Here is a 72,089-nt window from a genome sequence, read left to right on the forward strand (position 1 = left end):
CTGGGAGAAGTTCGGTGCTGGAGACAGCCTTATAGGATTAGACTTGCCAAATTGCAATAGCCTCTGTGCTCAGCTTGGATGGGGTGGAGTCTCAGTCTTGGCTTCCTGTCAGCCTTGCCCTTGCGCGCATGTGCGCTTTCAGTCCTCCGCCTTCCCCAGCTCGAGTCTCCACCTGAGAGTCCAGACTCCCCCCACAAGAGCTTGGGTCCCCAGGGGCTCGCCTGGAACTGGGGTTCACTGCAGTCAGAACTGGGGCTCAGTGCAATCAGAATCCTCTGACTTCCTTCCACTACGGAAAGCCTGTGGCAACTTCCGCAGCCTTTGTGCGCACTTGCGCGCGCGCGTGCGCACTTTCAGTCCTCCGCCTTCCCCGGCTCCCGAGTCTCCGCCCGAGAGTCCAGACTCCCCCCGTAAGAGTGTGGGTCCCCAGGGGTTCGCCCGGAACTGGGGTTCAGTTCAGTCAGAACTGGGGTTCAGTGCGGTCGGAGGCTTCCTTCCCCCTTCCGCCAGAGAAAGTCAGCCAGGCTCTCAGCCGCCCTTCCTCTCTGCGCGCACAAAGCCCCTTTGCCGTACCTCCAATTCTCTGTGAGCTTTTCTCTTTCCTTCTAGTTGTAGAATTTCCACTCAGCCAGCTTTCCTGTGGTTCTGGATGGTGTCCGTTCTGTCTTTTAGTTGTAGTTTTGAAATTGTTGTGCGAGGCAGCAGTTTAGGTGTTTACCTATGCCACCATCTTGGTTTCTCACCGGGAGAAATTATTGATGGGACTAAAAGCAGAGAAGGTAAAGGACTCAATGGGCAGTAATTATGACTCTCTTTTCTATTTTTATAAACCTCTATGAAAACATAATTTTAAAATTAATTCGGTTAGATTTCATTGAGAGCACTTGTCTTATAGCTGAGTTCCGCCTTCTTGCTTTACTGAGCCTTGCCCTGGCTGGTCCAGTCCTCTGCCGCTTATTGATGATCCAGCCAAGTAAAATGAATGAGTGAGACACTGCTAGTGTATAGAACTGTTGCAGCTGAGAGATCAGGAACATCTGCCAGCAAAGCAGGAGACTCTAAGGAAACAGACTAGGAGATCATCCTGCCTGACAGATGTGTCTATCCCAAGGAGGCCTGGCACCAATAAGGGGAAGATGCTGAGCCAGTCTGCTATGCCACAGGAGGAACACCCTCTAGATCCACACCCTGCCCCCCACTTCATCAGGACCAGCAGCACAGCCTTCTCCTCGGTCATGCTGGGTACTCTTCCCCTTCTCCCAAATCTCCCTAGGGTACTGTGTACTCAGTAAACATTGCCTTTGAATCCAATCAGTCTCCGAGCAACCCAGCAGACTCAGTCTTCTCCATTCACCTCAGCATAGGCAGGCAACATTGCTTTTCAGCCTGAGGAGTGGGGCCAAGATTGAGACACTGTCTTTCCCTAGTCCCTGAAGGTAGTCATCAGGGCTGGTGATGTCCCAGCCCATGATGAAAAAGATAAAAGCACTAGCAGAAAGGAGGAGGAGTGCTCCGACTCTTAACAGAGAGAAAGCCCTACAAAAATGGCCCAATACCAAGAAGAGGCCTCATGCTAGTGTGCACACGTGCATTTCTATCATCCTCCATGTGTTCCAATAGAATTCAAAGGAGACTGGCTGAGGTCGGGGTGGCATCTCTTCTTGTACAATGACCTATATGTTGTGGCCAAAATAAAATATAACAACTTCAAGATGAAAAATAAAATTAAGTGACATGTGGACAGCAAGCTGTGTGGGTAAAGTGGGAGAAAGCAGTATTGATGCCATGAGATCATTTGTCCTGGGCTGGCCCACAGGGAACTTTGTGGCCACTTTCAGTTCATAGAACAGAAGGACAAATGGCTCTCTCTCCTTCAGAGATACATCAATATAAAGAAGGAGAAGGACTATACAAAGAGCATTCCCCTCAAAATGTTCACCAAAGATATTGGAAATTGTACCTATTCTAAAACGATAACAATAAGGAATTGAGATACAGCAAATGACGTTATCAGCATGTCACTACTAGTGCTAAGGATACCTGGCTCTGAGAGAGATGACCAGTAATGGGTCACTTCTGGCAAAGAAGGGGCACTATATCCACTCATTGGGCATGAATATCTCTATGGAATTAAAATGAGCCATCTTAGAGACAGTGCACTCCCAACACAAGGACCAGAGGACTCCACCAGGCCTTCCAACCTCTGAGAGCCCTTCCTCATGGAACAGCTGCCCTGAGAGGTACAGGGCCAGTTCACCCTGCAGGCCAGCTGCCTAGTGCGGCCACGCAGCTGAATGATTCAGATCAGAAGACATTTAAAAGGAGATCTATCATAAATTGGGCCTTTGGGTAGGGTTCTGGCACTCATCTGGAAAACTTTCCCATGTCACCAACCTCTTCTATGCCAGAACAGCTCTTTCTGTGCCTGTGCCAAGTATCTGTGAGGATGACAATCGTCCCAAACTTGTCTCACATATGCTTTTTTTGTTTCTTAATCTAAAAGGCCCCTCACAAAAGGCCTCTTCAGACAATCATCCAATGTGAAATCTCCTAGAGAGTTGAAAGAGAAACTGAATTCCAGAGTTGAGGTACACCTGGACTAAGAGTATGTTTTTGTGTTAGCATCTGTTTTAAAGGTTTTTCTACAAAATATTCCTGGAAGTATTTTTTTCATGAGATTCCATCATCACTAGGTCTATGTAATGGATCAACGAAATGATGCAGAGAAAATAAGTACAATTCAAAGGTTGTTAGACCAGCTTCCAAGAGCCAATGTTGTTATCTAAGGTAACCTTTCGGAGTGCTACACAACATTGAACAACACTGCTCACCCAATCAGATGACTGCATTTAATTTAGTGGAGTGTATAGCTCCAAGCATTCTTTGGCCTCTTACTTCCTCCAGCCCAGAACTGAAAAACAATTTATAAAAAAGGTTACTCTGCTTATTCAATTTCTGATTGAAATTGTGGTCAAATTGGGAGCAGAAATCACTTCCCTCTTTGGAGAGGTTTCAGTGAGATGTGATACTAGAGAGAATGCCTCCAATATCTCTTGCTTACAAATGACTGATTTCCCTTTCTGACAGCTTGGAAAATGGGCTGAATGTGGATGTTGATGTTCCATGCAGTGACTTGGTAAAGAACCTTGGCCGGGGGAGCAGAATCATGGACTCTGTCTTAACCATTAGTGATGATGACCTTGAACAGCCGAGGTAGATGGTCTTTTAACTTTGACTTAGAAAGCTCTTAACATGAAGACATTCAAGTGGAACGGCCTCTTATGTCCAAGAAGTGACAGTTACAGTACTGCACAGAGAGGCCACACTGCAGGAACATGCGGATGCACCATCAGGCATGACCTCACCCAGCTGTCTGACCACAGCTGCAGCAAAAAGCCCAAGGCGACACCTGCATAGCTTGAAACCTAGCATCAACCACCTAAATTCAATGCTTTGCTGTCTCATGCAGTTTTACCAGAAAAAGCTTTGCAAGTCTAGTCATGATATAATGCTTTCAAAAAAGATGAGGAACATCTCAGGCAGAATTAACCCCTACAGGAATAGGGTAAGATATATTTTTAAGCAGAATTTAGTTACAGGCCCTGATATCAAGAAATATGGCACTAATAAAAATGCTAAGAAGTAAAGTTTATTTGGTAATAAAGGAAGTCGTGTGAATATTCTCCCTAAATGGAAGCCAGAGGCCATTTGTGTGGCATCTTGCAGTCACATGTCCTCACATTGAAAGGAGTTTTAGGGATAAAATAGGCAGGTTTAGGGAATTTTTTTCTTTTGTTTTTATTTATTTATTTATTTATTTATTTATTGTCTAAAGTTTTACATATGTCTCCTTTTTCCCTTTTTGAACTCTACCCCCACCCTTGTCTCCAGACATTCCCACCCTGGGCAAGTCCCCACCGCCCCAGTGTCTGTATCCATTGGTTATGCTAATATGCATGCATACAAGTCCTTTGGTTGCTCTCTAACCCCCCGTCCCCTGCCATTTGTTTTTGGATCTATTCTTGTTCATCAAATAATGTTGATCATTATATCATGCATATGAGTGAGATCATGTAATATTTATCTTTCTCCAAATGGCTTATTTCGCTTAGCATAATGCTCTCAAGTTCCATCCATGCTGTTACAAATGGTAAAAGTTTCTTCTTTTTTATAGCAGTGTAGTATTCCATTGTGTAGATGTACCACAGTTTTCTAATCCACTCATCTGCTGATGGGCACTTAGGTTGTTTCCAAATCTTACCTATTGTAAATTGTGCTGCTATGAATATAGGGGTGCATATATATTTTCTGATGGGTGTTTCTGGTTTCTTGGGATATAGTCCTAGAAGTGGGATTACTGGGTCAAATGGGAGTTCCATTTTTAACTTTTTGAGGAAACTCCATACTGTCTTCCACAGTGGCTGCACCAGTCTGCATTCCCACCAGCAATGCACAAGGGATCCTTTTTCTCCACCTCCTTGCCAGCACTTGTCGTTTGTTGATTTGTTGATGGTAGCCATTCTGACTGGTGTGAGATGGTATCTCATTGTCATTTTGATTTGTATCTCTCAGATGATTAGTGACTTTGAACATGTTTTCATATGTCTCTCAGCAATCTGTATGTCCTCTTTCTAAAAGTGTCTATTTAGGTCCTGTGCCCCTTTTTTTTTTATTGGATCATTTATCTTTCTTTTGTTAAGTTGTATGAGTTCCCTAAAATTTTGGAGATTAAACCCTTATCTGAAATATCATTGACAAATATGTTCTCCCATGCAGTGGGATTTCTTGTTGTTTTGTTGATGGTTTCTTTTGCTGTGCAAGAGCTTTTTATTTTGATGTAGTCCCATTTGTTTATTTTCTCCTTAGTCTCCATTGCCCTAGGAGCTATGTCTGTAGAGATATTGCTACAATATATGTCTGATATTTTGCTGCCTATGGAGTCTTGTAGGATTTTTATGGTTCCCCATCTTACATTTACTAATAAGTTCTTTAGTCATTTTGAGTTTGTTTTTGTGTATGGTATAAGTTGGTGATCTAGTTTCTTTTTTTTTTTTTTTGCATGTATCTAACCAAATTTCTTAATACCATTTATTGAAGAGACTGTCTTCAATAAACTGTCTTCAATATGCTCCTGCCTCCTTTGTCAAATATTAATTGAGCATAATGACTTGGGTCCATTTCTGGGTTCTCTGTTCTGTTCCATTGGTCTATATGTCTGTTCTTGTGCCAGTACCAGGGAGTTTTGAGAACAGTGGCTTTGTAATATAGCTTGATATATGGTATTGTGATCCCTCCAACTTTGATCTTCTTTCTCAGGATTGCTGTGGCTATTTTAGGTCTTTTTTTATTCCAGATGAATTTTTGGAGAGTTTGTTCTAGATCTTTGAAGTATGCCATTAGTATTTTAATGGATATTGCATTGAATCTGTAGATTACTATGGGTAGTATGGACATTTTAATGATGTTGATTCTACCAATCCATGAACATGGTATATTCTTCCATTTGTTTATGTCTTCCTCTACCTCTTTTTCCAATGTCCTGTAGTTTTCTGAGTACAGGTCTTTTATGTCCTTAGTTAAGTTTATTCCTAGGTATCTTAATTTTTTTGGTGCAATGGTAAATGGGATTTTTTTTTTTCCATTTCTCTTTCTGTGAGTTCATTATTGGTGTATAAAAAGGCCATAGATTTCTGGGTGTTAATTTTGTATCCTGCTACATTGCCGAATTCATTTATTAGGTCTAGTAGTTTTTTGATGGAGTCTTTGGGGTTTTCTATGTATAATATCATGTCATCTGTGAAGAAGGACAGTTTTACTTCTTTTCCCATTTGGATACCTTTTATTTCTTCTTCTTGACTGATCACTGTAACTAGCACTTCCAGTACTATATCGAACAGGAGTGGTGAGAGTGGGCATCCCTGTCCTGTTCCTGTTCTCAGGGGAAATGGTTTTAGTTTTTGCCCATTGAGTATGATGTTGATTGTAGGTTTGTCATATATGGCTTTTATTATGTTGAGGTATGATCCCTCTATTCCCATTTTGCTGGGAGTTTTTATCAAGAAAGGATGTTGGATTTTGTCAGATGATTTTTCTGCATTGATTGATATGATTATGTGATTTCTGTCTCTCAATTTGTTTATGTGATGTATCACATTTATTGATTTGTGGATATTGTACCATCCTTGCATCCCTGGAATAAACCCCACTTGGTCATGGTATATTATCTTTCTAATGTAATGCTGAATCCGATTTGCTAAAATTTTGTTGAGGATTTTAGCATCTATATTCATCAAGGATATTGATCTGTAGTTCTCTTTTTTGTGGTGTCTTTATCTGGTTTTGGAATTAGGGTAATGCTGGCTTCATGGAAAGAACTTGGTAGTGTGCCTTTATCTTGAATTTTTTTGAATAGTCTGAGGAGGATAGGTTTTAGTTCTTTGAATGCTTGGTAGAACTCCCCTGTAAAGCTGTCTGGACCAGGGCTTTTGTTTGCTGGAAGATTTTTGATCACTGCTTCAATTTCTTCGGTAGTTCTCTACAGATTCAATGCAATCCCTAGATATCGACCCAAGCCATTATGCTCAATTAATATTTGACAAAGGAGGCACAACATACAATGGAGACAAGACAGTCTCTTCAATAAATGTGCTGGGAAAATTGGTCAGATACATGCAAGAAAATGAAAATAGATCACCAAGATACACCATACACAAAAACAAACTCAAAATGGTTAAAGGACTTAAATGTAAGATGGGAAACCATAAAAATCTTGGAAGACTCCATAGGCAGCAAATAGCAGACATTTGTCGTAGCAACATACTTAACGATACAGCTCCTAGGGCAATGGAAACTAAGGAGAAAATAAACAAATGGGACTACATCAAAATAAAAAGCTTCTGCACAGCAAAAGATACCATTAAGAAAACAACAAGAAATCCCACTGCATGGGAGAACATATTTGCCAATGCTATTATAATGTTGTTCCTTCTCTCTGTGTAAAATCAATTAGAAAAATAGTTTTTTAAATGGGCCAGAAAGTTTGTTCTTGATGTGATGTAGATTTGACCAGGCCCAGTCAAACCTCACCACAGGTATCTAGAGCAGGCAAATAACTTCTTAGAGTGATAGTTATCTCTCCTTTCCTCCTCCAACTCAGCCTCCCAGCAAGCCACACTGTGGCAAAAAGTTTCCCCCAAAGTAGTTTATTCACTTCTCAATCTAGGCCTTTACCCTGCATTAACCTGCTAAAGAGTCAGATGTGCCCACCAGCTAACATAGAGTGCCCATGTCAGAGCTGCCAGACACCGTTGTAGGTGGATAAACTATGCCACCTTGAACCACTGGTCTGGGCATAGCCATGAAAGTTCCATCACTGCATCTAGCCACTAAGAACAACCTGTAGAAGCCACCACCAGAGGCTTAACTTATCTGCTACTAGAAATTAAAGTCATCCTGGGGACTTAAGAGACAAATTAGCCCATGACAATCATTCTTACACTTTTATATCCATAGAACATGGAACTCTGATATGGTTACAGGAAGAAAAAATCTGTCATCATATCTATGTTAGCTGCTTTTCTCATTTTTAAAAGTATGTGTATGTGGTATGTTTAGGGGTGGGGGTTGAGGGAGTGTTAATATTTGTCCTATCTAGTTTACAGGAGTTTTTGGAAGTACTAAACCTGAGAAATAATTGGCAGCATCCTACAACTCTTGGATGATGAAAATATTTTAAATCTCCTATTCCTTGTTCACCCAAACACACCAGGTCATGAATTTTATGCGGTCTAGTAAAACAGTCACATTGCTTTTCCTGTCTCTAAAATAATCAAGTGGGCACTGTAGAAGCAAGGCCTGGAAAGACTTTAATGATAGAATTATTGGCCATGTTAGGAAAGGCACCAGGTCTTAGACCCTGTGGGGTCTCACCGAACCTGGGTTTAGCCACTTTGCACTTGAATTCTGGCTAAGAAAGAATTCAGAGCCAGAACTCAAACAATGAAAAAACATTTATTGAGAAAAATCACAAAAGTAGAAGAAGTAATTTGTAGAGGCAATGGGCTTATTTAACAAGGTATAGAGGCAAAGGAAGGGCCTTTGGAGCTTAGAAGTGAGGAAGGTAAAGGTGACTTCCCTGGGTGGAAGGGGTGGTGAGGCGAAGGGAGGGTGCTCTAGAGAGGGAGAGCCAGCTGGGTCTCCATCCTAAGGGTTTTAAGGGTGGAGATTGTGTGGTCCCAGGGGAAGATGTCAATAGAATATTCAGCAGCTTTCCCAGGTATATTCTTTTAAGGTCAGCCCTTCCATTGATTGACTGGTCTCAGCCAGAACAAGGGGTCATTATCCAATTCAACTGGTTTTGCATTCAGCTATGGGGTGTCACTGGTTTGGTTTTGCTGCTTTTCTGGGTCTGGTGCTGAAATACAGCTGAGGCCTAGATGTTATCTCTAGGGAAGAAAGAGCAGGGATGTCTAACCTCCATGACCAGCAATATGCAAGGGGAAGAATCGTCACCCAGGAGAATGATGTCCCACTCTAGAATTGTCCTTTACCAGGCATCTGGGGCTTTCCTTCCTGGTGACCTTCTATACCTGGACCATCCTTGCTCTCCTCCTGTCTAACTAACTGCCTACCCAGGACTGTGATATTAAGTTGATCCCAGGAATTTTTTCCCTAGTATTTCTTAGAAGCCTTTTACTAGCTTTTCTCCACTTCCTTTAGAAATTTGTCCTTAGGCAAGGAGTTTCCTAAGGTTAAGCCTCCACCAACCCTACAAGTTCCAGGAGCTCTATGGGACTACAATCAGGCAGGAAGGGTCCTTGTATAGATAATAGAGCTGGGATTTGCAACCCTGTTTAAAAATGTAGGTTCAAGGAGGGTGCGGGGTTCTCTGGCCTTATTTCTGCCCCAGTGACTCCAAGGATCCAGTGCTACTTCCTCTTCTCCCTGTGGTTGACTGAACAGCATACCAGGGCTGTACCTAATTTGCAAGAAAACCTCTTTTAGTTCTGCCTATGCTCCCACTGTACTCTGGCACCCAGCTCTCTTCTCCTCTTACATACTCTTGTGGAGAAGGTGGGTTCTTTATCTCCTGGCCTCACCCCTGCAGGTGGCATAAGAGTCTGGTCTACAGTTCCCAGAATCCCCTGGTGTCTGCCCACCTCAGGGGAGCACAGCAGGACAGTAGCTCTCCTTCACCAAAGCTTCCCTGTCCCCTGCCAGTCCTGTTGGTTAGCTCTGGGAATCCCCAGGGAAAAGGAGCCCATCACAGTGATAGCAGCACTGCCCAGGTTCAAGGCACTGAACATGGCCTTACACCTGGGCCTGCCCAGCACGGGCCCCTACTGGCTTGTGGTGTAGGGCCATTTTGGAGAACTATGCACTTGGTACCAGTTGGGAGGACCAGACCCATCTACAGGCACCCTGACATTGCCAATGTGGAGCAGATTGAATTAGCATTACTGAAGAGGTACAAAATCTAGCTATTTTGTTTCCTAAATGTTTAAGAAGCTATTTCTCTGCAGTGTTTTTAAGAAATGTATTTTCTGCTGCGAGAACCTCATTGCTAGAAATTAAACAGGCAGAAATTATGTACAAAGACATAATTGCATTTGTATCTTTTATGATTAAGGTAAATACAATGATAATGGTAACAATAATATCTGTGAGCACCAGCAAACCTCAATGCAGTGACTCAGTAGTCATATCTCTAATGCTAACAGGCAGGATCCTGAAGGGTCTTCAGTGTCTGTGTGTTGCCGTTCGAATAGAGTACATTTGTTATATTCCTCTTAGTCAGACTCAGTTCTGTCACCAAGAAAGAAGGCAGAAAATAAAGTTATTCTCTGATATTCTTTTCTAACAGTTATTTTTATTATTTTAAATACTCACTGAGGATATATTTTTATGAAGAGCAAGAGAGGAAGGGAGAGTGAGAGAAAGTGAGAAAGAAACATTAATCAGTTGCCTCCCCTACTCACACCAACTGGGGCTCAAACCTGCATCTTAGGTCTGTGCCTTACCGGAACTCTATCCTGCAACCTTTTGTTGTACTGGACAAAGCTCCAATGAACTGAGTCATCTGGCCAGAGCTTTTCTAACAGTTTTAAACATTTGCTTTTGATAGTCATCAGGGAAGTGCAATTCAAAATTATACTAGGATGCACTATACACCCACCAGAATAGCTAAAATTAAAATGTATGTTTATACTTTGGAAATGTTCCATGACAATGTATTCCTCACAGGTTAATAATTGTGCTTTATTTCCCCTCCTCTTTCTCTAAGGGCATCTATACAACTGCTGTAGTAGTTCTTTCCCTTCACTCTCCTTCTTCTGTAATTCTCATTGTTGTTTGAGTTAGTGATTTCTGGATAACTTAATTGCAAGCATTTCCTATAGATGGGAAGGGTAGCAATCCAGGATAGCTATCCAGACTAAGTGATTTTGATTTTTACTAAGGCATTATTTCTCTTTTGTAGTCATGAAATCTACTGGCTTCCTCCAATTTAGTTTGTCTTTATGATCCCATATGAAGCATTGCCTTTTTAGCATTTACGTACCTAACTAGAGGCTCAGTGCACGAAATTCCTGCGGGGGGGGGGGTGGGGGGGTGTCCCTCAGCCCAGCCTGCACCATCTCCAATCTGGGACATCACTCTCACAATTCAGGACTGGTGGCTCCTGACCACTCGCTTGCCTGCCTGCCTGATTGCCCCTAACTGCTTCTGCCTGGCAGCCTGATTGCTCCCTAACTGCTCCCCTACTGGCCTGATTGATGCCTAACTGCTCCCCTGCTGGCCTGATTGATATCTAACTGCCCTCCCCTGCCAGCCTGGTTGCCCCAATTGCCCTCCCCTGCTGGCCATCTTGTGGTGGCCATCTTGTGGCAGCAATCTTGTGACGACGTCATACGAGGGCATTGCGCGTGACATCACCTAGGTTTTTATTATATAGGATGGTTTCAGGAGGGCCTTCTGCCAGCCCAGTCCTATTTCTGAACCCTCTTTAGCAGACGGAAGGTATGGTTTTTGCCCTAAAGTGGTATTGCTCCATTTAGGAAGTAAACATTTTCGTGTGTGTGCTCTATGTATCTATTAGTACCGGATTATCTTTCCTTCACACTCTTTTTTTGTGTGCCCTGGATGATACGTGTTTTTGGCATCTGAAATCAGCAGTTTTAGCTCAGGAAGCCATGGAAGTGCTGCAGGTGGCTCGGAGAAGAACAGGATGTGCAGAAGAGGCCTAGAAGTGCTGGATATCAGACATCAACAGGTAAAATGATGGGGATCCCTTATCAGTAAGAACTGCTGTGATCAAAGAGGACAGGGACAAATAGAAAGTTGCAGAATAGGTTTAGAATCTATTCTGGTGAGAAGTCACACAGCAGTGGTAGATTTAAAAAAAAAAAAACACTTCTAAAAGAGAGAGAAGTTACAAAGTGAAAATTAGGAGTGGATCCCTTGGTGAAGGTGGTTTCCTCAGAAGAGGTGGTGAAGATACCATAGAAGGTTGAAATTGATGATACAAGCCTTTGAGAACCAAGTTAAGATCTAAAATTTAGGTGAGGTTTCATACCAGAAGTGGCATTTATTCTGGTAATAGAAGAGGGACCTCTTGCGGTGAGAAACTGGGAAACCTGCCCTTTCCTTCTGTTCCAAAAGGTTCTCCCTCTGGAGCAATTGAGATCTTGCTCTGTGGCATATGTGGTCAGTTTGCCTCAAATATACTCATAAAAACATAAGCCCTGGCCAGGTAGCTCAGCTGGTTAGAGCATCTTCCTGATACACCAAGGTTGCCAGGTTTGATCCCTGGTTAGAACACATACAAGAATCAACCAATGAATGCCTAAATAAGAGGAATAACAAATTGACGTTTCTCTCTCCCTCCCTTTCTCTCTCTCTAAAATCAATAAATAAATTAAAAAATAAAATAAAAATTCTCCTGCGTGAGAAAAATCCAACTCATTAAGTATGATTTGCAGAGTAATGGTACAACTACAAAGCCAAAGAATGCTACTCTAGGAAAATAAAAGGGAAAAGAAAAAAAAAAAGGAACTAAAAATAGATACAAAACTTCCCTGTAAACTAAGAACACCAGCTAGAAAAATATTGCTCCAAAGCAGAGGAAAACTGCAATACAACATTCCAACATGAATAAAGGGATGTAAAATGATGATGTCATTGCAGCCAGGAAGGAAGACAATAAGAAAATAAATACAAGAACTCAGGGAAGACATGGCCAGCAAAGGAACATTGATAGTCTATAGAATGATATGAAATAGTAACTGGTAAAATTCAGGAAATAGAAGGAACAGAAAATTATTTTGTAATAAAAAATAAATTGTAAATAAATTCATTTTGTAAATAAAGACTAGAGTTACAAGGAGCAAAAAAAGGAAATAGATGCTAAAGAAGGAAGAATAGGACATATTGCTTGCACACAGGAAAATTAAAGAGTGAAAGAGGAGTGAGCAAAAAGATTTTAAAATTGAGAGAGACCATAAAAGATAAAACAGATAGGCAAAAATGATCCAAAATACGAATAATTGGAATTCTTTAATTGAAGGAAAACTAAAAGAATGGAGTAAAGCAAACATTAAAAAATGTTCTGAAAGAAGACTTTAATGTTATATTAAAAGGTACTTAAAATATGAGAAAACTGTTTCAGAATTATCAACACCAAGATATATCCTAATACATATCTTACAAATAACAGAGGTATCCTACTAACATTAATAGCAAACTTGGGGCATCTGGGCAAATATATTGTGTCATTCTTAAAGAAGAGAAAGCCCAGTTGACACGACTACAGTTAATGCTAACAGAAATGGAACAACGCATGTCAGATACATCAGTTTGAGCTATATATTTAAAATTTATATAAGCTGTCCTTCAATTATCAAAACTACAGGTAAAAATTTCTACAAATTCAAGGACTCAGAAATCTATGCATATCAAGCCTAACTGAATCATTTCCCATAAAACAAAATTCACTCAACCAAAAGAACACTATGTTTAACAGCAGACCTGGGACTTTATCAAGGCTTAATCTAAAGCTTACAAAATAAAATATAAATTTGAGCATTTTATTTATATTCATTTTCACAATTGAGGTTATTTTAAAAATCATAGTCATAGTTTCACTAATGACTGCCTTTATAATTAGACCTTTATATAATAATTAGAACTCTCTTTCTTCAGATAGTACCTATTGATTCTTACTGAATTAGCTTGGAACTTTTTCCTCTTCTTTCTCCACACAACTTAAGTCAACAATAACATCATTTATTATTGGCTGAACTATGTCCTCCCAAAATTCATGAGGTAGGTATATTCCTAGTTTTATGGGGAGGGGAGGGGCGGGAAGCCATACCTTTCTCCAAAGTGGTTATGCAACTTTACATTCTCATCCACAGTGTGTGGGAGCTTTTGTTGTTTTACCACCTTGTGAATATATGGTGCTGACAGTTATTTTAATCTCAGTCATTCTCCCAATGTGTAGTGGGTGGAATCTCATGTCGTTTGTGTTTTTGTTTCCCAATGACTAATGGTGTTAAATAAGTTTCATGTATGTTCCCATGTTTACCTCATGATTGAAGCTATTCTTTAGTATGAAGTTGTCCATGCCTTCAAAATCCTGTTGGGAGAGACAACCAAGATGGCGGCATAGGTAAACACCTGAACTTGCTGCCGAGCACAACCATATCAAAACTACAACTAAAAGACAAAACGAGCTAGAAGGAAAGAGAAAAGCTCATTGAGTCCGGTAGGGGGTGTGGAAGTGAAGTGCAGAGGTACAGAGGTGCGCTCAAAAGGGGCTGGCAACAGAGTACCTGTTGTCTTTTTCAATCGGGAGGGAGACACAAGGTCCTGACTGCTCTGAACTCCAGTTCCAGGTGAGACTCTGGGGACCCAGACTCATATGGGGAGAAACTGGACTGTCTGGCATTGGGCTGGAATGCAAGGGCGCCTTTCTCTCAGAGGTACTTGCAGCGATCATTGTTCCAGCATGGTGATGCGGGACACAGAGACCCTGGGGACTCTTCGGGGCAGGGATGACAGGCAGCCATTGCTGTTTGCTCCACCCTGGTGATTCCCTGAGACCTCACCCCACCCAATTTACAACCCCACCCAAGCTGTGTGCAGAGGCTTTTGCATATGAATGGCCTGGCCTTTTGCAACCTAAACATAACAAACTGCAGCTGGGTCAGAGAGCCCCAGAGCCGCCAAAAGAAGGCCCAAGGCTCCATAGCAGCTTGCATTGCTTCACAGCTGGGCCTCATCTGGGTACCTCCAAACCCCAAACAAAGAAGAGGAATCTGCAGAACTCTCTGTAGCTCCTGCTGGGTGGCTTCAGGCAGTGGCTGAATTTGCACCGCCTTGGAGATCCAAGAGCCAGTGTACCCAGTGGTCAGAGTGAGACCATCAAGATTACAACTTTTCACATCCATAAGTGACACACTCAGGGGGAAGACTCAGTGAGTGCCAAAGCCCCACTGAAGAAAGTCCTGCCCCATATGGGTATCTCCAGCCCAGCAGTTCTCCCACTGTAGACACAACTGGTCCTCACAGCCAGTTGGCCTGGAGGTCAGTTCCTCCCAGAGATACCAACAGCAATCAAGGCTTAACTACAACAAGACTGTGCACACAGCCCACAAAGGGGTGCACCAAGAGTGTCCCCCTCAGGTAATTAGGGAGGCTGAGCCACTGGGCCCTATAGGATACCTACAGTGTTTCCCCGAAAATAAAACATCCTCCGAAAATAAGACCTACTTACAGTTTTCCTTCTGAGTGAAATATAAGGCATCCCCCGAAAATAAGGCCCCCAGGCTCTGTCTCAGAATGAAAATTAATTTACCATAAACTGGTCGCTAGGGCCGCCCCGACTGGCGTCTAGCAACCAGTGACATTACGCGGAGTCCTGAGGTCACTGTTGTGTGGAGGCGGAGCGGAGGTCGGAGTGAGCGGTGAGCGCGGGGCAGGAGAGAGGAGGAGACTTTCGCAGATGCGTGTAAAAGAACAGGAGGATTAGAGCGGACGGGACGCGGCGAAGGTGGTGAGTGCTGGTCTGTCTCTGGTGACACTACCTGATGCTCGCGGCCACCTTCATGATGACTGAAGGTTCTCAGTCAGTGGCAGACCCTGCTCCAGCCCAGATCCAGGCCCCAGCAAGCCCAGTGACAGTCCCCAGGCAAGCCCCAGGGGCTAAATGTCTGATAAAGGGGTAGGGGGGATGTCTGGTGAAGGTGTTCAGTGGCACAGGGGTGGGGGGAGGGGGATCATTTAAAATGACACAGGAGGGAGGAAACCAAGATGGCGGCATAGGTAAGCACCTAAACTGCTGCCTCGCACAACAATTTCAAAACTACAACTAAAAGACAGAACGGACACCATCCAGAACCACAGGAAAGCTGGCTGAGTGGAAATTCTACAACTAGAAGGAAAGAGAAAAGCTCACAGAGAATTGGAGGTACGGCAAAGGGTCTTTGTGCGCGCAGAGAGGAAGGGCTGCTGAGAGCCTGGCTGACTTTCTCTGGCGGAAGGGGGAAAGAAGCCCCCGACCGCACTGAACCCCAGTTCTGACTGCACTGAACCCCAGTTCCGGGCGAGCCCCTGGGGACCCACGCTCTTACGGGGGGAGTCTGGACTCTCGGGCAGAGACTCGGGAGCCAGGGAAGGCGGAGGACTAAAAGCGCGCGCGTGCCAGTGCGCACAAAGGCTGCGGAGGTTGCCACAGGCTTTCCCTAGTGGAAGGGAGTCGGAGGTTCCTGACTGCACTGGGCCCCAGTTCTGACTGCACTGAGCCCCAGTTCCGGGCGAGCCCCTGGGGACCCACGCTCTTGTGGGGGGAGTCTGGACTCTTGGTCGGAGACTCAGGAGCCAGGGAAGGTGGAGGTCTGAAGGCATGCACGTGCGTGCAAGGGTAAGGCTGACAGGAAGCCAAGACTGAGACTTCACCCCATCCAAGCTGAGCACAGAGGCTATTGCAATTTGGCAAGTCTAATCCTATAAGGCTGTCTCCAGCACCGAACTTCTCCCAGCATAGACACAGCTGATCCTTACAGCCAACTGGCCTGGAGGTCAATTCTTCCCAGTGATACCAACAACAATAAAGACTTAATTACAACAAGGCTGTACACACACTCCACAAAGGGATGCACCAAGAGTGTCCACCTCAGGTTAACTGGAGAGGCAGACCCACTGGGCCATACTGGAAACCTAGCACACAAATCTACCTAACCAACTCAGGGAAGCAGTGAAAATGCGGCGTCAAAGAATTAGATCACAAACGAAAGAAATGGAGGAAAACAAACGACTGGATATAGAATTCAAAACCATGGTTATAAGGCTTTTTAAGAATATCCTAGAAAAGGCCGATAAATATAACGAGACCCTCGAAGATATGAAAAAGGACCAACTAGAAATTAAACATACACTGACTGAAATAAAAAATATTATACAGAGACCCAAAAACAGACAAGAGGAACACAAAAATCAAGTCAAAGAATTGAAATACAAAGAAGCAAAAAACACTCAACCGAAAAAGCAAAAAGCAAAAAAAAAAAAAAAATCCAAAAAGTTGAAGATAGTGTAAGAAGACTCTGGGACAACTTCAAGCGTACCAACATCAGAATTATGGGGGTGCCAGAAGAAGAGAGAGAGCAAGATACTGAAAACCTATTTGAAGAAATAATCACCAAAAACTTCCCCCACCTGGTGAAAGAAATAGACTTACAAGTCCAGGAAGCACACAGAATCCCAAACAAAAGGAATCCAAAGAGGACCACACCAAGACACATCATAATTAAAATGCCAAGAGCAAAAGACAAAGAGAGAATATTAAAAGCAGCAAGAGAAAAACAGTTAATTACCTACAAGGGAGCACCCATACGACTGTCAGCTGATTTCTCAAAAGAAACTATGCAGGCCAGACGGGAGTGGCAAGAAATTTTCAATTTGATGAATAGCAAGAACCTACAACCAAGATTACTCTACCCAGCAAAGCTATCATTCAGAATTGAAGGGCAGATAAAGAGCTTCACAGATAAGAAAAAGCTAAAGGAGTTCATCACCACCAAACCAGTATTATATGAAATGCTGAAAGGTATTCTTAAAGAAGAGGAAGAAGAAAAAAGTAAAGAGAAAAATTATGAACAACAAATACATATCTATCAACAAGTGAACCTAAAAATCAAGTGAATTAAAAACCTGAGGAACAGAATAATCTGGTGAATATAATAGAATCAGGGGCATAGAAAGGAGTGGACTGATAATTCTCAGGGGGAAAGGGGTATGGGGGGGTTCATGAAGTGACTGGACAAAAATCATACACCTATGGATGAGGACAGTGGGGGGGAGGTAAGGGCAGAAGGTGGGGTGGGAACCGGGTGGAGGGGAGCTATGGGGGGAAAAAGGAGAAATAATTGTAATAATCTGAATAAAGATTTATTTAAAAAAAATTTTAAAAATTAAAAAAAATTAAAAAAAAAAGACATTATGAGCAATGAAGATAAACTCAGTACAGGTCTGCCCAAACAGAGGACTAATTTGTTAAGAAAACTGTGGGTGAGAACCTTGGAGTTTTTAGTTCTACTTCATTGAACTTTTTGGGGTTACTGTGAATGAGCTTGGAATAAAACAATTTTGTGTCATAAAAAAAAAAAATAAAATAAATAAAATAAAAAAATAAAATAAAATGACACAGGAGGATCAGAGGAGGCAATCAAAATGACACAGGAGGATCAGAGGGGACAATCAAAATGACACAGGAGGATCAAAAGGGGTTACTAAAATGGTAATCCCCCCTCTGATTCTCCTGTGCCATTTTGATTCCCCCCTCTGATCCCCCCTGTGTCATTTTGAGTGATCCCCCTCCCCCCACCTTGATACCCCAATTCCTTTTTTTTTACCCCTAGAAATGAGCGCAAAAAGAAAAAGCTACTCCATGGAGTACAAGAAAGGAATCGTGGGAGACTCTTGGGGCCAAAATCTTACTGCTTTCTGCAAAGAGAAGATGTTGAGTATCCGATTGGTCCAAAAATGGCGAGCAGAGTATGGTAACCTCATTGAACAAGTGGACAAGGGAAATGCTAAAAAGCGCAAGTGTGGATCAGGTCGGCAACCATTATTTTCCGAGCTGGAAGACCTGATCTGTGTATGGGTTGTTGACAGGAGAGCAAGGCTTTGGTTGTGAATAGGGCTCAGATTCAAGAATTTGCCCTTGCAATGGCACCACAGTTTGACATAGCCCCCAAAGACTTTAAAGCGTCACAACACTGGCTGGATAATTTCCTTCAGTGAAGTGAACTGTCTTTAAGAAGATCTACAACATTGTTTAGGTTGGAAGATACTCAAGTTATTAAGCGAACACTTGCATTCAAGTCCTTTATTGATGATGCTGACTTCTCTAAATACAATTTTTCCAACATGATTGCTATGGATGAAACTGCAGTGTTTATGGGCCAATCATCTCAAACAACAATTGAACAGCGGAGTGCCTCCTTAGCGTACATTCCCTCCACTGCTTACAAAAGTGCACATGTTTCCTGTATTTTGGCAATTCGTCTGGATGGCACTAAAATCCCACCTTTAATCATTTCTAAGGGCAAGAAGGAAAAGATTGAATGTGTTTTGGGCGTTTTTATTCTTGAAACTGAAAAAGCCTGGGCCACACAAGCAGTTATAAGGAACTGGGTCGATTTAATGCTGCCGCTTGTTATGCGAGGGAGCCAAAGAGGTCTGCTAGTCTGGGATGCAGCCAGCATTCACCACACTAAAGACATGAAGACATTTCTTCACGAAAGAAAAATAAATCAGATAATGATTCCCGCAGGAATGACGGCCTATCTCCAGACTCTTGCTATTGCAATAAACAAGCCATTCAAAGACAATTTGCGCATGGAAATTAATGACTACATTGAAAATAGAATGGAGAGAAATCAGCGTGGAAACTTTGTGAAACCTAAACTGCAAGAAGTTGTGACTTGGGTGAAGAATTCATGGGAGAAAATCACTGACAGTTGCATTGCAAATGCACTGCGAGCAGGCTACCTTGACAAGAAGTACTCATTTAAAGACAGTGCTATTGCTAAACATGAGAGATTTGGTCCACTGATTCTGAAAGAAATGGAGTCACAAGAAATTCACCAGGAAATTCAGGAATTGGATTGTTATGATGATGTTCCAGAAGATGATGACATGATTGTCATTGAATAAATGAGTAAATTCTTGATACTGTAGGATTCACAGTTTGTCTGGTTTGTGTTGACAACTACCGTACTACCGTACCGTATACAGGTAATAAATTTCCTTTATTTTCACTTAACAATAAATGTGTACTGTATTCTTCTTCATGGAAAAATAAGACATCCCCTGAAAATAAGACCTAGCGCATCTTTGGGAGCAAAAATTAATATAAGACTCTGTCTTATTTTCGGGGAAACACAGTAGCACACAAAGCCACTCTGTCAAGCCAGGGAAGCAACCAAAATGCAGAGACAAAGAAACAGGTCACAAATGAAAGAAATGGAGTAAAGCAAACTATTGGATATAGAGTTCAAAACTACAGTGATAAGGTTACTCAAGAATCTTCTAGAAACCGCCGATAAATTTAATGAGACCCTCGAAGATATGAAAAAGGACCAATTACAAATTAAGCATACACTGACTAAAATAAAGAATAATATACAGAGATCCAATAGCAGACTAGAGCAGTGGTCGGCAAACTCATTAGTCAACAGAGCCAAATATCAACAGTACAATGATTGAAATTTGTTTTGAGAGCCAAATTTTTTAAACTTAAACTTCTTCTAATGCCAATTCTTCAAAATAGACTCGCCCAGGCCATGGTATTTTTTGGAAGAGCCACACTTAAGGGGCCAAAAAGCCGCATGTGGCTTGCGAGCTGCAGTTTGCCGACCGTGGGACTAGAGGATCCCAAGAACCAAGTCAAAGATTTGAAATACGAAGAAGCAAAAAACACCCATCTGGAAAAGCAAAAAGAAATATGAATCCAAAAATATGAAGATAGTGTAAGGAGTCTCTGGGACAACTTCAAGCATACCAACACCTGAATTATAGGGGTACCAGAAGAAGAGAGAGAGCAAGATATTGAAAACCTATTTGAAGAAATAATGACAGAAAACTTCCCCTACCTGGTGAAAGAAATAGACTTACAAGTCCAGGAAGCACAGAGAACCCAAAACAAAAAGAATCCAAAGAGGACCATACCAAGATACATCATAATTAAAATGCCAAGGGTAAAAGACAAAGAGAGAATCTTAAAAGCAGCAAGAGAAAAAAGGTTAGTTACCTACAAGGGAGTACCCATACAACTGTCAGCTGATTTCTCAACAGAAACTATGCAGGCCAGAAGGGAGTGGCAAAAAATATTAAAGGTGATGAATAGCAAGAACCTACAAGCAAATTACTCTACCCAGCAAAGCTGTCATTTAGAATTGAAGGTCAGATAAAGAGCTTCACAGACAAGAAAAAGCTAAAGGAGTTCATCACCACCAAACCAGTATTATATGAAATGCTGAAGGGTATTCTTTAAGAAGAGAAAGAAGAAGAAAAAGGTAAAGATAAAAAAAATATGATCAACAAAGTGACAACAAATACATATCTATCAACAAGTGAAACTAAAAATCAAATGAATAAAAAATCTGATGAACAGAATAAACTGGTGAATATAATAGAATCAGGGGCATAGATAGGGGGTGTGGAGGGTGCGAGAAGAGACTGGACAAAAATTGTACACCTGTGGATGAGGACAGTGGGGTATAAGAGCAGGGGGTTGGGTGGGAACCAGGTGGAGGGGAGTTATGGAGGGGGAAAGAGGGACAACTGTAATAATCTGAACAATAAAGATTTATTTTTTAAAAATCCTGTTGGGATTATAATCAAAATTACTTTAGTCCTACACATTCATTTGAGAGGTGTCACCATTTTCATATTTAGTCTTAACTTTCCATTATTCAAAGATTTTATCTCTTTTAGGAAGCACTTTTATTTTCTTTCATTTAGCTTCTAAGCTAATTTTGTTAGAATTATTCATATATATTTTATGTATTTGTAAATATAATAAACAAGTTATATTTAAAATGTTTTTTGTTTATGTAAAAGATCCATTGGTATATATTTATCCTGTATCCAGCAACAAAATTTAAACTTTCTTCTAAGTTATAATAGCTTTTTAGTTCTAGTTATAATCATATCACATTAATAAACCTTTTTCAAATAGATACATCTTCTATTCCTTTAACTTTTCTATTGTATTGTCTAGAATAGTTGTTCTGAAGCATGGTGATTTTGCCTCTCAACAGACATTTGGCAAGTCTGGAAACAGTTTAGATTGTTGCAACAGGAAGAGGTACTATCTAGTAGACACCAGGCATGCTGCTAGACATCTTACAGTGCATGGACAACTCCCCATGACAGTCATTTGGCTCAAAACTGTCACTTGTGCTGAGTTTCAGAAACTCTGCTTAACAACTGTCAGCAAAACATGAAGTAGTGTTGAAGATAAAGCAATCTTGTCTTACTCTTGTTTTAATGTCTATCATTGTCACTAATATGTATAAAATTAAATATAAACTCATAATAATCATAAAAGGGAATTTATTCATGAATGCATTTTGAACTAATAATTCTCAAGTTGTAACAAACTCATCATAGCAGTGACTTTTAAGAAGGGTGAGCTGTAGCCCTAACCAGTTTGGCTCAGTGGATAGGGTGTTGGCCTGGGTTCGATTATGGTCAAGGGCATGTACCTTGCTTGTGGGCTCGATACCCAGTAGAGGGCGTGCAGGAGGCAGCTGATCGATGTTTTTCTCTCTCATAGATGTGTCTAATTTTCAATCCCTCTCCCTTCCTCTCTGTAAAAATCAATAAAATGTATTTAAAAAGAAAAAGAAGGGTGAGTTGTAGAAAAGGTGTAGAAATAAAGAAGTTCACTATGTTTTAACTATAGCCTGGGCATGCCCTTCCCCAATAGAGTGACTGTTCCAGACCAGGCCAGTTCATCTCAGATAGGCTCCATTGGACCTGCATGTAGAAGCCCAGGCCCATGTATATTACAATTAAAATAATGATTGTTCACAGTGAAGGTCTTCTTGTGAGCTTAATATTTGCATGTTCAAATAGGTCTATTCTACCCTAACTCTTAATTTTCCCCATTGTTTAGGTTGCTGAAGGAGGAATGCACAAGGCTAAAAGTGGTAAACAATTATAAACTTACTAGAGGCCTGGTAACAAAATTCATGCACAGGGGATGGGGGGGGGGGCCCTCAGCCTGGCCTGCACCCTCTCGAAATCCAGGACCCCTCAGGGATGTCTGACTGCTGGTTTAGGCCCAATCCCACATGGATCCCTAATCGGGCCTAAACCGGCAGTCAGAAATCCCTCTCACATTCTAGGACTGCTTGCTCCTAACCACTCACCTGCCTACCTGCCTGCCTGATCACCCCTAACCATTCTGCCTGCCTGCCTCATTGCCCCTAACCCCTCTATCTGCCTGCCTGATTGCCCCCAACCACTCACCTGCCTGCCTGCCTCATCACCCCTAACCACTCTGCCTGCCTGCCTCATCACCCCTAACCACTCTGCCTGCCTGATTGCCCCTAACTACTTGCCTGTCTGCCTGATTGCCCCTAACCACTCTGCCTGCCTGCCTGATTGCCCCTAACCGCCTCTGCCTCGGCCCCCGCCTCCACATCCTCATCCAGAATGACGTCTGGAAGATAGTTCGGCTGTCTGGTCTAATTAGCACATTATGCTTTTATTATTATAAATTAGGTCACATGGAGACCAGATGGGCTGAGCCCCAAAAAGCTTCCAGCACTTCCAGATTGGGAGTCAGAAATTTTAAAGGACTCTAGGTGGGATTTTTTTGGCAGGGAACTCTCTGGGTGGGTCCAGATCCTAGAAAATCTGGTCTGGACGGGAAAGATAATGGTCTTAGCAAGTGGAATGTGGTCTTAGCAAGTGGAATGTGATCTGAGAGAAAGGGAATGTCAGTTGTGAAGTGGTCTAAAGGTCAGTTCCCAGGGGAGGGGGTGTTGATTCAATTATTTGATGAGACCTAACATTCCAGCTTTTTCGTATTATGAAATGGGAATGGAGGTTATATCTTCTGTAGTTACTTCCTGCTGAGGGGGCCATTGAGATCATAGGCGGGTATACTTTGATTGTAGTCAGCTGGAACACTGTACAGATTCCTCATGCTTGGAGTGAGGGGTTGCAGCAGTATGATTATCCTGAGAGACTGGTTGGTGAAGGTTCAACAGCAATACTGAAGGAAAGATGAAAAATGGTGTAGAATACATGGGCCAAAAATGTGGATGAGGAATAGAAATGCTAATGGTCGTATAAAGGGAAATAGCCTGGTATACCAATTTATATTCTTTAGCCAGTAGTCCCATGAATTTGATTGGCATTCTCTAATCTTTGCTGTCCTTTCTGTTATTTTTGGGTGGCATCCCTGACTAGGCCAGTCTGATTGATATAAAAATAACATTCTTCCTCCAGAAAGAAGTCTAGACCATTTTCTCCACAGTTAGAATGTCCAGTCCTCTCGATTATGGGGGAGGTGGGGCAGCCACTAGTGAGTCTAGTTGATCCTGAATTTGAACTAAACTTTGGGAAATGTCATCTAGGCTTTCTTGTAGGTCCTGAGATAGGATTTCAAAGTATGATAGAGCAGTGGTTAATCCACCTATGCCAGTCCCAACACATGCTGAGATACCAGGCTTATGAGGAGAGGGATTATCTGGACTGCCCTTTTTTGTTGGATATGATGGGTTACAGGGACAGGTAAAGACTGTTATTGGGGGCTACCTTACATTGGGTGAGAGATTGAAGAGAGTACACAATCCTGTCCAGTTGGTTGGGAGGCAGATGTATGTGTTTTCCCCACAGAGGAAGAAAAATCCTTGATCACGGAGACAAGCTGAAAGGTATAGAGAGATGAGGTGGACTAAATGATGACAATCCTTTTCCCGGTTCCATGCTCCAAACTGAGAGGGTAGTTGTCATGGAGCTACTTATAAGAGGTGACAGATGAGAGGTTGAGATTCTATTGCAGTGAAAGTGGATGGGAATGTTAGAATAGAATGTTATCCAAGGGAAAAGCAAAAGGGAAGGGAAGGAGCAGTTGAAGCCTTGGGCCTGGAAGGTTGGATAAGAAGTAAAATGGACCAGCCATAGGAAATAACCATGGGCTTCCAGCAAACCTGGTAGTCAACCTGATGGGACCAATGCCTGAAGATATCTACTATGGTTAAGAGATATTTGGTTCTTTAATAGGAGGCATGTGAGTGAAGTCAATTTGCCAGTCTAGTCCAGGGATTTGATCTCTTGCTTGATGAGTGGGGAAAGAAGGAGGTCAAACCTGAGGGAGATACTGAGTAACAAGTAGAACAGGTTTTGATATCTTGCTGTATGGAGGCTAGGCTAGGATATGTGATGAGGGGTTGTAGGAGTTATAAAAGAGGTCTGTATCCTATATGTAGGGAATTGTGAATAGCCAATAAGTTATTGTGGGCCTGTCCCTGGGGAAGAATATATTTTGCCTGAAATTTTAACCAGGGATCTTCCTGAGTAGTCCCAAGAGCTAATAGGGACTGAAGTTCCTCTGGAGTGTACTAGTATATGGGTGTTACATGAGATATAGCTAAGAGTTGGGGACACAGAGGGTTCCTCTAAGCCCCTGCCTTGGCCTCCTGGGCTGCTTTGTTATTTCCCTGTGTGGACAGAAAAAGGGCCACATGCTAACCTGACTAACTCAGGGAAGGCCTGTGTGGCAGCCTTGCAAACTCAAGAGACCTAGAGTAACCACAAAGGATGGTCTGTAATTAAAAACCTTTAATTAAAAAGCAGTTTATAGTGGGTAGTCATGTCCTAGGCCAGTATCTTCCTTAACAAATGATGCTGTACATACTGTGTTTTTGCATCTAAGATAACATACCTGTGAAATGTCAGGGTAACTTGTAACTTCCATTTTTCCAGACCCCTCAGGGAACAACCAAATGTTCCTGGGCACCAGGGCAGAGACCATAAATTCCTTCATTGTTATTTTTATCATGTTAATTGTTGACTGTTAACTATGCTGTACTCAGCTAAGTAAAAGAAATATGTGTCCATCATTTTACTTTTTATCCAATCCCAGAGGTCCCCCTCCCATTGCTTTTTCCCTAATCTATCACCAATGGAGTTCATGTAACCCACTTACCATGGTACATCTCCCCCTCTGATCATAATGTATAAAATAAGGTGCAAAACTGCAATTCTCCAGATCATTATCCAAAAACATTGAGATTCTGCTTTCTTGCAATTGTTGACATTTTGCTCAAACTCACAAAATTTCTTTACAGATTTGAATGTTTTTTCCCGTTAACACCTGTATTACAGAATCATTACCAACTTGGTGTCCTTTGCAGTGAATTATTTTTAAGAAGGCTAGAAAAGGGGAGAGAAGTTCCTAAATACCATGCTGGAAGACCTGTTGAGGCTTTCAATGATAGTGTCCAGGACTGTGAATTTATGGTGGAAAAATAGAAAGTCTAGGCTCCAATCTAAGGACTTAGGCAATAGGAGAGTGCCTAGGTGGGGCTGCTTTAGAATACTAGGAGAAAATATTTAGATGTTTATGATTTAACCCAGCAATGTTCCAAAGCTCTTTAGTTTTCAAAGTTTTTGGAAAATTATGTATAGGCCTATGAGGCTTGAGAAAAGACTGGAACAGGAAGGAGCAGTCCCTGCCATCCGTTCTAGGAATGCAGTTTCCCAGCCTCCAGCTGCTTGGATTTAAAACAGCCAAATTTTCCCTTAGAGATAAGATGCTAAGGAATGAGTTCCCTTCTAATAGTAGCAGGACTGTTAAGAAAGGGTTTGCAGTTTCTCAGTAAAGGAAGTTGTTCTTTGGGAATGGGGCGAGTGAGAAGGCGCTGAGGTTAGAGCAGTTATTAGAACATTAAAGGAGGTGAGAATGCTGGCCTAGGTGAGGAGTACCTTCACTGTGTCATAGAGCTTTGTGAGAAGACTGAAGTTAGGAACCCAGAGGCAAAAGTACACAGCAAGCCCAAGAAAAGAGGGTATTTCTTGTCTAGAGGAGGGGACAGCTATGGAAGTAATAATGTGTTTATGGTCTAAGATAATGGCTCGACTTTGTGGGGTGAGAGTAAAACCAAGGCAGGTGACTGTGGTTCAGGACAACTGCGCTTTATGAGGGATGCCCGGAAACCTAAGTTGTGCACCAGGGAAGGACAAGAAAAGTGTGGATAAAGGGGGTAGTAGGTAAGATACACTGTAGAGGTGAGGTGGCTAATGGCTGTGAGACTAATCTATCAACCCCCAAAATAGAGACTGAGGAGGGGACAAGGGTCTCAGTGAGTTCTGAGAGGGCAGAATAAGTGGCCCCAGTGTCAATTAAAAGGGAGATTGGCTTATTTTCCACCACAATCATTACCTGAGATTGTGTCCTGGTGATGTAAGTCTGTGGAGCCTTTGTCAGGGCATGGGCAGCTTCAGGTTTCAGTGATCAGTTCCAGGAGGTCTGGGAGCTCCAAACTGCATCCAGAAGGCAGCCTTGCTGGACGGGATGAGGTCTGACCTGGAGGGACCACACTATATTCTGATTTCCTATGGCCTTCCCTTCTGCACCTTGGGCAGGGCCCAGGCAGGGGTCTCAGGTTTGTGCAGGGTTTGGCCCAGTGTCCTACCTTGTTGCATTTGAAGCATGGGCCTGCAGGAGGCTTAGCCCCTGAGTTACTCTTGGTTGGAGGACTGGCACTTCATTTGGTGTTCATGAAAATGGTGGACCAGAGCTGAAATGCCTCCTTCTGGACCTCAGACTTGGCCTGATCAGGATTTTATTTTTGTATTTGGGTGTCTTCATCTCTATTATTAAAGACCTTAAAGGCCAGGTCAAGGAAATCTTTTTTGAGGGGTTTGTGGACCTGTATCTATTTTTTGAAGTTATGGTGTATGTTGAGGGTTGATTGGGATATAAAATGGGTGTTTGGAAGAAAGGTCCCTCTAGGGAGGTGGGGTATAAAGTAGTAAATTTCTGTAAGGCCTCAGTGAGGCAGGAGAGGAAGAGAGCTGGATTTCTTTAGGGCCCCAAGTGATTTCATTAATTTATCATAGTTGACCAACTTATGAGCAGCCTTTTTGAGTCTGGCAATGAGACAGGTGATCATATGGCTATGGAATCAGAGCCCTGGAGAATTAATCTCATAGTCTCATCTCAGGTCAATTTTGGGAACAGTGTCAGTGCCAACCGGTTTGACAGCCACGTCCAGTCTGTGGAGGGCATCGGCATGGTCCTGAGCTGTTAGTCAGATGTGCTCCTTCTCCCCTAGGTTTGGAGAGGACAGGATGATGTAGATATCATGCCATGTCAGGTCATAGGTCTGGGTCAGGTACTCAAATTCCTTGGTAAAAGTAGTTAGGTTGGTGGGAAAAGACCTTAGTCTTTTTTCAATCTCAGAAAGGTCCGACATAGAGAATGGGACATGGACTCAGACTATGTCCTCAGTTCCTACGACTGCCCTCAGGGGTAAAATGGGCATGGGAATAGAAGTGGCTGTTGAGGAAGGTGGTCTTTGGGTGGCCGGAGAGCTGTTTAGGTGGAAAAAGTCTGTATTGGAAATTGCGTTCTCAGGATTTCAACTCTCAGGGGCCAGGGTAGAAGGTGGTTGCTGGTTAGGAGGATCTGGGTTTTGGGAATCTACTGCAGGTGAGGGAAGGGTGTATAAGTGGATGGAGGTCAGTGTTCTGCTAGGTCAAATGTAGATTCAGAATCAGAAGTGTTAGGGATATGATGTTTTGTGTGAAGGAGAAGGATGTAATAGGTAGAGTAGGACTGACAGAGAGGATTGAGAACAGAGGGTGAAAAAGGGAATCTCTGACCATTTTCCATTGCTGACAGCAATTATCTAAATGGCAGAATATGTTAAAGCAGGTCATTGAGAATCATTATTTAGTTTATAGTGTGGCCAAACAGTGTTACAATAGAAAATAAGGTACTTGGGCTTGATCTCCCCTGTGCGTCAAAGGCGGTCAAAATTTTGAAGTTGACAGCCAGGAGGGCTTGTTTTAGGGGATACAGAGGGAGTGTTCCCCATGATAAGGAGAATAAGCATGGCCCATGAGGGGAAGGGTGAGTGAAACACAAGTCAAAGGTGACTGATTAGGGCAGGCATCCCACTGCAAAACAAATCGCCATTAGAAATGAGGGTCGACCTTCCGGATTGGGCATCTCCATTCCAGAAAGACTAGAGGCCAAATGACTGAGGAGTCTTCTGGCCTAATGCTAGAACTATTGAGACCAGAGGACTTGAGAGTAAGTGGGCAGAAGACTCGAGATGAGGGAAATTATGGAATGTCACTCACATAGAGAAAATTGTCCAGCGTAGGGTGGAGGGTCAGCAATGCAGAAGGAGAGGTTCCTGATCTGGCATCCTCCTTGGCTGGGTAGGAAGGGAGGCCTAATCGAGGAAGGCAATCATGTCACCCGAGTATGATTCAGAAGTACCAGTAAGCACAGGTTGAACTGCTGCTGCCTACTGCTCTCTGAATAGCAAACTCAGGGTGACTGAAGTGGGGGCAATGGCTCCCCTTTTCCATGGAACTCTCCCAGGTTTTGATACCAAATGTTAGGGTTGCCAAAGGAGGAATACATGAGGCCTAAGTGTTAAAGAATTACAAGTTGATTAGGTTTATAGGGAATCCAGATGGCCTGAGCCTCAAAATGGCACCAACACCCAAAGATGGGGAGTCAGGGGTTTTAAAGGACTCTAGGTGGGGGTTTTTTTTGTTTGTTTGATTTTTGGGTTTTTTTGGCAGGAACTTTCTGGGTCAGTCCAGGTACTGGGAAAATCCAGAGGGGAAAGATAATGGTCTTAGCAAGTGGAATATGGTCTAAGCAAAAGGAAATGTTGGTTGTGAAGTGGTCTAAAGGTCAGTTCCCAGAGAAAGTGATATTAATTCAATTATTGATCAGACCTTATGTTGATGTGAAAGCTGTTAGTAATATGGCAGTTTTCTTTCTTTGTAAATGATGTATTTTGCAGTGAGCTTTTACATCCTTGATACTATAAACATTTGCTACAACAGATATTTTTCTCAATTTCTCTTCTCTCCTGGAGCTATAAATTAGATCTTTCATTGGAACTCCATGTCTTAATATTTAAAATACCATTTGTTATTCCTCTGGCTGAGAATTTCTTAGCTTACTTCACTATCACTTGTTAAATTAGCTGTGTCTATTTCAATATTCAACCCATTTGTTAACTTAAATTTTTTCCAAGTCATGTCTAATTGGATCTTTCTATTTTCCCTTCTCATGTCAAAAGAGATAATGCTAGGATTAAACATTTTAAGATTAGGTGTCAATTTCAGTTATCTGTTGTCTTTTTAGGTTGAATTTATTGGCATGACATTGGTTAATAAAACTATAATGGTTTCAAGTATACAACTCAACAAAACATCTGCACACTGCATCAGGCACTCACCAGTTAAAATCAAGTCTCTTTCAGTCCCCATTTGTCCCTTTCTTGCCCACTTCCACTTAACCTACCCCCCTTTTCCTCTGTCACCAACTGCTGTCTGTGCCTGTGTCATATTTTTGCTTAATCCATATACCTTTTTCACCCATTTCCCTCCCATCTGACATCTGTCAGTCTGTTCTACGTATCTATGCTTCTGTTTCTACTTTGTTAAATCATTCTTTGTTGATTGTGATACATGAGGTTGGGTCAAACAGAATCTCCCTTTGTGGGTTCTTGTCCCATGAAGTTTGAAGAATAAGTTAGTGCACTAAACAATTTTAAATAAAAATATGGAAGTTCATTAGAAGCATATACAAACTTTCCCAGGCAGGGGTCCAAAAAGTGGACCCAGTGGGGAGGGGTCTCCAAATGGGAAAAGCCCGTTCTTTCTCTAAAATGGGGGGAAATCTGAATCCTGTTCTGAGTCTTTTTATTTTCAGTTTATATATGCTGGCAGCTCTTTGTCTGAACATGACCCTTTCTAATTGGACCTTTCCTTAATTTATGACCCCTGTGCTTTCCTAATTGGTCATTCTCCTGCATAGTATCAGCTTTAAAGGTCAGAGCCAACCTGGTGCCCCCCTCCCTTCTTCTCTCCCCCTTATCTTGCAACATTCCTCTATCCTCTGTGAATATATGACTTCCTCTTGTACTGGTAATATTTCTCTATCCTCTGTGAAAGAATTATTTTCCTCTTGTAACATTTCTTTATCCTCTGTGAAAGTAAGTTAAGCAGTCTGGTGTCTTGGAGCTGTCTCCTTCCCTTCACATATGCATTCCTCTCCCATGGACCCCCTTTTCCCTAAAACTACCTATCCTGTCTCTAAAATTCCTTTCAATTAGATTCCACATATAAATGAAATTATATGGTATTTGCCTTTCTCTTTCTGGCTTTTTTTACTTAGCTTAATAATTCCATTATGTACTGGTTTTCTTAAAGTATTCTGGATACTTTTACATATTAATTTACTTAATCCTCTTGTTAACTTTATGAACTAAGTATTATTTATCCTCCTTTAAAGATGACTAAACTAAGTCAATGACTGAGGTAAAAAGTTACTGAAGGTTATGGATCTAGTAAGTTTTGGAGCCAGGACACAATCCTATAAAGCCCCCTTTCTTCCCAATGAATTAGCCACACAAGTTTCATGCTAATTGCTTGCTCCTGAAAGTAATTACCCCAATAACTGCTAGCTTGCTCACAGTGGATGGTGTTGGCACATCCACACAGTTGTTTGTGGTCTTAATTGCCTGTGTAACTTCCTGGTCCCTATGCATACCCAGGTTATGAAAGAGCCTCTGGATTGCAGCTACCTGTCCTCTGTAAATATTTCAGGTGAATCACCATTTCTAGAACAAGAACTTGTGTTTTCAAAGTTAGCTTTATATTGGTTAGAAGAAAATCCTATTTTGTAAACTTTAAATATGTAGTATACATGTTGAAGGGGAGGAAAAATTAGTTAGACCTTAGGTTTTACTACTTAATTTATACTATATCTACTTGGACTCTTTGAACATCACAAAACTTGATCCTGCGTCTGAGTGTTATTTGGATCATGGAAGAAGGAAGAGGTTTTTTTTTTGTTTGTTTTTGTGTTTTTTTTTGAAGTGTAATGGACCCACTGTCCTCAGAAAGCTTTCACCAAACTTACATTGATGGAATTAACCCTTTTCGTGCTTCAATAGCTATCTCTTTACACATAATTATAATGCAAAAACAGATTTATTTGTACACACACCAATGAAGGAAAGCAGTCTTCTGTCAAATGGAGAAGATCAACATTCTAAGCAGCTGATTTGGGGACCTACTATAATAGGAAGACTTGCTTTGTTGCCTTCAGATGTTCTGTCTATTTACCTAACACTTCAGCAGGCTTTTTCAATGGGTCTTTCTTCCTTCTTGGCCTCATTTTCTAATTGCTTACGATAACTTAGCTGGATTTTCAGGTGGTCTGTGTTTTCCTCCTGTTCATCCAGGAACTTTCCCAAGAAGCATAGGAGCTACAGAAATAAATAGGGGAAGACCTTTAAGAACCTTGTCTGCAACAGGAAGCAATCAAAAATCTGACCCAAATTGTAGTTCATAGACCCACAGTCCTGGGAGCTTGTCAGAAACACAGAATCTCAAGTCCCACTTCAGTACTACTAATCAGAACCTGCATTTTAAGAAAGGACTAGGCAGTGGATATGCACACCGAAGGTCAAAGAGCACTGATCTAAGACATTCAAGACCTCCAGGTGAGTACCAATATCCACTTTCAATGAGTATGGGTATTAAGGCATCTCTTCAAATTAATTTAAACAAGCTACTACTGCAGTGGTTTCCCATGCTATTTAATTTTAATCACATGGAGATTTCAAGTAGGTATCCAGACCCGATTCCCAAAGATTTAGATCTAAGCAGCATAAGGCTCAGGTATTTGTACATCTTCAGAGCTCCCAAGTCAACCCAATATGCATCTAGGCTTGATAACTTTTGTACAAAGGAATTTTTCTCACTTTGCTTTCCTGAGGTACTAAGGGTTTAGTTAGAAAGAAGTTACCACTGCAAGGTGGAGTGTTCACCATTAACCAGGAAGACTTCAGAGAAGTCTGTAGGATAAGTCACCATTAACATTCACTTTTGCAGGAACCATCAGGGACAGTGGTTCTCAAAGTGTGGCCCCTGGCTGACAAGCAGCAGCCATAACCTGAAAACAGGTTAGAAATGCAAATTCTGGGACACCATAGGAAAGTCATTGAATCAGAAACTCTGGGGGGTGGAGCCTAGCAGGTTATTTGAGTAAACCCTCCATTTGACTCTGGTACCAATTAACATTTAAGTACTCCTTGTCTAGATTTAAAAGCCAGCAACAACAGTCATTTTGTGTAATTATCCAGAACACATTTTTCCTGGGAAATGTTCCTCATTTTGTGTTCAATTTCACTCCTTAAGAGGCCACCTACTTCTCCCACCTCCAATCTACTCCCAGAAGCAGGTTCATATACTTCCTTCTCAGAAAACAAGCACATGTTGGATGATCCACTGTCTGGGACCCACTTCCCAGAAGCAAGTCATAATTCAGAAGTGAAAGATGACATAGCTTTCAGAACCAGTAGCTAACTACTTACATCATATTCTTTGTTGGCAGAAGCTGTGGTCTTCAGGTCTAGCAGGAGCTTGGTTAACTGGTCTTCTAATTTCAGAGCACACTCTAGAGCTTTTATGCCAGTTCCCCAGTAATCTATCTCAGGCCTCTGTTGGGGAGAAACAGGGAGGTCACTTCAGGAACAGCTTTCTTATATCTGAGTTCTTGGATTGGATTATGTCTAGGTTGGTATATAGCCCAATAGTGTCTAAACTTTGTGGCATGGTAAAATGAGCCTATCATCTTATTAGTAAATCCTGATGTTTGGATTTCAGATGCAGACATTACCTTAAATGGTAGAAGTGCAACCTGGGAATCAGGATTTTAAAAGCTCCTCATGTAATTTTAATGTGCTTAGAAAGCATGGGTGCCACTAGCACAGCTACATGCATGATTCCATTAGCTTTCAAATTCCATGATGGTGGTTTAATTCCATAACTACCACACATTTACTAGTTCTTTTCATAACCTGGAGTTAAATGAAACCCTCAGATAAGTTGGCATGTTTCTAGATGTCATACCCCCACTAAGATTTAGTTGAGTTCTATTAAGTGTCCAACACAGCCAAAATGAGTTTATTTCATTACAATGAAGAGGTAGCCATTTCAAATACCTGGGTGTGCATCTGAGATAGTCTAATATGATAGAGGATGTTAACTGTTCTAGAAGAGGCCACTAGAGGTGTGCTTCTCAATCTGCCCAGAGCACTAGAGTCACCTGGAGAGCTTGTTAAACTACAGCTCCTTGGAGCCCACCCCTAGAGCATCTGATTTAGTTTGTCCATAAATTTGCATTTCTGATTATTTCCCAGGTGATGTTGATGCTGCTGGTCCAGAGACCACAGTAGGTGTGGCTCATTGAGAAAAGCTAAGCAACCATTTAGTGGCTGCCAATTTACTCAACATGATATGAAGAGGCTACAAAGAAGAGAGATGCTTACCCTCAAAGTCAGTTTCTATAATCCTGTGTATAATATGGGTAATCCAACAAGTTAGGTGGCAAACAATAATTTAGTTCTCTGGACCCAGCAGAGGCCCCATTAAAATCATGAGAAATTACATAGTCACCTTAAACACTGGAAGGCAGATTGTATTCCCACATTTTCTTAGATATTTTAGGAATTGCTTTCCATTTTCCCTCTTCACATCAGCTTGGTCTTCAAAGAATTCGGCAAAAAGAGGTTGTACTGTGTCTTCAAAGGAATTACAGGCCTGGGACAGGGATGAGAATAGGGAGAAAATGGAGGTGAGACAAGCTGATTTCTAAGGCTGAAAATCTGACACAAACTCACTTTGTTGTCTCTGTGGTTGTCCCAAAGAGACCTTCTTCATTCAGGCTGGGGTCCTTGGTTTGCCTTTTGACTTCCAAAAGGCCCCAGCTGTTGTTCAAACCCAGGCTACCTCAAAGAAAAACCACCCAGATTTTAATATACTGGGGCCTAATCTTTCGCTATTATGGCCTTTTTAATGATCAGATTTGTGAACCCCAGATGCTAGCACTTATATTCAGTAATGCTGTAAACACAGGAAAACTCCAGTAAAAATTAAATGGCATCTTAATGTCAAACTTTTTCACCAATACTAACACATCTACATTAACTCTAAAATAGAATATGGGTGAAAAATTGTTCAGTCTACCACCAGGGTTTGATACCCATAGGTTTGGCAACCCACTGGAATGAACTGTGATTCTCCCTATCATAGCCCATAGTTTATAATCACAGGTCTAAATCATTAGGACACAAAGCAGCAAAATCCAAGCCACTATATTGCTGTTTCATCTATCATCACACCATAACCACCATTATTAAGGAGACACAGGATATATCAGAGCTGAAACGTCCCTCCTGTTGACTCAAGAACCCATACTAACCATAGATAAGTAAGCATCACTGATGTGCAGCTTATAAGATGCCAATTTATTAACAGCAACACTACACTCTTCACAGAGTGGTTTTGTTCCTTCCATCTCAACTTTAGAAAAAAACTGGCATAAAAAGTGCTGTGCTACACAGCAACCTAAGGGACTTCTTAAATACTGGTAGGCAGATAGCCACTTTCATACAGCTGAAAACTAGATGAAATTCCACCCAGCTGTGATTAACAGCTACTCATTTGTGAATGAGGACATTGTTTCTGCACCAGAGAACCAATCTCATCAGAGAAAAGGGTGTATGTGGGGGAAGATAAAAATTAATTCTCCTTAATATACAGGCCAGAGTAGAGTACTCTCTCTCTCTCATGTTTTTTCTATGATTTGAGAGGACTGATCTACTTCCTGAATAGAAAAGTGGTAACAGAGTAGATATATTAGCTTTAATATAGTCTTTTCTTTAAAAACAATTTATGGCACTTCATGCTAGGTCCTATGAGGAATCTAAGAAGACACACTAAAATGCAGTATTTGCCTATAAGGGACATAACTCCCACCCCATAAGGCTACAACGCACATAATTGATCTGAAGACAGGTCATGATGGAGGTTCTGAAGTGGCAAAGCATATATGTAGCTGAGGGGATTCCAGCAGATTTCATTGATAAATCGGCATTTGAAATTGTCCTTGGAAGGTGGGTAAGAATGAAAGGGAAAGAGAAATAGAAGAAGAGTGTTCCACCTGGAGAACTGGTACACACAAGCTGTAGGGATTAGACATAGTAATGGTGTCTCATCAATACAGTAAGACTGCTGCATTTGGGAAGCTTTTGCCCCCTTCCTTAAATGGTCTCCCAGAACGTCTGATCTGCCTCAACATTTACCACTTTATTAGCCTCCTGTTAGAGTAGAGATTGTTTTACTAGTATTTATCTTGGTAGTCCCACTGCTCATAATGAAATGATTTGTAAATGATAGGTGTGAACTCAAAACATTACATAAAAGTATAGCTTAGGTGTGCAGCAGTGTGATTTCCCATGGACTGGTGGGTTCTTCCATCTAGCCTAAGCCCTGTCTGGTGGAACTGACATAGAAGTGGCAGGTCACCAAGTCTATCTCTAGGAGGCAGTGAGGAGCCTGGGAGTTTCCTGAGGGACAGCTATCCTGAGAGAAGGAGCCAAGCATTCTAACTTTGGCCCAGTCACAAGATAAATAACATATCAAAGGGATGAAGTCATTACAAAAAGTCGCAGTATCTGTCACTTATATTTCTTGACCCAACCCTGCCCTTGTCCCTAATTGAATTCATGCCTTAGTCCCATAGGCACTTTAAGCAGATGCTTCTCAAATTGTAATTTGTATATAAATCATCTGGGGTTAAGTTGTATATGCTGATTCATGGAGCTTGAAATTCCAAGTTTCTAACAATTCTGCTAAATGTTGTTGGTCCAGGGACCAATGCACTGCTTGGCATGCCAGAGCTCCCAGGACCTCCATGGCAGCACCCTGGGGGAGACAGCAGTGCCAGGGCACTCAGCAATATCTAGCTGACTAGATAGTTAACTGGTTTTATTCATAGTATGTATGTGTAAAACATCACCTGAACTCCCAAAAGAATTTGGGGGAACTTTTCAGGAGATTGAGGTCCTATGTGAGCAGGTAGAGACAAATACCAATAAAATCTGGATCTTTACTTACTGTTAATATGACCCCATCTAAAGGGTGGTAAATCTAAAATATAAAAATTTTATTTACTGTAAGATAAGTGAGTTTGGATATTTCTGGATAGATCATCCTAAGATCTTAATAAAAGATAAAACCTTTTTATGTAAACATTCCATGATTCTAGTATTCCATCTGGGCCAAACCACAGAACTGGATACATATGAAGAAAATGTTCTTCTTCTTTAAAAAAAATATATTTTTATTGATTTCAGAGAGGAAGGAAGAGGGATAGAGAGAAACATCAATGATGAGAGAGAATCATTGATTGGCTGCTCCTGCATGCCCCCTACTGGGGATCTAGCATGCAACCTGGGTTATGTGCCCTTGACTGGAATTGAACCCAGGACCTTTTAGTCCACAGGACCACGCTCTACCCACTGAGCCAAACCAGCTAGGGCAAAAATGTTCTTGAAGGTTAAGTATTATTGAGGAATATTTTTATCTAACAACTTAAAAACAACCTCACAATATACAGACTAATGGAGAGGAAAGAAACACATCAGCAACATCAATAATATTCATGTTAATATGGTATCTTTACAGGTGGTTTTTTTCTATTTTTCATATATTTTGAACTTTTATAATTATATTTTCATTTTGATAAAGCAGCCTAACAGCTACCTTTCTAGAGAATTAACACAATGGGAGCTCCACATACATTCATATTTATGAACATATTGTTTTTTCTTTTTTAATATTTTTTTTAATTTTTTTATTAAGGTATTATATGTGTACATATCTTACCATTGCCCCCCCACCCGACTCCCATACATGCCCTCACCCCCCAATGTTTTGCATCCGTTGGTTACTCTTATATGCATGCATATAAGTCCTTCGGTTGATCTCTTATTTCCCACAACTCTCCCTAACCTTCCCGCTGTAATTTGACAGTCTGTTTGATGCTTTCCTGCCTCTGTATCTATCTTTTTGTTCTTCAGTTTATAATGTTTTTTATTATCCACAAATGAGTGAGATCATGTGGTATTTTTCTTTCATTGACTGGCTTATTTCACTTAGCATAATGTTCTCCAATTCCATCCAGGTTGCTACAAATGGTAAGAATTCCTTCTTTTTTATGGCAGCATAGTATTCCATTGTGTAGATGTACCATAGTTTTCTGATCCAGTCATCTGCTGATGGGCACCTAGGCTGTTTCCAAATCTTAGCTATTGTAAATTGTGCTGCTATGAACATAGGGGTGCATATATCCTTTCTGATTGGTGTTTCTGGTTTCTTAGGATATATTCCTAGGAGTGAGATTACTGGGTCAAATGGGAGTTCCATTTTCAGTTTTTTGAGGAAACTCCATACTGTTCTCCACAGTGGCTGCACCAGTCTGCATTCCCACCAGCAGTGCACGAGGGTTCCTTTTTCTCCGCATCCTCGCCAACACTTGTCGTTTGTTGATTTGTTGATGATAGCCATTCTGACAGGTGTGAGATGGTATCGCATTGTCGTTTTGATTTGCATCTCTTGGATAATTAGTGACTTTGAGCTTGTTTTCATGTGTCTCTTGGCCTTCCTTCTGTCTTCTTTCAAAAAGATTCTATTTAGGTCCGTTGCCCATTTTTTTATTGGATCATTTATCTTCCTTTTATTAAGTTGTATAAGCTGCCTGTAGATGTTGGAGATTAAACCTTTATCAGTGATAACATTTGCAAATATGTTCTCCCATACAGTGGGGTTTCTTGTTGTTTTGTTGATGGTTTCTTTTGCTGTGAAAAAGCTTTTTATTTTGATATAGTCCCATTTGTTTATTTTATCTTTGCCTTCTATTGCCCTAGGGGTGGGCAAACTTTTTGACTCAAGGGCCACAATGGGTTCTTAAACTGGACCGGAGGGCCGGAACAAAAGCATGGATAGAGTGTTTGTGTGAACTAATATAAATTCAAAGTAAAGGAGTGGAGGGGAGAGCAAGAGAACCCCCTGCTCTTTCAGCTCCGCGGGCCAGATAGAACAGCCGAACGGGCCGGATCTGGCCCGCGGGCCGTAGTTTGCCCACGGCTGTCTAGGGGCAGTATCAGTGAAGAAGTTCTTTCGGCATATGTCTGAGATTTTGCTGCCTGTGGATTCCTCTAGTATTTTTATGGTTTCCCATCTTATATTTAAGTCCTGTATCCATTTTGAGTTTATTTTTGTATATGGTGTAAGTTGGTGATCTAGTTTCATTTTTTTGCATGTATCTGTCCAATTTTCCCAACACCATTTATTGAAGAGACTGTCTTGACTCCATTGTATGTCCATGCCTCCTTTGTCAAATATTAATTGCGCATAGTGGTTTGGGTCGATATCTGGATTCTCTATTCTATTCCATTGATCTATATGTCTGTTCTTGTGCCAGTACCAGGCTGTTTTAAGAACAGTGGCTTTGTAATACAGCTTGAAATCTGGTATTGAGAACCCTCCTACTTTATTCTTCTTTCTCAGGATTGCTGTGGCTATTCAGGGTCTTTTTTTATTCCAGATGAATTCTTGGAGAGTTCTTTCTAGGTCTGTGAAATATGCCATTGGTATTTTAATGAGGAGTACATTAAATCTATAGATTGCTTTGGGTAGTATGGACATTTTAATGATGTTGATTCTACCAATCCATGAACATGGTATGTTCTTCCATCTGTTCACATCTTCCTCTATCTCTTTTTTCAGTGTCCTGTAGTTTTCCACATATAGGTCTTATACCTCCTTGGTTAAGTTTATTCCTAAGTATCTTAATTTTTTTGGTGTGATGGTAAATGGGATTGCTTTTTTAGTCTCTCTTTCTATAAGTTCACTATTGGTGTATAGAAATGCCATAGATTTCTTGGCGTTAATTTTGTATCCTGCTACATTGCCAAATTCATTTATTAAGTCTGTTAGTTTTTTGATGGAGTCTTTCGGGTTTTTTATGTACAATATCATGTCATCTGCGAATAAGGACAGCTTTACTTCTTCTTTTCCAATTTGGATGCCTTTTATTTCTTCTTCTTGTCTAATTGCAATGGCTAATACTTCCAGTACTATGTCAAACAGGAGTGGTGAGAGTGGGCATCCCTGTCTTGTTCCTGTTCTTAGGGGAAATGGTTTTAGTTTTTGCCCATTGAGTATGATGTTAGCTGTGGGTTTATCATATATAGCTTTTATTATGTTGAGGTATGATCCTTCTATTCCCACCTTGTTGAGAGTTTTTATCAAGAAAGGGTGTTGGATTTTGTCAAATGCTTTTTCTGCATCAATTGATATGACTATGTGATTTTTATCTCTCAATTTGTTTATGTGATGTATCACATTTATTGATTTGCGGATATTGTACCATCCTTGCATTCCTGGGATAAATCCTACTTGGTCATGGTGTATGATCTTTCTGATGTACCGCTGGATCCAATTTGCTAGAATTTTCTTGAGGATTTTTGCATCTACATTCATGAGGGATATTGGCCTGTAATTCTCCTTCATTGCATTGTCTTTATCTGGTTTTGGTATTAGAGTGATGCTGGCTTCATAGAAGGAGCTTGGAAGTGTTCCTTCCTCTTGAATTTTTTGGAATAGTCTGAGGAGGATAGGTTTTAGTTCTTCCTTGAATGTTTGGTAAAACTCTCCTGTGAAGCCGTCTGGCCCCAGGCTTTTGTTTGCCGGAAGCTCTTTGATGACTGCTTCAATTTCTTCCATAGTTACTGGCATATTGAGCTGTTTAGATTCTTCCTGATTGAGTTTTGGAAGGTTATATTTTTCTAAGAATATATATTTTTTTCTTATTGCATCATTGTAAACTATTCCAAAATTACAGAAATATATAATGTAGAAAGTGAGAGCCCATTGGTAGCACTGTAGTTCCAATTTATATTTCAAATTAAATTGGATTCATGATATCACTATTAAATTTTGGTAACCTGATGAATTGACTTTTGAATTATGGGAAATGCTCAGACTGATTTATACATCTCCTCACCTGGAATGTGCTGGAAAAACAAACACATCTTTTTAAAGAATTATATAAATCCAGCCATAACAAATTTACATTGAAATTGGCTCAGTGGATAGAGCATCAGCCTGCGGACTTAACGGTCCCAGGTTTGATTCTGGTCAAGGGCATGTACCTTGGTTGTGGGCACGTACCCAGTAGGGAGTGTGCAGGAGGCAGCTGATCGATGTTTCTATCTCATCGATGTTTCTAACTCTCTCCCTTCATCTCTGTTAAAAATCAATAGAATATATATAAAAAAAAGAATTATATAATTCCAAAGTTTTAGTCCTTACAGTGTTACTTGACCTTGTCATCTCCCTAATGATTAAGGAAGAGAAAAGGTGCTCTCTTTTGGACTTAATTCTAAACCAGAAATTTTAATCTTTAAAATAAAATATCTTTAGGTGAGCACTTTCATTCCCTTTATTGTGTTCTCTGTACATCTATATTCCTCATCCTATCTAATAAAGAGGGAATATACTAATTGACTGCCACTCACAAGATGGTGGCACCCACAGCCATAAGATGGCAGCACCCAGTCCCCTCAGCCCTGCTGTGGGGTGGCAGGCGCCGTGCGCCTCATCCACCCGGAGTCCCCCAATCCCCTCAGCTCTGCCTCATCCAGTCGGAGTCCTGCAGTCCCCTCAGCCCCGCAGGGGGCAGCAGGTGCCACATGCCTCATCCAGCCTCAGTCTCCCAGTCCCCTTAGCCCAGCCGTGGGCAAACTATGGCCCGCGGGGCCGAATCCGGCCCGCTCGGCTGTTCTATGCGGCCTGTGGAGCCGAAAGAACGGAGGGTTCTCTTGCTCTCCCCTCCACTCCTTTACTTTGAATTTATATTACTTCACACAAACACTCCATCCATGCTTTTGTTCCGGCCCTCCGGTCCAGTTTAAGAACCCATTGTGGCCCTCGAGTCAAAAAGTTTGCCCACCCCTGCCTTAGCCCCACCTCATCCAGCCTCAGTCCCCCAGTCCCCTCAGCCCCACCTCACCCAGTCCCCACAGCATCCAGCCTCATCCAGCCTCAGTCCCCTGGCCCCTCAGCCCCGCCTCATCCAGCCGGAGTCCCCCAGTCCCAGCCCCTCAGGGGAAGGCAGTTGGGGGTGATCGGGCTGGCAGGGGAGCAGTTAGGTGTCAATCAGGCTGGCAGGGGAGTGTTTAGGAGAAACACTATTAGGCTGGCATTCAGAGTGGTTAGGGGAAATCAGGCAGGCAGGAAGGCAGGCAAGTAGTTAGGAGCCAGCAGTCCCTGTGGGATCAAGCCTAAACCAGCAGCCAGACATCCCCTGAGCGGTCCCAAATTGGAGAGGTACAGACTGGGCTAACGGACATCCCTCCCATGCATGAATTTCGTGCACCAGGCCTCTAGTTAGTTTATAAGCTTCGTGAGGCACGAGCCTAAGTCATAGTCATCTTTGTATGTCCCTGAGCATTTAGTAGAAATGCTCAAAGAAAGCACCCAATAAATTATGTTGACTGAACAATTTGAAAGAAAAAGAAACCTAAATGTTGAAAGTTGTTGGTTGTCAAGGAAAAAACAATGGGCAGAGCCAGATGAGTACTTTGCATGTTACAAAAGCAGATGTTACATTATGGAGATGGAGAAAGCCAGCAATTCCATGTCATGAGTCTTTAAAAGAAAAAATAACATTTAACACAATCTGGGGCAGTGAGTGGGTTCTTAAATGTTACAGAATAAAGAGTGAATGGAGTAATTGTTCAAAATAGCAAACTGGTAGGCTTTAAAAACTAAGTATGGTAATTCTGGTGACAAAAAGAAAGATGGCAGCTACAGAAAGCCCTGTGCCTACACACATACCCTGTATCCCCTACTTCCAGGCTCAGTGCAGCTATCCTTTTCTCTGAAGCATGTTTTCTGACTTTCCAGTCTGGGTTTGGTATCCCCACCTTAGTGCTCTTGGTTATAGAAATTCTTTCCATACCTTTGTAACTGCTTGCTTATTTGTGCCTTGTCTCCTGGTTCATGAGCTCCTTGAAGGCACTTGTGTTGTGCCATGGAGTTGCCATCATCTAGCATAGAAGAGGAAGTAGCATGTCATCAATAGATATCCATTCACTCTGAAGGAATAAGTAAGTGGTCAAATATTTAAAGGAAAAACAAAAACTATGGAAGGAAAGACATGATGAAACTAGAAATGTAAAATGAATTATCAGGAAACATAAAATTTCATGTGTGTTGGGGTTATTTATAATAGCCAATACATGGAAATAACCTAAGTGTCCATCAGCAGATGAATGGATAAAGCAATTGTGTATATATACATACACACACAGTACAGTATTATTCAGCCATAAAAACAAATAAAATCTTGCCATTTGGTACAACATGGATGGACCTCAAGGGCCTTATGCTAAGTGAAATAAGGCCAACAAAGAAGGACAAATATTGTATGCTCAGTCTTATATGTGGAATCTAAAAAACAAAACAAAAACAAAAACAAGCTCATAAATAAAGAAAACAGATTGGAGGTTGTCAGAGGGCAGGGAGTGTGTGTGTGTGGGAGGGGGAGTGGCTGGGTGGGAGGAATGGGTAAAGGGAGTCAAAGGATAAAAATGAATGAATAAAGAAATTTTTCTGGAAACGCAAAAGACAATTTTTAGAATAAAAACAACCTGATTTCAAGGCCCACTTTAAAGTGGGAAGAGGAGTGAAGATATATTCTTGCCTTTTAGGTTTCTCTCTATAGTCTCACTCCTTATGGAACAAAATAAAATTAAAATATTCTGAAGTCTCCCAGCTGAAACAAAAATATTAATCTTATAACTGCCCACTCTGAGCTACTGTTGTTCTATATATTTTGTCAATTTCAATGTAGCTGCCACCTCATCCAGTTTTCTGAAGGTAGTCAGTGGCTTGTTTCAAAAGTAGCCAGTGACTTCCTAATTTCCAGAGTCCAGTAGTCAGCACTTAGGTTTTCTGATCAGAGACTGCAGCTCTGTATCCACTGACCACTGTCCTCCATGATGCCCTCTTCCCACATGCTGCTGAGGCATTGCACCAAAAGTCCTAAGACTTCTTGTTTCCCCTGTCACTAAATGTCTCAGGTGCCCTGTCTTCTGAGTTTGAGCCCATCCTTTTGTTCTAAATGTTCTTCTGGGAACTTTCCATCATTCCATCTGTGGGTATCTCACAGATCTACCCTTTCAGCCCTCACCCCTGTCAGGACCCACATTTTCATTTATACAGCACACCAGTATCTTAAGTTCAAATGTACTTTTCCCTCCCTCTGCATTCGTTCAATCTTATCACTTCTAGAAGCAGGTCCTGGCCCAAGCTAAACAGTTAGACATGGGAGGAAATATACTCTAAATAGATATAGAAGACAAAGGGAACTGGTTCTTGACTCCTGAGTTTATAAAGATGTTGATATGGGTTTAAGTTAAAAGGTTTTAAATATGTGTTTTCCAAAAAGAGTATATGAATTCTTTGGGACATGAGTGAAAACAGCTTTCACCTCTTCTGCTAATACTACTGGTTGACAACTACATGAAATCATCATGGTTGCAGGTATGCAAGAGCAATGTTAAATGTCCTTTCTATTACTGTCAGATGAGGACTACTCTCAACAGTAGCCCAATGACCATTGTTCCTGATTGCTTAACAGAGGGGAATCTACATGTATCCCAATACCTTATTCCCAACATTTTCCTAAATGACCCCTTCTTTTCAATTGATCCATGACATCCTTAGGACTTCTAGAATGGATGTTGAGAGCATTGCATAGGAAGGGGGTGGGTGGCCAGGAAGCTCCTATATCCAGGCAAATGGTCAACTAGAGAGATTTTGGCTGTTTGATGGGAAAATTCTTTTAATAACTATCTGAATCAAATTGATTACCTCTTGCCTTCCCCGCCCTATATTTCTAGTTCTTTTTTCTGAATTTCAGATTTCTTTTAATCTAAAATCCACAGGCTCAATACTCTTGAATGATCTTCAAAAATTGCTTTCTCTAGTGGGCATTTATAAAATTATCTGCTTACTATATTTTACCTTTTTTTTAATAAATAATATTCCAAGCTCATTACCCACCCTCCCTAACACTAAGTATGGTGGGATGTTCCCAGGTTCTAACATGATCCTATTCATCCCCTAACCCTGGCCATTGTTGATTGGTTCTAGGCCATTGTTCAATTACAGTATTAGGAAGACTTAATTTGCAAGTAAAAGAAAACCTGATGATTAAGAATACCTTAATTTACTTTTTTTCCCATAGAACAGAAACTTCAAAGGTAGGCAGCCCAGGGCTGGTGCATTTACTCAAGGATGTCATTAGGACCCAGGCTCTTTCTGTCTTATGGCTCCACAAACTTGTCCATGTGACTTTCAAAATCTTGGTACAAATGGTGGCTGGAACTCCATATCTAACAGCATATTACTGTAGGGAGGAATTATTTGGGAGGCTGAAGGCAGAGAAATTAAAGGACTAAATAGACAGTTATTATGACTCTTTTATAAAATGATTCTAGGATATTTGAGTGTAATATAAACTTCTATGAAAAGCTAATTTTAAAATTACTTCAGTTATATTCCATTGAGAGCACTTGGAATTTTAGCTGAGTCCCACCTTCCTGCTTTACTGAGCCTTGCCCTGGCTGGTCCAGTCCTCTGCCTATTATTGATGATCCAGCCAAGTAAAATGAATGAGTGGGACACTACTAGTTTATGTAACTGTTGCTGCTGAGAGATCAGGAACATCTGCCAGCAAAGCCGGAGACTCTAAGGGAACAGACTGGGAAATCCTCCTCCCTAACAGGTGTGTCTAACCCAAGGAGGCCTGGCACCAATAAGGGGAAGCCGCTGAGCCAGTCTGCTATGCCATAGGAGGAACACCCTCTGGAGCCACACACACCCACTTTCTCAGAACCAGACCATCCAAACAGCTTTCTCCTTGTTCACGCAAGGAACCCTTACTATTCTTCCAAATCTCCCTGGGGTATTCAGTATTCTGCATATTCAGTGTTTGATTCGAATCAGTCTCTGAACACCCAGCAGCCTTTGTCTGCTGCTCCATTCTCCACAGGGTAGGCAGGCAGCCCTTTCCTTCACAAACCTCCAATCCCCCCCAATCCTCAGCTAGGGCGGCAGTCAAGATTGGGACATTGCCTTTCTCTAGACCCTGAAGGTAGTCATCAGGGCTGGTGGTGTCCCAACACACGATGAAGAAAATGGAAGCACTAGAAAAAAGGAGGAGTGCTCCATCTCTTACCAGAGATAAAGTCCTACAAAAATGGCCTAATACCAAGAAGATGACTCCTGCTAGTCTGGACACATGTGCATTTCTATCATCATTTGCGTGATCCATTAAGACTCTGATATTTGATGGCCAGGTAGAACTCAAAAGAGGCTGGCAGAGGTGGAGGTGGCATCATTTCCTGCTCAATTAACTGTTTGTTATGGCCAAAATAAAATATAACTACAACTTTAAGATGAAAAATAAAATTAAGTGACATGTGGACAGCAAGCTGTGTGGGTAAAGTGGGAGAAGGCAGTACTAATGCCATGAGATCATTTGTCCTTGGCTGGCCCACAGGGAACTTTGTGGCCACTTTCAGTTCATAGAACAGAAGGGCAAATGGCTCTCTCCTTCAGAGATACATCAATATAAAGAAGGAGAAGGACTGACTATCCAAAAAGCAATTCCGTCAAAATCTTCACCAAGGACATTGGGAATAGCACGATTCTAAAACTATAATAATAAGGAATTGAAATACAGCAAATGAAGTTATCAACACGTCACTACCAAAGCTAAGGATACCTGGCTCTGAGAGAGATGACAGTTATGGGTCACTTCTGGCAAAGAAGAGGCACCACGTCCACTCATTGGGCATGAATATCTCTATGGAATTAAAATGAGCCATCTTAGAGACAGTGCACTCCCAACACAAGGACCAGAGGACTCCACCAGGCCTTCTAACCTCTGAGAGCCCTTCCTCATGGAACAGCTGCCCTGGGAGGTACAGGGCCAGTTCACCCTGCAGGCCAGCTGCCTGGTGCAGCCACACATTGGAGTGATTACGACCAGAAGACATTTAAAAGGAGATCTATCATAAATTGGGCCTTTGGGTAGGGTTCTGGCACTCATCTGGAAAACTTTCCCATGTCACCAACCTCTTCTATGCCAGAACAGCTCTTTCTGTGCCTGTGCCAAGTATCTGTGAGGATGACAATCGTCCCAAACTTGTCTCACATATGCTTTTTTTGTTTCTTAATCTAAAAGGAACCCTCACAAAAGGCCTCTTCAGACAATCATCCAATGTGAAATCTCCTAGAGAGGTGAAAGAGAAACTGAATTCCAGAGTTGAGATACACCTGGACTAAGAGTATGTTTTTGTGTTAGCATCTGTTTTAAAGGTTTTTCTACAAAATATTCCCGGAAGTATTTTTTCATCAGATTCCATCATCACTGGGTATATGTTTTGGATCAAGCAAATGATGCAGAGAAAATAAGTACAATTCAAAGGTTGTTAGACCAGCTTCCAAGAGCCAATGTTGTTATCTAAGGTAACCTTTCGGGGTGCTACACAACATTGAGCAACACTGCTCACCCAATCAGATGACTGCATTTAATTTAGTAGAGTGTATAGCTCCAAGCATTCTTTGGCCTCCTACTTCCTCCAGCCCAGAACTGAAAAACAATTTATAAAAAAGGTTACTCTGCTTATTCAATTTCTGATTGAAATTGTGGTCAAATATTGGGAGCAGAAATCACTTCCCTCTTTGGAGAGGTTTCAGTGAGATGTGATACTAGAGAGAATGCCTCCAATATCTCTTGCTTACAAATGACTGATTTCCCTTTCTGACAGCTTGGAAAATGGGCTGAATGTAGATGTTGATGTTCCATGCAGTGACTCGGTAAAGAAACTTGGTTGGGGAGCAGAATCATGGACTCTGTCTTAACCATTAGTGATGATGACCTTGAACAGCCGAGGTGGATGGTCTTTTAACTTTGACTTAGAAAGCTCTAAACATGAAGACATTCAAGTGGAACGGCCTCTTATGTCCAAGAAGTGACAGTTACAGTACTGCACAGAGAGGCCACACTGCAGGAACATGCAGATGCCCTATCAGGCATGACCTCACCCAGCTGTCTGACCACAGCTGCAGCAAAAAGCCCAAGGTGACACCTGCATAGCTTGCAGCCCAGCATCAACTACCTAAATTCAATGATTTGCGGTCTCATGAAGTTTTACCAGAAAAAGCTACTCAAGTCCAGTCATGATGTAATTTTTTCAAAAAAGATGAGGACCATTTGAAGCAGAATCAACCCCTACAGTACGAAGGTAAGATGTATCTGAAACAGAGTTTAGTCACAGGCCCTAATATCAAGAAATGTCTCACTAAGAAAAATGCTAAGATGAAAAGCTTGTTTGGTAATGAAGGAAATCATGTGAAGCTTCTCCCTAAATGGAAGTCAGAGGCGATTTCTGTGGCATCTTGCAGTCACATGTCCTCACATGTCATCCCAGGAACTAGCCCTTTGACTCAGATAGACCAGGACATGTCCTTCCATGCACAAATGATGTCCTCAAGAGTCTAAAGAGGCAACAGCGCCCACTGCGCCTGTGAACAGGTGGAGGGGCCGGGCTGGCCCGGGCTTCGGCCTCAAGCGTCGGGAAATGGCTGCGGGGGGCAGGCTGGAAGATGGTTCCTTGGATCCATCCCAAAGTGTTGAAGATGACCCCCTTCTGGACACCCAGCATCTTTCACATTATTCCTTACATGCTCATTTTAGACCCAGATTCCATCCTCTTCCTACGGTCACTATAGCACATCTTCTCCTGCTAATACATGTTGTGTTTGTTATTTTAGCATTTTTAACAGGTGTGCTTTGTTCTTACCCTAATCCAAATGAGGACAAGTGCCCAGGAAACTACACCAACCCACTGAAAGTTCAGACAGTCATAATCCTTGGAAAAGTTATGTTGTGGATTCTGCATTTCCTTCTTGAGCGCTACATTCAGTATCACCACAGCAAAGTAAGAAACCGAGGCTATCACATGATCTACCGATCGACAAGGCATCTTAAAAGACTTGCATTAATGATACACTCCACTGGCAACACTGCTCTCCTCCTCACCCTGTGCATACAGCATTCCTTCCCAGAGCCCAGCAGGTTGTATCTTGACCTCATTCTGGCCATCCTGGCCCTGGAACTGATCTGTTCCCTGTCATGTCTGCTCATCTACACAGTGAAGGTTCGAAAATTTAATAAAGCCAAACTACAGCCTGATATACTTGAAGAAGAAAAAGTCCATGCTTACCCTAGCAATATTACTTCAGAGACTGGATTCAGGACTATTTCAAGTTTAGAAGAAATTATTGAAAAGCAAGGAGACATAATAGTATACCTGAAGAGACACAATGCACTGTTGAGCAAGCGGTTGTTGGCTTTCACTTCCTCGGACCTAGGCTCTCATTCAAATCGAATGTGAGATTTCAAGGTCAAGACAGCAGAGGGATCCAGGCTAATACAAGACTGACCACCTGACAAACTATCATAGAAAATTGCAGCTTTTGCAGAGTGACATTTTACCCCTCTTGTAGGGTACCTGAATTTGGTTCTCACCTGTGTGGCTGTATAATATGTAGAGCTTGTGGATTATGTGATGGTGATTTGTCAAGCCTTGATATCTCAATGTCTGTTTTACACATTTTGAAATTATTTAACTGCCTGGTTTATCCTAGGACCAAAGGTAGAGTTTAAACATCTCCTGCACCAACACTTCTTCCACATGACATAACCCTATTGATAATTTGGCTACTTATAGAACGAGGCTGGCATGCTAATGTATTTAAAACAGGGATTTGATCAAATGAGTTCTTCCCACTTTTAAACTGATGAGGGAAGACATTTCTTGTGTTAATGATTCCTCCAATGGCACCTTCTCATATAGTTTATATGCTTGTGTAGTATTGGATGGCAACTTGGCCCTTGTAGCATTTATAAAGAAGTTTCTCACTGTAGGATCAAATTCTCACTAGGTGATTTACTATGCAAACTCCTACAGTTTTCCATTGTCCAGAAATAAGACATGAAGATTACTTGGATCAGTGTTAGACTAACCATTGTTGTCTGTTACCTCTATAGCACCTTCTACTGGCAACACTTTGAACTTTCTATTTTTGCCCTCTTCGGGAAGTTGCCATGCATTTCAGTACTGACTGAACATACCTTCACTGGATCAGTATGTTCAGTGATAGCAAAGGGGTCTTCTGTGGTTTTGTCTAAAAAGAAAGGACACCTCTTTTAGTCTTGGATCATACTTAAAAATAAAATACCCTATCAACTTCTATACTGATATTAAACTTATGTAATTCTCTGGATAAATTGAGGTATTTTTAGCCTGGCTGGCATGGTTCAGTGGTTGAGCGTCAACCTATGAACCAGGTCACAGTTCAATTCCCGGTCAGGGCATGCCCAGGTTGTGGGCTTGATCCCCAGTGTGGGTGGTATAGGAGGAAACTGACCAATGATTCTCTTTCTCCTTTTCCCTTCTCTGAAATCAATAAAAATATTTTAAAAAATAAATAAATAAAGAGGCAACAGCACTGCTCAGAGACCAACACTGATGACCAGCCCTGCAAACTGATCTATCTCAGAAGGATATTCTTAAAGAAACAAAACAAAACTAAGTACTGGACTGGTCTCTTGCATGGGGAAGATGATCATCAAAAACAGCACAAGTCTTTGCAATTGCAAGGGCAAAAGCTTAGTAACCAGAGTTCAGTCATGGGGACTGAGGTGGGCAGGAGTAGTACCACAAAGCAAAATGCTATGATTTTACCCTGCAGATTAACATATACTTTCCCATCTGGCTCATCAGTGAGCTTCCAAGGCTGCTTCTTCTCAGATTGCTGAACATTCTGTCTTTACACCCATTAAAACTTCCTCTCTAATTGATTTAACTTTCAACCTCATAGCAAGGAGGGAAAACTTTCTTTTTACTTTGCAGTTCCAGTCTCATTTCTGGAATGCTTGCTATCTCCACTGGGTAGACCAGCAGCTGCCTGGCTTTAACAAAAAAGTGACCCTGTAGAGTGTCATCCACAAATGCATTCTGTAACTCTTCACCCCAGCACATGGTTGAGAAATGGTTTGGCCAATTTGAAAAATTGGTACCACAAAAAGTAACAATGGCATATAGATCAGAGGGAAAGAAAATAGCTTCCCTAAAAGAACCCGTGAATCCACCTCCCCTTGGTTCTGGTATTCCAGAAGCCAACTCCCTGCAAGAGAAACAGAAAGACATGCTCCTGAGGGCAACTGAAGGAATTGAAGCTGTGCAGACAGACTACAGTATAGCTCTTATCCCAGCCAAGACTCAGAGAAACACGATAGCTCTCCATTCAGCCTAGTGGAAGACAACCTCAACTTTGTATGAAGTTAAATGATAAAGGAAAGAGTAGCGGGAAGTGCTCTCCTGGTACTCCATCTTGTTTGAGATCCTCACACAGCTTTTTGATTGTTGAAGATGTGTCTAGCTCAGACTCATGGCCTACAGTAGTTAGTGATGTTTGAAACAAACATTCAACCAAAGACATTTAACCACAAGAATCTGATGTCTAGAGGAACAGAAACTGAGCTAATAATGACATCAAGATAATAATTATGACTTTTTAAAAAATAAAACACCAGAAGATCCCAACATGGCGGCCAGCAGGATGGCAGTGAAGGAGAATATGTGAGTGTGTAAAGGAGTGAGAGGAGTGTGTGTGGAAATCTGTGGTGTGTTGTGTCGGTGAGTAAGGGACAGTTAGATCTCACAGGAGTCTCAGGGACTGGCAGAAAGGGCTCTCCTGGACACGGAGCCCCTACTACTGCAGTGGGCACTCCCAGACCCATGAGGCTTGAGCCCAGAGCTCATGCCATCTTGAAGGGGGGAGCAACAGAGGCCAGGAGTTCAGCAACACCAACACCTAGATGACCCCCAGACACCACCCAGCACCCACACAGTGAACTGCTCACCTGCCACCCCTGCAGTGAGTGGCAACCTACCTCACTGGCAGCTCCCAGTAGGGACCACAGGATAGAGAGACCGTCCACATTATGCCTCTCTGCCTGAACACCCAGACCTGGTACTTCAGGGTCGCAAGCATGCCACCACCCGGTCCCAGTGTCAGCACCCCACGTGCCAGCACCCCATGTAATAGGACCTAGCTTGCCTGGACACTGTGTGCCCATTACCCACACATGGAACCAGAGCTTCAGGGACCCTGCATGCCCAGACCCAGCGCTCCTCATAGCCTCATGCCTGGCCCAGTGCTTCAGAAACCTGTGTGCACCCAGTGACTGGGCATTCAGACTTGGTGCTTCAGGGAGCTCCATGTGCCAGTGCCCAGTCTCTGCACCACCACCCCACACACCTTGTCACAGCACGCTTGTCACCATGCCTGGAACTGGTGTCTCAGTGACCTATGCACCCAAAGCCAGTGGGCCCTGTTGGCACACACCTGGACCCAGTGATTCAGGACCCCCATGCACCACGCCTGGACCCAGTGATTCAGGACCCCCATGCACCACGCCTGGACCCAGTGATTCAGGACCCCCATGTACCAGAACCTGGCTCACCAAGACACTGTGCACCTGTTCCTCAGGCCTGCAATTGGTGGTTCAAGGACCATGCATGCCTGGCCCCAGCGTGCCCATGGCACCAGGAATCAGCATTTCAGAGACCCTGCAGGAGTCACACACCAGAAGAAATGAGCACATGCCCCAGGCACCTGCATTGGACAACTGAGGAACACATTCACAGGGGAAAGGAATACAACTCAGAGCAGAGACAAAGATGTAAGATTTAAGGTAAACCCAGACTCTAGGTTAAGGAGTCCCAGGCCATTGGATCACTAAGGGCTTCAAGTACTCAGGCCTAAGCAGGTTGCCCAGGGCCAGAAAGTGACAGCAACTCACATTACAAAGAAACAAATACAAAGAGACTGCAAAAATGGGGAGTCAAAGAAACAACCCCCAAAGGAAAGAAAAGGAGGAATGATCAGAAAAGGAACTAAATGATATTAAGGCAAGCAATATGTCAGAGAAAGAATTCAGAGTAAGGGTCACACAGTTCCTAAATCAGCTCTGTGAGAAAATCAACAACATATATGTAAGAACCAAGAGGAAATGAAGAAAGATAAAGCTACAATAAAAAACATAATGGAATATTTCAACAGTAGACTAGAAGAAGCAGAGAACAGAATCAGTGAGTTAGAAGAGAGGGCAAAAAAACACACCAAATCTGAACAGCAATTGGAGAAAACAATAGAAAACAGGAGGAGAGCCTAAGGGAGCTTTGAGACAACATGAAATGAAGCAACACCCGTATAATAGGGGTGCCAGAAGGACAAAAGGGGCAAGGATTAGAAAACCTATTTGAAGAAATAATGAAAGAAAATTTCCATGATTTGGGGACAAAAAAAGTTACATAAGCACAGAGTACTAAACAAGATGAACCCAAAAAGCCCCACACCAAAACACATCTTAATTACAATGGCAAACATTAACAACAAAGAGAGAATCTTAAGGGCTGAAAGAGAGAGAAGAGAGTTACTCACAAGGTATCTCCCATTAGATTATCAAAAGATTTCTCAACAGAAACACATCAGGCCAGAAGGGAGTGGAATGAAGTATACAAAGTGATGCAAAGCAAGGGACTGAATCAAAGAATACTCTACCCAACAAGGCTATCATTCAAAATTGAAGGGGAAATCAAGAGCTTCACAGACAAAAACAAAGGCCAAGGGAGTGTCTCACTACCAAGCCAGTAATGCAAGAAATGCTAAAGGAACTGTTGTAAAAAAGAAGAAATAGAAAGGGAAGAAGAAACACATGCATAAATAATAAAAATGGCTACAAACAAGTACTTATCCTATATAATAAAAGTCTAATATGCTAAGTTGCCCAGTCATCCATTCAACCAGTCAAAGCATAATATGCTAATGATATGCTAAGGCCACTCAACCACTCACTATAACATGCAGTGATCATGAGGGGGCAGACACTCCGACTGGTAGGTTAGCTTGCTGCTGGGGTCCGGCAGATTGGGACTGAGTGAGATGGGCTGGATATGCCCTGGAGCCTTCCCGCAGTCCCTTCCAGGCTGGCCAACCTCCTGTGGCCCAGAGCATGCACTGGTGGGGTTCCTCCAGCCTGGCCTGTGCCCTCTCACAATCCAGGACCCCTTGGGGGATGTTGGAGAGTCAGTTTCAGCCTGATCCCACAGGCCAGGCCAAGGAACCTGAATTCATGCACTGGCCCTCGAGTCAATAATAACCTTAAATGTAAATAGATTAAATGCTCCAATCAAAAGACACTGGGTGGCTTAATGGATAAGAAAACATGACCCATATATTCACATTCTACAAGAGCCCCACCTCAGAACAAGAGACTCACACAGACTGAAAGAAAAAGGATGGAAAAAAATTTCAGGCAAATGGAAATGAAAAAACAAAAAGGTAAGGTAGCAATATTTAACCTGACAAAATAGACCTCAAAGTGAAGACCATAATAAGAGATAAGAAAAACCACTTTATAATACTAAAGGGAGCAATTCAACAAGAGGATATAACTCTGATAAATATATAGGCACCCAATGCAGGAGCACCCAAATACATAAAAATACTTCTGGAAGATATCACGGGAGAGATCAACAGCAATTCAATCATAATAGGGGACTTTAATACCCCACTGACATTACTGGATAAAGCTTCTAGACAAAAAATCAACAATGAAATAGCAATCCTAAACAACTCACTATATCAGATGGAATTAATGGACATCTTCAGAACATTTCACCCCAAAGCTACAGAATATACATTCTTCTCAAGTGCACAAGGGACATTTTCAAAGATAGACCAAATATTAGGATGCAGGCTAAGTATCTACATATTCAAGAAGATTAAAATAATATCAAGCATCTTCTTGGATCATAAAGACATAACATTAGAAATCAACTGCAATAAAAGCAATAACAAAAAATCAAACACTTGGAGGCTAAGTACCATGCTATTAAACAATGATTGGGTTACCAAGGAGATTAAAGAAGAAATAAAAAGCATCCTGGAAACAAATGACAATGAAAACACAACAATCCAAAAATCTATGGGACACAGTGAAAGCAGACCTGAGAGGGAAGTTCATAGCTCCACAAAACTACCTCAAAAAAAAAAAAAATGGTAATAAATTATCTAACCCTACAACTTAAAGAATTAGAAAGAGAGCAACAGGAAAAGCCCAGAGTAAGCAAAAGGAAGGAAATAATAAAGATCAGAATGGAAATAAATGAAATAAAGAAAAAAATACAAAAGATCAATAAAACCAAGAGCTGGTTGTTTGAAAGGATAAAAAATATTGATGAACCTCTAGCCAGGCTTACCAACAAGCAAAGAGAGAGGATCCAAATAAACAAAATCAGAAATGAAATCAGTGAAGTAACAACTGACCCCACAGAAATACAAAGGGGATATATATAGATATATATATCCTTTGTATTTGTATATATATACTATGAACAACTCTATGCCAACAAACTGGACAACCTAGACAAAATAGACATATTCCTAGAAAAATGCAAACTTGCAACACTCAATCAGGAAAAATAAAAAATTCTGAATAGGCCGATAACTATGGAGGAAATTGAAGCAGTAATAAAAAAGCTTCCAGCAAACAAAAGCCATGTACTGGAAAGCTTCATAAGGGAGTTTTACCAAACATTCAAAGAAGAACTAAAACCTATTCTCCTCAGACTGTTCCAAAAAATTCAAAAGGAAGGAACACTTTCAAGTTCTTTCTATGGAGCCAGCATTACCCTAATCCCAAAACCAGATAAAGATACTTCAAAGAAAGATAATTATAGGCCAATATCCCTGGTGAACATAAGTGCTAAAATCCTCAACAAGATTCTAGCAAATCGGATCCAGCATTACATCAGAAAGATCATACACCATGAACAAGTGGGATTTATCTCAGGGATGCAAGGCTGGTATAATATCTGCAAATCAATAAACATGATACCTCCCTTAAACAAATTGAGAGACAAAAATCACATAACCATATCAATTGATGCAGAAAAAGCATTTGACAAAATCCAACACCTTTTCTTGATTAAAACTCTCTGCAAAGTGGGAACAGACATTATAAAAGCCTTATATGACAAATCTACAGCCAACATCACACTCAGTGGGCAAAAACTAAACTCATTTCCCCTAAAATGGGAACAGGACAGAGATGCCCACTTTCAACATAATACTGGAAGTGTTAGCCATAGTGATCAGACAAGAAGATATAAAAGGCATCCAAATTGGAAAAAAAAAAAAGTAAAACTGTCATTATTCATAGCTCATGTGATATTGTACATAGAACATCCTAAAGATTCCATCAAAAAACTACTAGACTTAATAAATGAATTCAGCAATATAGCAGGATACAAAACTAACACCCAGAAATCTATTGCTTTGTTATGCACCAATAATGAACATACAGAAAGAGAAACTAAAAAAAAAATCTCATTTACCATTGCAACAAAAACTTAATATACCTACGAATAAACTTAACTAAGGAGGGAAAAGACCTGTACTCAGAAAACTACAGGGCATTGAAAAAAGAGATAGAGGAAGATATATACAAATGGAAAAATATACCGTGTTCATGGAATGATAGAATCAACATCATTAAAATGTCTGTACTACCCAAAGCAATATATAGAGTCAATGCAATCCCCATTAAAATAACAATGGCATATTTCACAGACCTAGAACAAACTTTCCAAAAAAAATAATATGGAAAAAAAAAGACCCCGAATAGCTGCAGCAATCCTGAGAAAGAAGAAAAAAGTTGGAGGGATCACAATACCAGATATCAAGCTATATTACATAGCCACTATTCTCAAAACTATCTGGTACTGGTACAAGAACAGACGTATAGAACAATGGAACAGAACAGAAATCAACTCACACCATTATGCTCAATCAACATTTAAGAAAGGAGGCAAGAGCACACAATGGAGTCAAGAAAGTTTCTTCAATAAATGGTGTTGGGAAAATTGGACAGATACATGCAAAAAAATTAAACTAGACCACCAACTTACACCATAGACAAAAATAAACTCAAAATGGATAAAGGACTTAAACGTAAGAAGGGAAACCATAAAAATCTTTTTTTAAAAAATATATTTTATTGATTTTTTTACAGAGAGGAAGAGAGAGGGATAGAGAGTTAGAAACATCAATGAGAGAGAAACATCGACCAGCTGCCTCCTGCACACCTCCTACTGGGGATGTGCCCGCAACCAAGGTACGTGCCCTTGACCGGAATCGAACCTGGGACCCTTCAGTCCGCAGGCCGACACTCTATCCACTGAGCCAAACCGGTTTTGGCAACCATAAAAATCTTAGAAGAATCCCTAGGCAGCAAAATATCAGACATATATCATAGCAATATCTTTACTGATACAGCTCCTAAGACAACTAAAACTAAGGACAAAATAAATAAATGGGACTACATCTAAATAAAAAGCTGCACAGCAAAAGAAACCATCAACAAAACCACAAGAGAGCTCACTGCATGGGAGAACATATTTGCCAATGTTGTATCTGATAAGGGTTTAATCTCCAAAATTTATAGGGAACTCTTACAACTTAACAAAAGGAAATAAACAATCCAATCAAAAAATGGGCAAAGGACTTACACAGACACTTTTCAAAAGTGGAAATAGAGAAAACCAAGAGACATATGAAAACACTAGAGGCCTGATGCACAAAATTTGTGCACTGGAGTGGATCTCTCAGCCCGGCCTGCACCCTCTTGCAATCCAGGACCCCTCAGGGATGTCTGACTGCCAGTTTAGGCCCAATCCCAGAGTCAGCAGTTGGACATCCCTCCAGGATTGGGTCTAAACTGGCAGTTGGCATTCCTCTTTCAATCCAGGACTGCTTGCTCCTAACCACTCACCTGCCTGCCTGCCTGATTGCCCCTAACTGCTCGCCTGCCTGCTTCATCACCCCTAACCACTCTGCCTGCCTGCCTGATCGCCCCTAACCACTCTGCCTGCCTGCCTGCCTGATCACCCCTAACCAAAGCAATATGGAACAGACTGTCAAAGCTCAGAGGGAAGGAAGGGAAGGGTGGGGGTAAGAGATAAACTAAAGAACTTCCATATAAGCATAACCAATGGACACAGACAGTTTGCAGATGACGGCTTGTGCTGGTATGGATAGGAGTCAGCAGGGAAAGGTTAATAGGGGGTTGGGGGAGGAGGAGATATATGTTATACTTTCAACAATGAAGAATTTTTAAAAATTAATATTTGAAAAATAAAAAAAAATTCAGGAAATTCACACTTTAGTGAATTGTCTATTAAAATCAGTGAGGCTCAGAAATGTTTGTTTATAAACAGAATGAATATGTTAGTTTTTACTGAATGTTTTTTAGTAATTCTCAGTTTTACAAATGTTTTTTTCTATAATACTAAGGCCCAGTGCAGGAGATTCGTGCACTGGGGAGGTCCCTCAGCCCTGCCTGTGCCCTCTCGCAATCTGGGAGCCCTCGCTCCTTACCACCCACCTACTTGTTGCTCCTTAGTGCTGGTGGGAGAGGCTTCTGCTGCCTTGCTCGCCAGTCATGAGCCGACTTCTGGCTGAGCAGTGCTCACCCTGTGGGAGCGCACTGACCACCAGGGGGCAGCTCCTGCATTGAGCATCTGCCCCCAGGTGGCCAGTGCGCATCAGCGTCATAGGAACTGGTCATTCTGTCATTCAGTCAATTTGCATGTTACCCTTTATTATATAGGATTTTATAATGTAACTACTTCTATGTGAAGGTACAACAATGTGCATTGAAATAAAAATGAAGTCCTAACTGAAAAAAATAAAATAAAATAAAACACCTGGGATATGGAGCATAAAGATAATTATTGCTAATACTTAGGACAACAAAATGATTCTCTTTATGAGACCCTTGGAAAACATTTACACTAAAAAATTGCATCATCTAAGTATTTGGGAGGCTTTTCCTTATTAGAGCATGGGATTGATCCTGTCATGTGATTTTTAGGGATATTAGCAGAGAAAGAAGGCATTTTGGCTGTCAGGCCTCCTTTTCAGTCACTGGATTTGAATTTTCTCACCTCCAGAAGTTTTTGCATATATTTGTTCCAAATGATTCATGGTTTATAGGTAGTTTATATCTCATAAGTCTATTTCATAGCCATGGACATATTTCCCCTCTCACCTTAAAGGTTACACTGGAACATCTCCTGGACTATGCCTTTGCCAACCCATATGAAATGATAGAGTCAGGAATGGATATGCATCTTCCTTCATTTTAACTTATAAGAAGTTGCTTATAACCCATTGGTTCTCTTTAGTCCACCATCAGATGGACCTTTCTCCCATAAAGTAGCTTATTCCAAATTGTTTTTCTGAGCCAGTAGTAAACTTTCATGTCAAGTGATATTTTCCTGTTGCCCTAAATGTTGCATTTTCAGTTATAGGGAAAAGAGTAATGCTTTCTATAAGATACAAGAAGTTTTCTCAGTATTCCCTATTCATGCTACCTACCTCTAGGTACATGGACCTCCTTGCCTTAAGCACCATATAATCAGTTTTTAGAACTCTGGGTCCAAAGAACTCCCTTATGACCCTGGGCATCTCAGCCACAGATGTGAGGTAGATGTCAGCTAGTAACCAACCACTCCTATGGTTAGACTCCTGGGTGTCCATTTGCATCCCTTAGGGCAATACTAGCGTGTCAACTGCAAGTTGAGAATGAAGCTTTCCATCTTGCAGTGCCTTTCTAGAAGAAATTTCTTCTCTACTTAACAAAATAATAATTCTAGCCCTTCCCCCCATATTGTTGAGTAGAAAACCACCCACCTACTTTGAAGCATAAAAAAAATTGATTATGAAGTTCTTAAATAACCATTTCTATGCTGTTTTCTCTCAGATACTCCTGCAATACTTAATGTGAATAGTTTAATATTGTAAAATATCTATCTTTTAATCTTTATTGTTGATAGTATTACATATGTCCTCTTTGTTCCCCCATAGGTCCCTTCTAGTCTACCCCCACACCCCACCTCAGGCCTTTACCACCCTCTTGTCTGTGTCCAGGGGTTATGCATATAGGCATACAAGTTCTTTGAACTCTTTCCACCCACAGACCTACCCGCTCCTTTCCTCTGAGATTCTCCAGAATGTTCCATGCTTTTATGTCTCTGGATCTACTTTGCTCAACCATTTATTTTGTTCATTAGATTCCACACACGAGTGAGATAATGTTGTAAAGTATTACATTGTATGATGTGAAGAATATAAGTTATTATACCCTCTTAGCCTATAATATATTAGACTGATGGTTTATCTAAAATGTTTTGATTTGTATATCTTGACAAACTTTACTACCAGATGCTATGTAATAAACGTGCATTTTTGTACTTGCAGAAGCTGCTGCTTATTATTAAAGTTGATTGATTTTTCAAGACACTGGTAATGGATAAGTTTGAAGCCCATACTATTAAATAAAATAGCATTCTCCAGAGTTTGAAAAATGAAAGAAATCCATACTTATGGACTTATATGTCATGGAAATCCACAAAATTCAAAACTAGAATGTCAGTTAAAAAAATTAAGTGCAAGGATCTCCTGTATCTGTTTACTTTGTCATATAACGAAGTATCTTTTTATAGGATCAAAATGGTTTTAAAAATAACTCCCAAAATTATTCAGTTAATAAAAAACAACAACAAGGTAGCAACACCAAATTGAATTGGATATTTAGTGTACACTTAGCTTTAAAACCCAACTATTTTAATGGTCTATGTAAACATTGCCTCTAAAAACCTACAAGTTTAAAATAAAAATTCTAGCACAAAAATAGAATAAACAACTCGAAAAATGCACTTTTTGTTAATCTCATTATCACCTCCCCATCACCACCCTCGTTAGAATTTCTGGCAGAAGTGTGCCAAGGCAAACATATGTGTCTTCAAATATGTGTTTGTTCATAATGAGCCTGAGTTTCTGTATCTAGCCAAAACTAACTGAACAGAGTCACAGTGATAATATATTTCTTAGGTTTGACTTTCACAATTTGAGAATTGGTGAAAATAGTACAATTTAGTAAAGCTAGTGGGAAGTATGAGTGTGTGTGTGTGTATGTGTGTGTGTGTGTGTGTGTGTGTGTGTGTGTGTGTTTAGAAGGCAGTAATGCTGTCAATCAGAGGGGTGCCAGAGTCCTTCTCAATTGTCTCTGGAAAAGGGCTAATTAATATATCCAAGGGCAGGCCTCAAATCAGTTATGTTTAACAGAGCTTTGGAAAATAGAGGAGGGGTAGAGTTCATAAGGATTCTGAGAAGCATGTGTAGTTTGAAAATGATACTTAATAAACCTACATCTTCTGAGTTTGCATAAGGCTAGTCAGATTCTCTCTGGCTGGTAGGGTCACATGGAACATAAAGCAGTGTAGGAGAATGGTTCCCAAAACAATGAGAACCCCTACCTCACACGTTATGTTTTACAACTTATTGTAAACTTTTATGTGTCCCTGTTAACTTTCAAATGCTTGAAATCGCTTGGATGGGGGATGACTTTTATTCTCTACTGACAAATAAAGCTTGAATACAAGTATCCTTCTTGAGACCATTTGTACCTCCAGGAAGTGTGATTTAAACTCACACTACCAGGCTGTTAAGGTCTTTCTTGTAAGGTGAAGGTAGGGAGAGTGGTGGAAGCCTGAGGAAGAAATGAGGGAGGCTCCTTGCCTAGAGGCTAAGGATGGGGAGGAGGAATGGAAACCTGGAAACTAGTACCCAACTACCTCAAGGTGAGCCTATCTGACTGGATAAGCATTCAACAGGGCCTGTGCCTGCTTACCTTTTAGGACCTTTCTGGGTAGTCTCAGAATCAGAGCAATAATGAAGGGGGTTCTTTAAAATGGGCAGAGATGCCCTGGCTGGGTAGCTCAGTTGGTTAGAGCATCAAACAGAAACAACAAGGTTGCAGATTTGATCCTGGATCAGGGCACGTGCAAGAAGCAAAGAATGAATGCATTAATAAGTGGAACAACATATTCTCTCTCTCTCTCTCTCTCTTTCTCTCTCTCTCTCTCTCTCTCTCTCTCTCTCTCTCTCTTTCAAAAAAAATTTCATATGTGCCAGAGAGGTTTCTTCTTGATGAGATGCATGTTATCACCAAGCCCAGTCAAACCTCACCACAGGCACCTAGAGCAGGCAAACAACACTCCCTAGAGTGATAGTTCTTATCTTTCCTTTCCTCCCCCAACTCAGCCTCCCAGCAAGCCACACTACAGCAAAAATATTCCTTCAAAGTAGTGTATTCACTTCTCAATCCAGGCCTTTACCTTTCATTAACCTGCTAAAGAGTCAGATGCGCTCACCCACCTACATCGAGTCCCAATGTGAGAGCTGCCAGACACCGTTGTAGGTGGGTAAACTATGCCACCTTGAACCACTGGTCTGGGCATAGCCATGGAAGTTCCATCACTGCATCTAGCCACTAAGAACAACCTGTAGAAGCCACCACCAGAGGCTTAACTTATCTGCTACTAGAAATTAAAGTCATCCTGTGGACTTAAGGGACAAATCAGCCCATGACAATCATTCTGACACTTTTATGTCCAGACAACATGGAACTGTAATATGATTACAGAAACAAAACAAAACAAAACAAAACAAAAATGTCATCAGATCTATGTTAGCTGCTTTTCTCTTTTTAAAAAGTGTATGTATGTACGTGTTTGGAGGTTGGAGGGGGGCGGGGCAGGGGGACGGGCAGAGTGTGAATGTTTGTCCTGCCTTGTTTAAAGGAGTTGTTGGAAGTACTAAACCTGAAAATAGTTGGCAGCATCCTACAGCTGTTGGATGATGAAAAAATCTTTTAAAGCTCCTATTCCTTGATCACCCTGTGAGAATAAACAAGTCATCTTTTCTGTCAAAGAACAGTTTAGACAGCCACCATTTTGGACTGCGTGACTTGGCAGCCGCCATGTTGGCCGCATGGCTTGCAGCTCCCCTGAGGGCCGCCATCTTGAAACAGCAAAGGCCAACCCCTCCCTTTGAATTAGCCAATCACGAAAGACTGTGCGCCTGAGCTCCAATCAAGAGCAAAGGACAGGTCACAGGGGTAAGGGATTATAAACCCAAGCAGCCCTTCTGCTTGGTGTGCACGCGCTTCCAGACCATGTGTGTGCACCCTTCTACGTAGAAGTAAATATGTTTGCCTTGCTGCCTGACTCCTGAGTATGTTTTGTGTTCTATCAGGACCCCTGACTTGGGGGGCTCGCCTTATTTCTAACAATTTGGGGGATCGTCCGGGATACCGTCTGTCACCACAGGGTAAATGGGCCCCTCTCCTGAGGCGGTGCACCCCGCTGCCAAGTTGCATGGCCTCAGTGAGGAGGGACAGCCACTACCCCTGGGCCGACTATGAGCTCGGTATCAAGAGTCAGCCAGCAACACAGGAAGGGCCCAAGCTAGACCCACGGCAATCAGATAACCTCGTGCATGAGCCAAGGTAGGAAATGGACTGAGTATTACTTTGGTGATTGGGTGTCCTCGGAGGTTGGCATATGTGACTGGGATGTGTCTTGGACATAAAGGGAGTGTGGAGTTCTGATCTGTGGTTCCGTTCTCCTGTGAGGGAAGCAGCCAGAGAGGGATAAAGCAGATCTCGGGGAGTACGAGAAATCTCCAACATGGGGGGTTGAGTACATAGTCACAAGGGACTGCCGAGGCTGGGAAACAGAAATTCTAGGCCTAGGGAATACATTCCCCCAAAATAGTCCATTGGGAGAATGCTGAGGTTCTGGGGAGGCAAATTCCCAAACCAGGGACAGAGACATTGCTCTTGGTGTAAACTTTTAGTGTTTTGCATGGCTGTATGAGAGTGTGTGTCGATGTTTTATGTCTGTTTTTTTTGTTTGTTTGTTTAATTTGTTTACTTAGTGAAATTTCTGTCTTTATTTCTTAGATTAATTTAAAAGTATAACATTTGTAAAGGTTGCAATCTAGGGAAGTTTAAAACAAAGGAAGATAACTGCTTGTGGTTAACAAACCATTATCTTCCCCACCTGAGGCAAAATGGGAGGGGAAAGAAAGAAAAGAAAGAAAGAAAGAAAGAAAGAAAGAAAGAAAGAAAGAAAGAAAGAAAGAAAGAAAGAAAGAAGCCGGAGGTTTCCAAGCAGCAGAATGGAAGGGTGTACTTGCTGTACTGGGAAGGGCGGAGAAATTTGCAAAACCCCACCCAGCATCATGTCCATTAAATATCCATTTGTCAGCGTTGGTATTAACCGGGATGGGACCAGAACGCGACCAAGACAGGAAGCTGGTGGCCGGTACCTGCTGTGACATCACAAACACACACAGGCCAGCCGAGGCAGGGAACTAAGGCTGACCTTGAGGGCACAGCAGCAAGAGAATGAGTGGTTCTTGAATGAGGATGGACTGCATTCTAAGGATGGTCTTGGAGGCATAAGACTCCCAGCCAGATTACTGTGTCCTTTCTTTGAACAGAAAGGGCAATCATAGTTAACAGCATAATTAAAATAAAATGGTACTTTCACACTGAGTTATCCCTGTTAGTAAAGGAAGAGAAGCCTAAAAGAGAACAAGGGTGGACAGACAAATGGGATCCCTTGAATTGCCTCCCTGGCTCCCTATGCCACCAGAGACAATCTGAGGAAACATCCAAGATGGCAATTTACAGTCCCAGCCTCCCCCTCAGGCTCCAACTGGCCCTTTGGCCACCATGCCACCAGAAACCAGCTTTTCTAGCCTGCGAAAGAAGTTGAAGCAGCAAAAAAAAAAAAAAAAAAAAAAAAAAAAAAAAAAAAAAAAAAAAAAAAAAGAGTTAAGACCCACTGGAAGACCCACATAGTGTAGCTGGCCAATTAGATCAATTTCTAGGCCCACAAGTATATATGTGGACCGAATTAATGTCCATTTTGGGAATCCTATTCTCAGGAGGAGAGCAATGATTTGAAGGTCAGCTATGGTGGTCTGGGAACAAGAGCACCCGACTGGCCTTGGGGCACTTCCAGCAGAGGTACAATTTCCAAACCAGGAGCCCCAGTGGGACCATAACAACTTGGGCCATTGAGGGCACATGTGAGACCTTAGGGAGCTAATCATTAAAGGAATTAGTAAAGCAGTTCCCAGTTAAAGGGATAGTGAACAGCTAGATGCCAGCATCAGGGTGCCCTGGGAGAACAGGCAGAAGAAGGAGGAAGATATGTAATGTTGGGGCCAATGCTGCACATTTATCCCTGACAACACAGCACATAGACCATCACTGAGGCCCCACAGGCATCGGCAGCTTTAGTGATGAGTGAGCTGGAGCCTGGGATCGAGGGTCCTTTCTTTAATGCACTAGAGCAATAGTGTCCACTTCACCCCTTTGATTAGGAGCTACAGTGATAGGATGTCACAACATCCCATGTCTTACCCAAGGATTAATTGAAACTGCATTGACCAAAGAGCAAATTAGTCTCCTCCTAAACACTGCAGAGCAGGGAAGTCAATGGATGTCAGTCAAGTTTGAAGAAAAGAATTTAAATAAAGAAAAGGGGGGAACTGTGAAAATAAACAAGTCATCTTTTCTGTCAAAGAACAGTTTAGACAGCTGCCATTTTGGACTGTGTGACTTGGCAGCCACCATGTTGGCCACATGGCTTGTAGCTCCCCCGGGGGCCGCCATCTTGAAACAGCAAAGGCCAACCCCTCCCTTTGAATTAGCCAATCGCGAAAGACTGTGCGCCTGAGCTCCAATCAAGAGCAAAGGACAGGTCATGTGGGTAAGGGGTTATAAACCCAAGCAGCCCTCCTGCTTGGTGTGCATGTGCTTCCAGACCATGTGTGTGCACCCTTCTACGTAGAAGTAAATATGTTTGCCTTGCTGCCTGACTCCTGAGTATGTTTTGTGTTCTATCAGGACCCCTGACTTGGGGGGTTTGCCTTATTTCTAACAACCCAAACACACCAGGTCATGAATTTTATGTGGGTCTAGTAAAATAGTCACTTTGCTTTTCCTATCTCTAAAATAATCAAGTGGGCACTATAGGAGCAAGGCCTGGAAAGACTTTAGTCATAGAATTATTGGCCATGTTAGGAAAGGCACCAGGACCCTGAAGGGTCAGACTGGGCCTGGGTTCAGCAACCTCCCAGCACCTTGGTTAGCTAGGAGATTCCCAGGGGGCTCAGAGGCCCATCCCTGGATATGGGCACTGTCCAGATTGATAGCGTGGGATCATGGACTTACACCAGGGCCTGCTGAGCGTGGACCCCTGCTGGTGCCTGGTACAGGACAGCTGTGACTGGTCTTGGCATGGCAGGGCCAGAGCATCTGCAGGGCCCCAGGACAAGGCCACTGCTGAGCAGATTGATTTAGTATGACTGAAGAGATGCAAGATCTAGCATTTTTTTTTCCTGATGTTTAAGAAGTTATTTCTCTGCAGTATTTTTAAGAAATATATTTTCTGCTGCTAGAACTTCATTGCTAGGAATTAAACAGACAGAAATTATGTACAAGGACATAATTATTCTAGTATCTTTCATGATTAAAGTAAATACAATGATAATGGTGCAATAATATCTGTGAGCCCCAGCAAACCTCAATGCAGTGACTCAGCAGCCATATTTCTAATGCTAAAGGCAGGATCCTGAAGGGTCTTCAGTGTTTGTGTGTTGCCGTTCGAATAGAGTGCATTTGTTATATTCCTCTTAATCAGACTCAGTTCTGCCCCTGAGCACCAAGGCAAACAATAAAGTTTTTCTGTGATATTCTTTTCTAACTGTTTTTTTTAATTATTATTTTTAAATCCTCATTTATGATATATTTTTATTAATAGAGAGGATGGGAGAGAGGGGAGAGAGGGAGGAATATCGAAGTAAGGAAGAAACATGGTTCTGTTTCCTCCTTTATTCACACCTACTAGGGATCACAACTGCAACCTAGGTCTGTGCCTTACCTGGAATCCAGCCTGCAACCTTCCCTGTAAACTAAGAACCCTGGCTGTACTGGACAAAGCTCCAACCTACTGAACCATCTGACCAGAGCTTTTCTAACAGTTTTAAACATTTGCTTTTGATAGTCATCAGGGAAGTGCAAATCAAAATTATACTAGATGCACTATACACCCCCTAAAATAGCTAAAAGTGAAATATTGGTTTATACTTTGCAACTGTTCCATGACAACTTATTCTGCATATGTTAATAGGTGTGCTTTATTTGCCCTTCTCTTGGGCATCTATACAAGTGCTGTGGCAGTAATCTCCCTTCATCCTCTCTCTTCTGTATTTTTCATTGTATGAGCTGGTGATTTCTAGATAATTTATTTGCACTCATTTCCTGTAGATGAGAAGGGTAGCAATCCAGAATAGCTATCCAGGCTAAGTGATTTAGATTTTTACTAAGGCAATATTTCCCTTTTGTAGTCATGAAATCTACTGACTTCCTCCAATTTAGTTTGTCTTTATGATCGCATATGAAGCCTTGCCTTTTTACATTTATGTACCTAATGATTCATTAGGGCCTTGTGCCAGCCCAGTCCTATTCCTGAACCCTCTTTAGCAGAGGATTTTTTTACCATAAATAGATATTTCTCCACATAGGAAGTAAACATTTTAGTGTGTGTGCTTTATGATACCTATTAGTACCGGGTTATCTTCCCTTCGTGCTCTTTCTGTGTGTGTGCCCTGGATGATAAGTGTTTTTGGCATCTGAAGTCAGCAGTTTTAGCTCAGGAAGCCCTGGAAGTGCTGCAGGTGGCTCTGAGAAGAACAGGATGTGCAGAAGAGGCCTAGAAGTGCTGGATATCAGACATCAACAGGTAAAATGATGGGGATCCCTTATCAGTAAGAACTGCTGTGATCAAAGAGAACAGGGACAAATGGAAAGTTGCAGAATAGGTTTAGAATGTGTTCTGGTGAGAAGTCACACAGCTGTGGTAGATTCAAGAAAAAAGCACTTCTAGAAAAGAGAGAAGTTAGAAAGTGATAATTAGGAGTGTATCCCTTGGTGAAGGTGTTTTCCTCACAAGACTTAGAGAAGATACCATAAAAGTTTGAAATTGATGATAAGAGCATTCATAAAACAAGATCCAAACTTTAGGTGAGATATGGTACCAGATGTGGCATTTGTTCTAGCAATAGAAGAGGGACCTCTTGCGGTGAAAAACTGGGAAACCTGCCCCTTCCTTCCCTTCAAAAAGATCCTCCTTCTGAAACAATTGAAATCTTGTTCTGTGGCATATGTGGTCAGTTTGCCTCAAGTAAACTCATAAAAAATAAAATAAAAATTCTCCTGTTTGAGAAAAATCCAACTCATTCAAATATGATTTTCAGAGTAATGGTACAACCACAAAGCCAAAGAATGCTACTCTAGGAACACAAAAGGGGGAATAAAAGGAACTAAAAATAGATACAAAACTTCCCTGTAAACTAAAAATATTGCTCCAAAACAGAGGAAAACTGCAATGCAACATTCCAACATGAATTAAGAGGAGTGGGGAAGGGGGTGGTAAAATGATGATGTAATTGCAGCCATGAAGGAAGACAATAAGAAAATAAAGACAAGAGCTCAGGGAGACATGGCCAGCAAAGGAAAGTCTGATGGTCAGTCAATAGGAGGGTGTGAAATAGTGACTGATAAAATTCAGGAAAGAAATAGAAGGGACCAACAATTATTTTGTAATAAAAAATAAATTGTAAATAAATTCATTTTGTAAATAAAGACTAGAGTTACAAGGAGCAAATTGGAAATAGATGCTAGACAAGGAAGAGAAAGACATATTGTGTACACACAGGAAAATTGGAGAAAATGAAAAAGGAATGAGCAAAAAGATTTTTTGAAAGATAGAGAGCATGAAAGACAAAAGAGATAGTAAAAAATGAACCAAAATATGAATAATTGGAGTTCTTCCAATGGGAGGAAAACTAGAATAATGGAGTAAAGCATACATTGAAAAATGTTCAAAAAGAACACTTTAATGTTCTATTAAAAGAATTCAAGATATGTGAAAACTGTCTCAGAATGATAAATACCAAGATATATCCTATTAATACATATATTACAAATAACAGAAGTATTCTACTAATATTAATAGCAAACTTGAGGCATCCGGGCAAAGATATTGTGTCATTCTTAAAGAAGAGAAAGACAGTTGGCATAGCTACAGATAATGCTAACAGAAATGGAACAATACCTGCCAGATACAACAGTTTGAGCCATATATTTAAAATTTATATAAGCTGTCCTTCAATTGTCAAAGCCACAGGTAAAACTTTCTGCAAATTCAAGGACTCAGAATACTATCCATATCAGGCCTTATTGAAGCATCTCCCAGAGAACAAAATTCACTAAACCAAAAGATGAACACTATGTTTAACAGCAGAACTAGGACTAAATCAAGGCCTAAACTAAGGGTTACAAAATGAAATGTAAATATGAACATTATATTTATATAGATTTTCACTATTGGGGTTATTTTAAAAATCATAGCCATAATTTTACCCAAAGACTTCCTTTATAATTAGACTTTTTAAAAATATTTTTTATTGATTTCAGAGAGGAAGTGAGAGGGATAGAGAGATAGAAACATCAATGATGAGAGAGAATCATTGATTGGCTGCTTCCTGCATGCCCCCAACTGCAGACCAAGCCCACAACCTGGGCATGTGCCCTTGACAGGAATCAAACCTGGGACTTTTGAGTCCACAGGCCAATGCTCTATCACTGAGGCAAACCAGCTGGGGCTATAATTAGACTTTTATATAACATTTAGAACTGTCTTTTCAGACAGTATCTATTGGTTTCTATTGAATTAGCTTGAAACTTCTTCCTTCTCTTTTCTCCACCCAATTTTAGTCAACAATAACATCATTTGCGGTGGGCTGAACTGTGTCCTACCAAAATACATGAGGTAGGTATATGCCTAGTTTTATGAAAAAAAAAAAAAAGTCATACCTTTTTCCAAAGTGGTTGTACCCTTTACATTCTCACCCACAAAGTATGGGAGTTTTTGTTATTTCACCACCTTGTGAGTATATGGTGCTGACAGTTATTTTAATTTAGGTTTTCTTCTGAATGTGTAGTAGCTGGTATCTCATGTAGTTTGGGTTTTTCAATGACTAAGGGTGTTAAATAAGTTTTATGTATGTACCCATGTTTACCTCATGATTGAAGCTATTCTTTAGTGTGAAGTTGTCCATACCTTCTAAATCCTGTTGTAATTATAACCAAAATTACTTTAGCCCTACACAGTCATTTAAGAGGTATCATCATTTTCATATTTAGTCTTACTTTCCATTATTCATTATTCAAAGATTTAATCTTATTCAGGAAGAACTTTTATTTTCTTTCACATAGGTCCTAAGCTAGTTTTGTTTGAATTTTCATAGATATTTTATGTATTTGTGAATATTATAAACAAGTTATGTTAAAATGTTTTTTATGGTAAAGGTCCATTGGTATATACATATATATCCTATATCCAGCAACAAAATTAAACTTTCTTATATGTTATAACTAGAGGCTCGGTACACAAAATTCGTGCACTGGAGGGCTCCCTCAGCCCAGCCTGTGCCCTCTCCCAGTCCAGGAGCCCTCATTCCCTACCACCCACCTGCTCACTTCTCCTTACCACTCAACTTGCTGCTCCTTAGTGCTGCCGCAGAGGTGGGAGAGGCTCTTGCCACCGTCTCTGCACTCACCAGGCATGAGCCAGCTTCTGGCTGAGCAGTGCTCCCCCTATGGGAGTGCACTGACCACCAGGAGGCAGCTCCTGGATTGAAAGTCTGCCCCCTGGTGGTCAGTGCGCGTCTGCATCATAGTGACTAGTTGTTCTGCCATTTGGTCGATTTGCATATTAGCCTTTTAATATATAGGATAGCTTTTCATTTCTAGTTATAATCGTATCACATTAATAAGTCTTTTTAAAATAGATACATCTTCTTTTCCTTTAACTTTTCTATTTTATTGTCTAGAATAGTTGTTCTGAAGCATGGTGATTTTGCCTCTCAAGAGATATTTGGCAAGTCTGGAAACAGTTTTGATTGTTGGAGGAGGTACTACTTAGTATGTAGACATCAGGCATGCTGCTAGACATCTTATAATGCATGAACAACTCCCCATGGCAGTCACCTGGCTCAAATTTGGCACTTGTGCAGAGTTTGAGAAATGCTGCTTAAGAACTTTCAGAAAAACACGAAGTAGTGTTGAAGATAAACTAATCTTGTCTTACACTTGTTTTAATGTGTCTATTATACTCACTAATATTATAAAATTAAATATAAACTAGTACTACTCATAAAAGGGAATTTATTCAAGAATGCATGGTGAACTAATAATTCTACAATGGTAACAAGCCACCATGGCAGTGATTTTCAAGAAGGTTGATTTATAGAAAAGATGAGGAGGTAAAAATGTTTACTATGTTGTAACTATATCCTGTGCATACCCTTTCCCACTAAAGTGACTGTTCCACACAAGGCCAGTTCATCACAGATAGGCTACATTGGACCTGTGTGTAGAAGCCCAGGCCCTTGTATTTTACAATTAAAACAATGATTGTTCATAGTGGAGGTATTCTTGGGTTAAAGCTTCTGTGAGCATAATATTTTCATGTTCCAATAGGTCTATTCTGCCATAACTCTTAATATTTCCCATTGTTTAGGTTGCTGAAGAAGGAATGCACAAAGCTGAAAGTGGTAAAAAATTATAAATTTACTAGAGGCCTGGTGCATGAAATTCGTGCACGGGGAAGGGTGTGTGTGTGTGTGTCCCTCAGCCCAGCCTGCACCCTCTCCAATCGGGGACCCCTCAAGGGATCGGGCCTAAACGGGTAGTCAGACATCCCTCTCACAATCCAGGACTGCTGGCTCCCAACAACTCGCCTGCCTGCCTGCCTGATTGCCCCTAACCGCTTCTGTCTGCCAGCCTGGTCACCCCTAACTGCCCTCCCCTGTTGGCCTGGTCGCCCCTAACTGTCCTCCCTTGCTGACCCAATTGTCCCTAACTGCCCTCCCCTGCTGGCCTGGTCACCCCCAACTGCCCTCCCCTACAGGCCTGGTTGCTCCCAACTACCCTCCCCTGCATGTCTGATTGCCCCCAACTGCCCTCCCCTGCCGGCCTAGTCACCCCCAACTGTCCTCACCTGCAGGCCTGGTCACCCCTAACTGCCCTCCCCTGCAGGCCTGGTCACCCTCCCCTGCAGGCCTGATTGCCTCCAACTGCCCTCCTTTGCAGGCCTAGTCCCTCCCAACTGCCCTCCCCTGCAGGCCTGATTGCCTCCAACTGCCCTCCTTTGCAGGCCTGATTGCCTCCAACTGCCCTCCTTTGCAGGCCTAGTCCCTCCCAACTGCCCTCCCCTGCTGACCATCTTGTGGAAGCCATCTTGTGTACACATGGAGGCCTCCATCTTTGACCACATGGGGGTGGCTATCTTATGTGTTGGAGTGATGGTCAATTTTCATATTACCTCTTTATTATGTAGGATTAGATTACCTGGAGACAGATGGGCTGAGCCCCAAAATGCTTCCAGTACCCTGGATTTGGGAGTCAGAAGTTTAAAGGACTTTAGGTGGGCTTTTTTGGCAGGGAACTCTCTGTGTGGGTCCAGATTCTAGAAAGTCTAGAAAAGAAAGATAATGGTCTTAGCAAGTGGAATGTGGTCTTAGCAAGTGGAATGTGATCTGAGAGAAAGGAAATGTTGGTTGTGAAGTGGTCTAAAGGTCAGTTCCCAGGAGAGAGGGCATTGATTCAATTAGTTGATGAGACCTAACATAGATGAGGTTATATCTTCCATAGTTACTTCCTGCTGAGGGGGAACATTGAGATCATAGGCGGGTATACT

General features: G+C 41.6%; 1 protein-coding gene and 2 pseudogenes across 3 annotated transcripts; all 3 read left to right on the forward strand.

Annotated features, from left to right (window-relative positions):
* Positions 1–1,455: 1,455 nt before the first annotated feature.
* LOC308241227 (rho GTPase-activating protein 20-like) lies at positions 1,456–47,177 on the forward strand (annotated as a pseudogene). The gene is made up of 2 exons: positions 1,456–2,062; positions 46,011–47,177. The product of its transcript is annotated as a rho GTPase-activating protein 20-like (transcript).
* Positions 47,178–47,803: 626 nt separating this feature from the next.
* LOC308241829 (transmembrane protein 192-like) lies at positions 47,804–48,680 on the forward strand. Its single transcript, XM_080655486.1, has one exon. The coding sequence runs from the start codon at positions 47,850–47,852 to the stop codon at positions 48,663–48,665; it is 816 nt and encodes a 271-aa protein (XP_080511612.1). The 5' UTR covers positions 47,804–47,849; the 3' UTR covers positions 48,666–48,680.
* A 585-nt stretch (positions 48,681–49,265) lies between these two features.
* On the forward strand, positions 49,266–50,752 carry LOC308241228 (rho GTPase-activating protein 20-like; annotated as a pseudogene). Its single transcript has 2 exons — positions 49,266–49,418; positions 49,772–50,752. The product of its transcript is annotated as a rho GTPase-activating protein 20-like (transcript).
* Positions 50,753–72,089: the final 21,337 nt, after the last annotated feature.

Source organism: Plecotus auritus (assembly GCF_963455305.1).
Source record: "Plecotus auritus genome assembly, chromosome: 2".
Classification (NCBI taxonomy): Eukaryota; Metazoa; Chordata; class Mammalia; order Chiroptera; family Vespertilionidae; genus Plecotus; species Plecotus auritus.

What these genes read in the sequence shown, in the direction of transcription:
- LOC308241829 (XM_080655486.1), top strand. Translation starts at nt 47,850, where the DNA reads ATGGCTGCGGGGGGCAGGCTGGAAGATGGTTCCTTGGATCCATCCCAA.